This window comes from Clarias gariepinus, chromosome 13 (assembly GCF_024256425.1).
Source record: "Clarias gariepinus isolate MV-2021 ecotype Netherlands chromosome 13, CGAR_prim_01v2, whole genome shotgun sequence".
Lineage (NCBI taxonomy): Eukaryota > Metazoa > Chordata > Actinopteri > Siluriformes > Clariidae > Clarias > Clarias gariepinus.
In genome coordinates, this window is record NC_071112.1 from 22,048,960 (window position 1) to 22,109,789 (window position 60,830).

Genomic DNA, 60,830 nt, shown 5'->3' on the forward strand with positions numbered 1-60,830 from the left:
GCATTTACATGTAATAATTAAACCATAATGACCCCGCAAGTGATTAATTAGTATGCACTGGAAAGGTATTGTGTAAACTTTGCGGGGCACAGTATGCTACAGGTCTCATTGACAGGCTGAAGGTAGGGAAGAACTTCCAATGCAGATTGACTGCTTTAAAAAGAGTATAATGGATGTAATGTAATACCGTCCTATTAATTACACTGAGAAAAGAAGCTACAAAACAAAACACTTTTATTAATTCCTTTCAGCACAAAAACACACTACACAACATATCAAAAATGTCAAAGAACAGTGACTCTTTCTCTGAAAGAACAACAAGGTCGATCGCATCCATTGGATGAAAATGTAGACTGGAATAAAAAAATAAAAAAAAAGACAGCAATGATCAGTAAAGTGATCCTAAACTAGTTATTTACTTATAGAACTACAGCTCGGCTCGTACACAGCTGTAATTTCAGTACTTTTTCTGTTGTTGTCTTGCCTGTCGCAACACCGCGTTTAAGGCATACCAGCATGCAGCGCAACGCCGCAGAACCGCTGGCCCCATTAACTTCAAAGTAAATCTGTGTAAGAGCTTGTATAGAAAAGGCTCAATATCCTTTCATTGGACTGTGCCATACAAACAAAACTGCAAAGGGGAAAAAACAGAGGGCTGGGTGTTTCTTTTTGTGTAAGGAGAGGTAATTATACCTGAAGGGAAATCCTTTTAGACGCCTCTTGGCAGCGTGCAGCACTGGCAGGCAGATCAAACAGGCTTTTCAGTGTGATGCCTATAAATACATCTCGTTCATTCACTTCATAGTTACCCCCCCAAAGCATCTTCCTCTTTTCCCTCCTTCCTTAAAGAGTAGCTGCTGCTGAGACTTTGGCTGTCCTAACATAGACTGTTGAGCTCACATCTGGAACCAGATGACTGAAGCCACTTCTGAACGAGGCAAGAAGTCGACCTGCGGACAAGTAAAGGCAAAGAAATGCGTTTATGCTTACGAACACACTTTTAATGAAAAAAAGTTTCTAACATTTTTTTTTTACTGTAATGAATTGTGGAATCTGTGCTTAAGGCCAAACATCCCAGAACATCTGAGCACTGGGAGGTCTGAACTGTTCAGGATAAATCGTTTAACATTACTCACTATTATATTCAGCATAACTTGTGCCATGCTAGTCCAGGTATAAGTGTCTTGCTTATGTTAAAGCAGACAATACACTTGTTTTGGGTTTTGCAATAATGAGGCATGTGGAACTCTTATTCATACTAACCTGTCCATGTCTTTTGGTCGCTGAAGGAGAAGCTGGTGCATTGTGGGTAAGAGTTGCAGATGTGGGCAGCCTCTGCAGCACTGTGCACAGAAAGCATGCATCCTTGATGGCTGTAGGAGGGCCAGCATTTGTACTCCTTGTTTCCGGATGTACCCATGGCTTTCAGCACAGCATAGTCTATGCGGACGAAAGGAAAACTCAGTTTTTCAAAAAACATTAACATGACCAGTGTTAAAATAAAAGAGTTGTCACTTAAAGACATTCCTTTGCCTTCGTATGAGAAACAGGTAAATACGAGACAAAGTGAAATGTATGTATGTGACTGTGATGGAGACGAGCGGCATGCATGGAGGTCTGAAGCACTGACAATGTGACCAAAAAAAATATCAGCTTAACAAATTACACAAGTGTTCAGAATGTGTCAAAATATTTTATGAGAGCTGTTGCGAACTTGTTCGGACATAACATTATAAAGGCCTGGCTCTTTTTTTTTTTTTACGCCTCAGTGCTGCTGAACTCGACTGCGCGGATGATTTATGGATGTCAAAGCTCAGGTTCAGCAGAGACAGAAAGAGAGAGAGAGAGAGAGAAAGAGAGAGAGAGAGAGAGAGAGAGAGTGTCCTACAGGGGACATTACTATTTCACCAGTGCTTGAAGACAGATTAAGTTACATGGTTTCTTTTTATGACACTTTGCACATCTGCTTGAAGGTGCTCTTTGAGTTATGTTTCTGACATTAAAATAGACAAGCGTCATATTCCGTGTTGCTTTAAAGGTCTACTGAAACGCATTCACATTAAGCCTTAGTCGAACAGGTAAAACAGAAAATATTGACTTTTATCTTAATTTGTCTGAGCTGGATGAGATTTTTTTTTTATTCTAGCTGCAGGAAACTTCGCATGAACCAGCATGTTTGAGACCGCAAAACAATAAATACAAACAGGTTTAATGAATTATATAAGAGGATTAGTATTTAATACTCTCTTACCTTTAATTACAGATGAAGGCATTTGCTGGAGATGCAGCCCAGATTTGTATACACGCAAGACTTCTTCAAAGGCCTCTAGTGTTTTGTTAACACTGTGTTTCAGTTCCCCTGTGGCACACATCGGCATTGGTGGTACAATAGAAACAGATGAGTTATGCACCAATAAAGACATGGTGGTATGATGACTGAAACCACACACTAAAAGAGACCGCTCACCTGTTGTGTTCATTATCTGATCCACAAGAGGTTTCAGTATTGTTGGAGCCTGATGAGGCAGCAGATAGATGAAGAAATATCTGATGACACACAGTGAAAACAATCTTGATCTTGGATAATGACGTCCTTCTTGAACAGCATGTCTTTTTACAGTCAGCCATAAAGCATGCATATATCCACAGTAATAAGCAATCCAAACAATATGGTTAACCAAATGCCCAATTAAGTCTTAACTTAATTGGGCATTTGGTAAACAGATTATCAGAAAAAGCACACCGAGTCATAAAACTCCCAGACGCACCGACACTGACAGGTCGCTTGTAAACTCTATATATCATGCACCGATGGCTATAAAGCTGAACTCACCTGTAAGCATTGTAGAGGTTCCTCATCTCGTTCAGGCCTTGACACACACCGCCAACTGAGCACGGAAAGGTGAAGTTGCGCAACGGAAACTGCAACACGCAATCTGAACTCGTCCGGCATCCTGTCTCGGTGACGATGGCATCATCCAGATCAGTCAGCTTGAGCTCACCAGACACCATGATGAACTGACGTGGCTGGAAGTCCAGCAAGGCCACGGAACCCAGAGGAGAAAGCGAAAGATAGTGAAGAAGCCTGACCAAGCCGAGACACACCTGCAGTGTGAAGAGATCAGACACGTTTTATAAGAAACCTATAAAAATATTAACAAACCATAAAACAGACAATAGCATGCAGACATCTGTTTCCACTTGATAGATAATTATATGGCCGTGATCAGAGAAATCCCGTAAGCCAAGGCAATAAAATACACACGGAAAGATGATCACAGTACTGGAATCGACGACTTGGGTATTAATGCGAATCTGCAGTTCTGTAATCGTACCCGTGTCCGGGAGCTAATGGGCGGCCATATGAGCTACATGATTATTGGATAAGCCTGTAAGGAACAACAAATCTATTATGCCAGTCTTTTATATTTTATCACAATAGAGGAGCTGAACTTTGTAATAACAGAGATGGAGTTTGTATTCCTATCAATTCAGCATACAAGCTCTCAATTCTAAAGCCCTCCAGGTGGAACCATTTCTCCTGAAAACCTATTAAAAAATATCAAAGCGCACCGGCACTCTGCACCTGCCTCTGGTGAGCCAAGTACTTCAATCAAACACTTCTCCTTTCCTGGAGCCGGGTATCAGATCCTCCGTCTGTACCGCAAACGGCCAGATCCTGCTCAGTTTCACAGCTAGTGTAGATATTTGAGACGGACATCTGTCCCTCAGAGTATTTGATCAGGTTTAGATGGTTTGCAGATAGGGCTTCAGTTAAACCAGAGAATTTTCATCCACCCTGCCCCCCCCTGCCCCAGGTATGCCCTGTGGGGGTCTGTGGGTGGGAAACTCCTGATTAACACTCCACAGGAGGTAAGGGGGGAGGTGGTCAAGTCGAGGTTCTTACCCGAAAGCGCTCTTCCCAGGGGCTCTGCAGGAGCTGAATCATCTGCACCGGGGTTCCCTGCTCCAGCACTGCTGTGATGCCACCCACCAGGGCACTGTCCTGGCACTGACCTTTCAGCTGGAACCACAAAACAAATCAATCTATTATAACCACAGGGTGGTATTTTAATTGAGATCGCTTTCTAAAATCACAGGGTGTGTGCTTTACATTTCTAATGAGCTTAAAATTTACATTTTCATTTGCTTTATCTTTTAACCAAGATAAGCAATACAATGAAAATATATGCAGCACTTATTAATGAAATGCATGTTTAGACTTTGGTTCAAAAACAAATAATGGATTATGGATAGGAGATAGTGTAACAGTTACGACAGTAAATGTGTTCGCTGTATGTTAACTAACAACAAAGGAGACATGCTGTTTTAGGAAAACAATCCATGACAGACACCCATGACAAGTTACAACAAAATTTTTCCCCTCTTATTCCACAGCAAAATATTTAAAAGTTTTATTTATTACCGAATAATAACAAGTTTTATTATATTATTATTATTATTTTTAAACAATTTACGGTGAAAAGCCAAGTTGGTTCCTGTTATCACTTACATTATAACAGCTTCTCATTGCTTCTCCAGTCCCTATTTTTTTTTTCTCTTGGCTTTTATGAAAAAAATTTTGTCATGTAAATTTTTTTTAAATAGCTCTGGATAAATACATGGATATGTGGATAAATGCAAAACTAAACATCTCCTTATAGAAAGCATTGTATAAGATTATTATGCATTTATTTGTCAAATAAAAGCAGATGTTGTAGATAGTTTGAGATGGTTATAGTGAATAATTATACACTACCCACAGCAGTAGAAGGTCAACGTAAAACAAACATCCATCATCCCTGTTATACAGGAAGGTTTGGAGAGGAAAAAAAAGTGACCCAGGAGTCTGTTCCTGTTCAGAAATCCTTACCTCGACAATGTTAGGGTGCTGAAGTCTCTGCAGCAGGATGATCTCCTTCCTCAGTTTGAAGGACACGAGGTCCTGGCAGCCTGCAGGATCCCTAAAATCCTCCAAGCATGATCTCATGTCCGTCCCCTGATGGTTCACGGTTTTCAACGCCACCTCTAAACCCTGCGCCAAAACGACTTTTAACACCGTTTTCGTGTAACCAGCGCCGAGAAAATCCACAACTGTCACTCCGCTCAGATCACTGCATCCAACCTCCGATCCCAAAGTGGTGTTCCTTACTGCGCCTGAGCCGGGAGAAGTCGACTGTACTTCCAATGATCCATGCACGTGATTTAAGGTGTAAAACGGAGCGATCTCCCGCTGTCTCTCTCTTATAAGCTGAAGCAGAGTTAAATCCGAGTTCAGAGCAGGATCCCCCAAATTCCCTCTGAGACCAAAGTGCCATTTCTTCACAACAACTGTTAAGCAAACGATCATCAAAGCAAGACATAAAAGAGCAAGATATTGTTTTTTCACGGAAGACATGACCAGTGGGTAATTATTCGCAGTATAGTAGTGGGACCATGCTTCTCAGCCTGGTAGCTGTGTGTTTACTCTGGGCTGATCAAGCGGCCCCTCATTGTAGCAGGAGATTAGGGTAACGCCCACTGGGCGTGGCTGTCTTTATTCGCCCCTCCCACGATACCCCAAGATATCTGCCTACACAAATACTGCGCACGTGCCCAAAATGATTCCGTTGGTAATTAACTTTTTTAATTAACGCATTATTATTCTATCATTTTTAAACGTGCATAAAGCATGATTTAGTAGATTCTTTTAATATTGGTTTTGTTTGTTTGTTTGTTTGTGTGTTTGTTTTGACTTAAGCTTGCATATGTAAAGTTTTATTCTATCGGGATCAAATATTGCAAAGTTACTGAATTGTCCATGACTTTAAAAAAGGCTAACACAAAATTCCTTAAAATATTATTATTATTATTAGTAGTAGTAGTAGTAGTAATAAAAGTGGTTAGAAAATTATATATATATATATATATATATATATATATATATATATATATATATATATATATATATATATATATATTATAATTATCATTATTATTAGTAGTAATAATGACAATAATAATAATAATAATAATAATAATAATAATGAAGACAACTTGGTTAGAAAAAAAAAATCCTTCAAGTGATCCCAATAATATATATTATTTACAGTTTGTGCATGTTACAAAAAAGGAGGAAACAATAGTTTCTGTTTAAAAGCATTCACTGTCATGTGTTTTTTTTTTCTTAATGTAGAAATACCTGTTTATCAAGTAGTGGCACGTCAAGGTGGCACCTGCCATACAGAAACAATGCCTGTTACACAGTAGAGGAAGCTACAAAACTACTGTGGGAGTAAAAAAAAATACTATTAATTCATTAATTCATTTATTCATTCATCTTTAATAACTTTAGGGATCTGGGAACTTTTCCCATGAGGCAGCAAAACACTGTGAACGGGCCACTATTATATCATATGACACCATGTCCACACACATTCACATGTTTTTTCACATCTAGGGACAATTTATAGCAGTTAATCCACTTACTGGCATGGCTTCAGGGTGTAGAGGGAAAGCAGAGAACCTGGAGGAAACAAAAGCAGACACAAGGACAACAGGTGAAACGCTACATAAAAAAAGTAACCTGAACACAGGATTAAGGTCTCTGGAGTTGGAAAAGAAACAACTGTTCTGGTATGTCTCCTGGTATACTTTTTTATGTAAAAGAGTAAAACCACATTTTACATAAATGGCTGTACTAACACGGTTTAGTCAAATAGATATGATGTCTATCTATATATGGAAGTGTGTGAATAAGGTTACAGAGGATGGATTCAGCAGAATGAGCTCAGATAAAAGTGTTTATTTTTTTATTCTTAAAGTACTGTATATGAAAATATCTTCCATTTTTGGTTTTACAAATCTTGTTTTTTATAGACTGTGTAAAAACGTTTATATTATATTAAAAGATCCCAATGCTACCATGTTGCATCTTTTGTTTATTACCGAAAACTTACATCACTCTGTAAGATGCATTCTAAACTTGTGTTTGTATGATTAGTGATTACAAGGTGATGTGTTAACACACTAACTAATAATGTGGCCTCGCTATCTAATGAGCTGTAAGAGCAGTCCTGTTAATCAATCTGGTCAATAACCCTGATACATTTCTACTGCTGTTATTTTCATTGAACCTTTGGTAGCATACTCTTAGTGAATCAAAAAGTTTTATAAAAAACCCAAAACATAAATACACCCAAAAGGTACACCCCATGATTGGACTAATTTAAAAAAAAATTCCGTTTCCAACTGTGTTTGACTGATGGCACTTGGTTAGTAACCTAGTAACCCAGCATCTGCCAAATGCCTAAATGTAAATATAATTGGATCGTGGACACTGTATTCTCAGAATCTTTATCAGATTGTCTAAATTAGGATAGGCAAAGATTTTACACTCCATTATACTATTATTACATGTCTAATTGTCTCAAATGAGAGTTCTAGGCAACAGTACATTATGATAACAACATCAGGGAATTAAGCACAGAGATCATTAGCATGAGACCATTAGATAAATTTTAATTAGGACAGTAATATCACTTGTTAATGATGAGAGTGACTTACCTTTAGAGCATCTTCTTCCTCGACTTATGAGATATTTGATGACTGATTAATATCCATAGCTTTAACAATCTGTTTTACAGCTAACATCAACTGATGGGAATCTGAATCAGCTAAAATTACAGAGACGCTGTTATTTGTGCTGCCATTGTCTTCATCTGATGTTGTGAACTGAATAAATTAGTTAGTTTTGGAATGTAAGCTAGAAGAGTATCCTTTATTTTCTGCTCTTCCATTGCCCATGCATGTGAGTAAGGAAAGGCTTTAACAAAACTTTTTTTTAGTTACACCTATAGTCAGCATTTCAAAGAGACAGGTTACAGAAACCCAAATTTTTTTTGTCATCTGCCTTTTAATCAAATAGGTGTAGAAATTTTTTCTAGGTTTTGTGCTGCAGCATCAGCCAATAGATTGTCTCACCTGGATAGTCTCACCCTAAGTATTTGCCTTTCCCCCCAAAAAATGCATGCCTAAGATTCAATTTCCTGCTTCAGTAAATAATCTCACAAGAACACTGTAGCCATGGATCTTCAAAAACAGGTGCTAAAATCATAAATCATGTTCAGCCCAGAACATTCTTTCCACACACTGAATAGCATTTGCTCTTTTTCTGTACAACTTTCGGTGTCACCCAGAAGAAAGTCTGATCTTACTTTTTGAGTCTGGTTCTTTTCAAAGTGATATCACTTCCCTACAGTATTTCATTTCAGGCGGTTTTTAATTGCCCTGGTCACTTCTGCTTGAATGTACATCCAAAGCTGCACCGTAACAGCATCTTTTGTTAAAGGGTCAATATAAATACAATAAAACATAATCAAATTGCAGCAACTGGCTCTTTAATACCACTGGAGTCTGATGCTGCATCTGCTTACCTTACCATCCCTTACAAGCATTAAAGTAATTGGAAATATTGAAGCACACTTTATTCTAAATGAACGTGGGCTGATGCATATTGATCTATCTGGAAAATGTACAAAAGCAACACAACACACAACAAAAACAACAAAAACAACAACAACAACAACAACAAAACCCATAGCACATCCAACCAAGGTAATGTACACTTGTATGTCGGGCTTACATTTAGGTAAGAAAGTCTGACATTTATATGTGCACAGTGAATATTAGTTGAACATTTTATCTCGTGGTATCTCATCTTATCTGTGCACCAGTGCACAAAGCAAGGTCCATAAAGACATAGATAAGTTTGGTGTGAAAGAACTTGACTGGCCTGCACAGTGTCCTGGCCTCAACCCAAAAAAACACCTTTGGGATAATTTAGAGCGGAGACTGCAAGCCAGGCCTTCTCATCCAACATCGGTGTCTGACCTCACAAATGCTCTTTTGGAAGTATGGTCAAAAAATTCCATAAACACACTTCTAAACCTTGTGGAAAGCCTTCCCAGAAGAGTTGAAGCTGTTATAGCTGTAAAGGGTGGGCGAACACTTGTGGCAATATAGTGTATGTATAATAACGCACATCACATATTGTGGGTACCTTCAACAAATATTTCCTGGAACATGGCAGGCAGTTTTCATGGGATCACTAGTCTGCATAATCCCTGCATTTATAATGTAGTCCTCATTTAAAATGAGGTGCAAAGAGTTGTTTGCAACCATCCAGTGCAATTAATGCGATTCCACATGGTGAGGCATTTGGCTACAATGCACTGAGCATCTTGTAGAATTCATTCTAAAGAACCAGGATAGCGCAACACATTTTCAAAAAGTGCAATTATGCAATATATCTAAAACGTTTTTGAAATATGTATTTGAAGTACTACTATCAGCTGAAATGGCAACACTAATGTAATGACAATATGAGTGTTTCTATTTTGATTTGTATATTTTATGATATTTATTATTATATTCATTAACGTATTATTATTTATTATTTTGCTATAATGTCTTGATCATGACTAAGTGCACTTGCCAAATGCTGCTTTCTTGACAAACCACTCCCTTAGACAAGCTTTAGACAAATGTGTATGACATGAACAATAGAAGAGTGTTAGTGTCAGGTTTAAGAGTGCCACTGTATATGAAATTACCATTAAAATTTCTCCAACGATTTTACACACGAAAAGACAACACATTACATTCTTTCCTCTGGGAGTATTTAACTGAGCCAGAATTTCAGACATTAAACTCTGGGCTTATTTCTAATTGAGATGCACCAGGGCTTAAAATAAACCCTTTTGTTACATGCTGGAAGAAAGATGTCAGTGGAAATTACCATGGGTAGCAGTTCAGAAACACCCTTGATTCTGAGCAGACAGAGCTAAACGGATCTCAACAGCATGTTGCAGCAGGGCTGAAAATGTGTTACGTAATACAATAGGACCCTGGTTAATTTGCCGTCTGGCAGCTGATGGCTTAAGTAGCATAGTGTAGAATTGGGATGAAGTAGAGTGAGGTTATTCACTGTTAAGGTAACAATGATCTTTAATCAGACTATTAATCAATTCCATGAAACTTTTTTATTACATTTTTGCAATATAATTTGTAAAAATCCATTTATTGCTTCATCGTCATATGCGCACTTGAGCCCATTAGAATAATTATATTACATAATGATGTACTGCACACTGACTGAGCACTTTATTAGCAGGACCTGCTCATTCAAACAATTATCCAATCAACTAATGATGTTGCTCAGTGGATAATGTCAAGGAGGTACAGGTTAATAGCATCAGTTAATGTTCATATTAACCATCAAAAAGTGAAAAATGAGATATCAGTGTTTTTCAGCATGGCATGGTCATTGGTGCCAGATGGGCTAGTTTGAGTTTAAAATATATATTATTTACAGGAAACTGTTCAAATAATTACTCTTTACTACCATGGTGAGCAGAAAGCCTGTTAAACCTTCAGTCAGATCGCTGACAACAGCAGGTTACTTTCCATCCAGCTGAGAACAGGGATCTAAGGCGGGGGTCAATACAGGCTCACTGACACCGGACAGTTAAACATTAAAAGAACATTGTCTGGTCTGATGAATATTAACTTCGGCTGGGTTTAGAATTTGGCAGTTGACTAAATCCAACCTCTGTTATGTCAACATTCCAGAGTGATTGTATTGTAATACACTGAGGACTGCTTTTTGGCACATATTGGGCATCTAGAAACCATTCAAGCATAATTTAAATGCCACAGCCACTTTAAGAATTCTACTTGACCACATGCCTCACTTTCTGGTGAGAGTTTATCCCTGTAATATTGGCTAATTTTAGCATTACAACGCGACAGGTCACAAAGCACAAGCTGTTCGTAACTGTTTTTATGAACAGCACAATAAGTTCAGTGTTCTGCAGTAGTCTGCCTGGTTGCCAAATCTGAATCTAATAGAACTCCCTTGAACATGAGATTTTGCAGCATGAATGTGCAGCTGGCAAATCGACAGTAATAATTCAATAAGGTCAACATGGACAAAAATCATAAAGGAATGTTTTCTGAAAATCTTGTGGAATCCATGCCATGAATAATTGAGATGGGTCTAAAGGCAAAAAGAGGCCCATCCAGTATTACTACTGCTTTCCTTAAGAAGTGGTCCATGAGTGTATACTGTGTGGAAAGAACTTCTAACCTAGTTATGGTTTTGAGTAGCACTCTAAAAACACTATTGACCCACCTTTGACTTTTCAGCAATTTGCAGTGTTAGCATATGGAAAAAAATGGAGTTAAATGGGTAACTAGGTCTTTGAACTGATTTTTTTTTTCAAAATAAAACATAAAAAATGTGATTGTGTAATTATTCACTTCCTATTTTGAATTACTTAAATTATGTCTGGTAAAACCAGTGCCACCAGAAATCAAATAAGTTGATTAATGCAATCAAATGTCACAAAAGTGTCACAAACTGAATATGGCACATTCGTGACTCTGCCTAGAGAAGGCCATCCAGAAAAAAATCTGTGGGAAGGCATTAGTCAGTGAAACAATAGGTCAAGGGTAACTCTGTAGGAGAGGCAGAGATAGACAGCGCACATGGAAGAAGTTCACAGAAGAAGTTGGATAATAGCCTGGGCACTCAGAAAAGATGGATTTTATGTGTTTTATGTGAGTGGTGAGCCCTATGAATATCAGTTTGCAAGAAAGGCATTTTGGAGCCTCAGCAAAAATGTATAGGAAGATCTCATATAAAGAGATCTGCAAAAATGTGAAAAATAAATAAAGAAATTGCCTATATTTGATGAACCCATACATTTCTCATTAAAATAAAAAACACCATCCCAACAGTGAAGCATCGTAGGGGTATCATCATGTTGTGTAGATGCTTTTGTCTATAGGGATTGGAAAATTTGTCAAGGTTTATTGAACGATGGATGGACCCAAATACAAGGCAATTATAAAAAGAAAACCTGTTCCAGTCTGCAATTTACTCAAGTCTTTTTGAGGTTTAACATTCAACAGGACAGTGAACCATATGAATGATAAATGATGTCTAAGATACACTAGAGGGGTTCAAAATCATGCACTTAAAAGTGTTAAAAAGGGTCCAGTCAACTCCAAAAACTCAGCCAATTATCAAAATAACAAAAAAAACAACAATTGATAAACAAACGAATGTTAATTAACATTTCCCATCAAATCTGAGCTTGAAGAATCCAAATCTGATAGGATTGCAAACAAAAAAGTGTTGTAGAGAGAAATGAAATTTAGGCGTGGATGAGAAAAAGTATTAAAGTGTAGAAAAAAAGAATTATGTAAGACGCTATGTAATAATTAGTGGCTCAGTATTAGACTTCTCATGTGCCCTGGGGTCCAGTTTGATACCCAGACACTGGGGCTGCAGGGCACCTCTGGTCTCAAGCACCTTTCGTTCCACCTGACATATCCGAAAACCTTTCATGTCTAAAGCACACACATGGCTTCACTTCCCTTGGAAATACAGTTCCCTACAGTTCATGATGCAGTACTTAGTTACATTTGATCAGGCTGCATATTTTTCAGAAATATCCAGAAACAAATTAGTAACCTCAGCTTAGGATCTCATTTTAGCAAGATGCCAGAAGACACACTGTGATGTGTTTAATAATTACATTAAAATAAAGTCAGCATTTCTAATGTGTTTAAATACCCAGTTGATGCAGTATATGGAAAATCCTACACTACTATTTATTACTGTTAGCACCATCCTGGGCTGAACAGCGACCGCTCAGATCCACCAATAGGAAACCGGCGCGAGATCAGGCTCCATCTGCAAACGCTGTTCGTTCCCTACATGAGTGCACTACACGAGTGCGGAAATAACGGCGTCGGCGCCATACTTAGTGCACTTCACACTTTATAGCAAGTCATTTGGAATTCAGCCACGGACCAGCCTGCAGCTACACAGTTTATCCTCAACACAGAGACCACGAACATCATTTACAAGCAGCAATAGATCGCGCAGTGTAAAATAAATCTCACATCCGGGCAGGATCTTGTCTAGGAAACGACTGAGATGGTTAGACATCGGGTTTAAAAGTGATCTGTTAATATGGATGCCGTGTCTCTCTGTGATGAGCGCTGTGTGATGAATGAATTAAATCAGACCAAGGCAGAGGGACCTGCTCCAAGGTAGGCGACGGGTTTCTGCCTTTATATTAGATTGTTTATTGAGCTCCTAGAGGTTTATTGAGCTCCTAGAGGTAAATACTTCAAGCTGCGGTAAACACGTAAACAATACCGTTTATTATTAGTTTACTACCACACATGCAGCTGCAGTAGCCCATGTACTGAGAAATAAATAAGCTCCTAAGACCTGACTGGTGTTAGATAATATAATGGTTGCTTATCAGTCTAAACAATTCTGAACATGGACAGCAGTAACAAATCATAATAAAATCTAGCCGCCTAGTATGAAGTGCAGATCTGAGAATATAAGTATCTTTAAGTTAGCTTACCAAAAAAAAAAAAAAAAAAAAAAAAACAGTTGACAACTCTTGAAATATTAATTTATATGGAGCTGGACTCATATCAATAATGTAAATCCTTATTTCAGGACAGTTTTATTATACATGCTGCAACAGTGCACTGTCCATGGAATGTATCCATAACATTTTAAATGCAATTTTAAAGTCATTAATTAGCCCAGTCAAAAATAATTTTGGCCTTAAGTAGGCTTTATATGTTGATATCTGTCTATTTTTACTCAAATGAAGTCTTTTTTTAATGAATTAAGTTTATATTTTAACAATTGTTTGTTTTTTGTTAAATGTACATATTTTACTTGACTGGAAATTCTTCCCTTAATTTAAATATGGTGATATGAATAAAAAAAAAAGTAAGAAAAATTATGATTTTTTTTTAAAGTAGCTAATCTTTATTCCCACAAAAAAAATAATGTTTAAATTAGAGCTGCACAATTTGATCCTGTGATCCTTTTAAGACATATTGCAATTGTGATTTCAAATGCAACATTTAACTATTAAATTTACTGTTTTGTCTTCAAACCTATTCATCCGGCCTAATGATATTCCTTTATCACCTCAAAATTATTATTGTTTTATTTATCTATTCATTTTTTTTTTAAATTATTTATATTTTAAGCAAGTACTTAAATTACTGACAAACTCTATATAAATTGCCATTTGTTTGTATATTACCTGTAATAAACTGCAGTCCTTAGTAATCAAACCACTAGTCCATACTGCTGTTTTTTGTGCGACAATTAGCATTTAGAGGAAAACGTTGTAGGCTATTGTACAGTTTAGACCATGAAAAAGGCACTACATTTATAGTATTCCCAGACACACTTATCCAGAGCAACCTGCATATTTATTGCATTATACACCTGAGCAGTTGAGGGCCCAACAGTGGCAACTTGATGGTGATGGGGTTTGAACCTGGAATCTTCCAACCCATAGTCCAATGTCTTAACCACTGAGCTACCCCTCTAGTGCTACACAATTTTTTATTACACTCACTGCAATATAATTTTTTATGGATAGAGGATTTACATAACCGTGACTGTTCTTGCACTATCAAAAATATTTGTTTTTGGTTTGACAAGCTGTCATAACATGAATGCTAAATCTGCAATTTTATTACAATTTAGACAATACAATAGCAATGAAGTATGACTACTGTATATGATAGTAATACAATAACAATCAATAAGATTTATTAGTAGGGAGCAGCTGAAAGACCAACAACAGTAGGTTTTGACATAAAACTAATTTGAAATTTTTCATGGTAATGTGTTGGTAATGTGGTGAATGGGGTGTTCAGCATTGCATATCAAATATTCTACCACGCTGTGAAACCTCAAGTGAATACATTGTGTGAATTAAAGTGTTCCACTTCATCGTCACAGTAAATTATATATTCAGATTGTTTTCTTTTCCAATTCCCTTTCCATTCCTCTCCCCGCCTGAATAAAAGGCAGTTTGAAATCGAAAGTGTGCTTGACCATTAAAGTGAGTGTTTTGCTTAGTGCATTAACATATGTATAACAACTAGCTTTTTTCCCTCCGTTTTACTAGTGTGAGCAGTTTAGCTTCAGCCGAGTAAACTGCAGCATTACTGTTCCCTTTCATGTGATAGTGATAAATGACATAAAGTGGTTAGAGAAAGGAGAGGTGCTAAGCAGATGGCGAGAGGACGACTCTTCAGCACTGGTGGACAGGCTCCAGCAGTCACTGCAATGATTCATGTCTGAGCATGACTCTCGTAGGAGAAGCCTTGTCTCCGTTTGCAAGCGTGAGGTACCCACCTGGGCGCTTCTGTCTAAACCTTTGATTTCTTCATCTAAGGGCTTCATGCTACATTTATATTTGGTACTGTTTAGGTTTCAAAAGGGGCTGCTTACATCCTGGTCGAATAGAAAAAAAATGGCTCAAACTGTTTCAATAAAACAAGCAGGGAGATTAGGTTTTGCTACTATGAGTTACTTAGTAGCTACTGTACAGTGAACCTAATAAAAAGGTATGTGCGTCTTTACACAAGGAATGTAAGATTTAATGTAAAATTGTCATCTAGTGCAGGTTTAAAGACTGTGGGATGTTCAGGCCTCTCTTACTCTTTGTCTGTAGCAGCACTGCAGTAGCATATATTCCACCGAGCTGCTGCTTTAACTGCCACGCAACATCAAGCCTCCTCGCTATTGTCGTCTCCAGCAAAAGCAGAAATCATGCTCATGCTGAGTTAGGCGCATGTGTGGTGGGGTGCAGCGCTGTGGGATGCTGCTTTCAGACGTGCAGCCTAATTGTGGCAATACCAGATTAGTAATGTTTTTAGAAAAATGTTAGTAGCAATTTAATACACCACTAGACTTGCAAAGATCAAACCCATCACCTAGTTTCTCATAGCTAAGTATTCTAATGGCATTGATTCTCTCAGAAATGCTATAAGTGGTGCTCAAAAGTGTTGTCCATGATGCATTGCCAGATTGTCCATGATATTTCTATTTTCTTATAGTGATGAAACTAAATATAATTATAATAATAATATTAAAAAATGATAATAATATCAAATGATTATATTTCTTTTAATAATTATCCAGTGAATGGTCAATGGAATTAAGCTGAGTTTAGTCAAATTCTCAATAATAATAATAAATAAATAAATAAGTATGTTTATACACAGTATATTATCTTGAAATATACTGTATACTTGAATGTAAGTGGAACGTTCAGAATGTCTCCTATTAATAATGAAAATATTATTCTACATGCTTTAATAATTTGCCTATTATTTTAATTTGTTACATAATTGTGGTGCATTATGTAGGGACTGTGGACATATGTAGAACTGAACCCCTGTTCTGTAAAAGTAGTAGTCCTATACTAGCCCTAAACTCCTATTTTAGGTTTTAGAATAATGAAAATTAAGGTATATTTAGAATAGTGAAATTTCATCCATGAGATCCTCTTGTATTATAGGGCACAGGGTATATCATAGACCAATAGTGTCTCATAACAGAGAAACCTGATTCCAGGCTTTTTACCAATAACGTGTATTACTAGAGATACTCACAAGCACAGTGATTTTTCATAGGAGAAAATTAGTGTGTAAAAAATGTTTTAGTGCCATGTGTAATGTGGAGGAAATAATCCATGACTTTGGGTTACTCATAGACACAGTGGTTTGCCAACAATTAATACAAAATAAAATAATTTTATAATTTAATATGAATAATTATGTTTTAAAATGTATTGATGAAAACACACACAGCTTTTTAACCTTTTAGAATTGTAGAACAAGATCTGATGTCCTGGGTTTTAATTATCACTTATGCTATTGCAGCTGTGAACAGTTGTTCTCTTACCAGCCTTATCATTATTACAGAGAAACCAGAAAATGTACTGTAAGGCTCCCTGACCTGAAAACATTTAAAATTACCCTCTCTTTACAGAAATGTTGACTTGATCAATGTTAATATTTTTTTCTTTGTTAAATAACAGTAAATTTTTGCATCCACTTATTAATAGCCCTAAATTGTGTAAAGTCTCTGTGATGTAATACGCTGTGAATTACTTGTTACTATAGACACGATGAATTTATAAAATGAGTGTGATAATTATAAACCTGTGAAGAACAGCAGTGCCTTAAAAAGGTGTTTAATCAGCACCTTATGACCAAGAAGATCTGAGAAAAAAAAGCATGCTAGTATTACATACACTGCCTAGCCCAAAAAATAAAATAATAAATAAACACACATTTTAGATTTAAATTAGCCTGCATCAAGTAGACATTGAATTGAATTTAATGATAATTCCATTAAAAACTGATTTATGAATTACCTATTAGCTGCTTATTAACAAATGTATTTGTAAGGCCTTGTTCACACGGGTGTAAAATTTTTGGATAAACAAACGCGCTCTTAACGTCCTAGACGTTTATGTTGCGTTTTGTAGTGGCGCTTGGCACTTGCGTTGGTTTGTCTCTGTCTAACGTCAGCCTGCAGCCCAAATTGTAGTTTGTGTGTTAACCTGGGGAGGCAGTGTCGGGAACTGGATATGAAAGCCCTTGTTGTTTTATTTGAGGTGCCTTCATAAAAGATGTTATTATGGAACATTTTGATATATTAGACATTAATCGTCTTGTTTTAAAAATTCTCATAACACTGCGATATCATATTGCACGCCGATCAACCAATATGTAATTTGGTGTTAGCCCCGAAGAGAGACTATTCGCCAATTTATTTTGCTTTTTTCCGCATTTCCCTATGTATAGTATGTATAATCATGGGATATATCCAGTCCTCCGAAGCGTAAAATGAACACGGAGAAAAACGCACTAGAAGCGTTTCCTTGCGTACTTTGGGATTTGAACGTCAAGAAAAAACTACGCGCAACTGGACAAACTCACGTCACCAAAGCCTCACTCATTGACTCCTATGTGTAGAAAACCCTCTGCGCTTGATCCGCGCTCACCGGACGCTACGAACGCCAGAAAAACGCTCGATTTTAACGCCAGTGTAAACAAGGCCCAAAACCTGGTATGATAGTGTTGAATTGTACTGTTATGGTTGTGGTAGAAGTGTAATCAGAAAAAATAAATAATATCACTTAAATTTTTGTTCAAGTTGCATTGTTAAAATCAACAGCGACAGCAGAAACCGGGGTTATGTTACTACAAACAGGATTTCCACATAGTTTAGGATTAATTAGCTGTGTTGCTGTAAGAAAATCACTTGTTAGTGAGGGTGGATGAGTCTAGATTTAAGAGTGAGGAGTAGTAATGCGTCGTTCATGAACAACTCGTTCTTTTTGAAAGAGTCTTTAACGTGACTCAACTGAACAAGTAGTAGCAAAACATCGTAAAACCTCCATGGGTTATGTACAGGAAACAGAAATAGGTAGTTACCTTTGAGTCTTTTTGGTCCGAATCGTTTGTTTTTTTGTCGCGTGACTCCCATAGACGCTATGCAGTGCAGTATACAGGAAACAGAATTCAACGGTTCATAATGACTCTTCTACTCCTAGTCATTCATTCTTTTGTCACGTGACTCCCATAGACGCTATGCAGTGTGATAGATTCAAAAGAACGAATGATTATGAAGATATGAGAGGTGAGCTGCTCATTCTGTTATGTCCTCAGCTGCATTGTAATATTTTTATTACTGGAACTATAGCCAAAATGTGTGTGTGTATGTAGACGTGTTAGGTGTCTGTTTATTGAAAATGTAACATTTTATTTTATTTCTGATCAAAGGAACAAAATGACTCAAAAAAAAGAGATTCGTTCATTTTGATGAACGACTTTCAAAGGACCGAGTCACTAAAATGAGTCAAACTTCCCATCACTAGAGAGGAGTGTATTAAGGTAAAAAGGGAGGCTTATGAAGCAACACACACTGCAAACTATACAAGCCTCTGGAGGCAGTGTTATGATCTGAGGTTGCTTTGGTTGCTCAAGTCTAGGACCTGGTCATTCAGTACATTCAGATCATCAGCCGACTTTACTTTATATATGAAGTCATCTGATGACCTGAATGTACTGAATAACCAGTTTATCACCTCTTCTTTTTTTTCTTTATAAATCTGGTCATGGAAATATTCCCACTAATTGTGAAAAAATGGTTCTGGTGGATGAGGAATCAGTTTCACACATGAAATGGCCACCACATTGCAAGGCATAATCAAAACTCAATGCGATTGAGCCAGATATTAGTGCAACCTTTTTTTTCTGGCCAGGCAGTATACCTAAGTATATGCGTAGGTGAGCTTGTTCTGATTTCTTAAATTCATTAAGACATTTTGTGTAATAATGCTATATTTTATCATGTCAGGTTTAGCAAAGCAGGAGCTTTCTTACGATTCTGACAAAAATACCTTGCAATCATTGTCTCAGCTGTATAAAATGGCCAATAAAAAATTGCTGCAAAGCTGTCAGATCACCTTATACCAGTGTGCTGTTCCATGGCACACAAAAGCGTACACAAGCACACACACACACATGCACACACACACACACGCACGCACACGCACACACACACAGTTGGTATTGGCAACAAGAAAGGCAGCACAATAAGGTGCCTCGCTGAGGGAAAAAAAAAGAAAAGATGTGCAGCCAGATGGATCGGAGGAGAATTTGTAGAATTTGTAGAGTATGATTAAGACAAACAAGTAGACACAGGGAATACAGCAGATTACAGTTAGATGTAGTCATATTGAAGCGACTAGTTCAGCAAAGTGCACACATGCAAGGCTTGATACTGAAACAACTGTCAGAAAAATATATCATATATCAGCTGAAATTAGAATAATTAGTTTCTTGGTAAGTACGCTTGAAAATACCTAAATTACACATCGATCAAACATACCCTTAAAACCACTAACAAGTGAAAAAAATAGCAATGAGTATGAGACACAGCAAGTTCAAGTTTCGAAATTCATGTGTTGAAAGCAGAAAAAATATGTACACTTAAGCATTTAAAGGGACTTTGATAAGGATCTTATTGTAATGGCTAGATAACTGGTTATTACCTACTAAGGTGGTTTTAGGAAGGACAACCAATGGACCAGTGACAGGGTCCTGGGAGCCAAATGCTTACTGGTCTGGAAAAAAATGTTTTCGTGTCTGATCCAATCTCAGAAAGGAGCAAAAAATGCTGAAAACACCAGCTATAATAGAAAGGTATCAGGATACTCTGTGCATTGCAGCGTGTTGTATGGAGCTGTGGCTGCTGACTGGTCTACATGCCCTTGATGACCCCTGTCTATTGCAGAAAGCACCTACAATGGGCATGTGAGCATCAAACCTGGACCAGGACGCAGTGGAAGAAATTGGCCTGGTCTGATGAATAACGTTTCTTTTACTTATGTGGAGGGCCAGGTACATGTGTGTAGCTTAGCTGGGGATGAGATGGCACCAGAATGCACTATGGGAAGAAAGCAAGGCTAGGGAGGCAGTGTGATACTTTGGGCTATGTTCTACTGAGAAACATTGGGGCCTGGCATTTATTGTATGTGGTTGTTACTTTGACACCATAACACCAACCTAAATTTTGCTGCCTACAGCTTACAGCCCATAGCAACAGTATTCCCAAATGGTGGTAGTCTCTTTAAGCAGGACAATGCCTGGCTACATTGCATGAATTGTCCAGGAGCGGTTTGAGGAACATAAAGAGTTCAAGATGTTGCAGTTGACTTGGCCTTCAAATTTTCACAGATTTCAGTTTGAAACACCTGTGAAATATGCTGGACAAACAAGTCAGATCCATGGAAGCCCCACTCTTGCAATTTTGCTGTTGACGTCTTTGTCCACAGCACACTTTACAATATTATACAAGTGGTTCGAGTATTATGGCTAATTGGTGTGTGCATATGTATATGCATAAGCATATATACACTATATTTATAAATATACACATGGTGTGTGGGGTCTCCATGAGTCAGACTTGTTTGTCCAGTGCATCACATGAGTGCTCAATCGGATTGAGATTTAGGGAGTTTGGAGGCTAGGTCGGTGACCTTTGGCTCTTTGCCTGTTGGTCCCCATGTGTTGTGTCTTTGGTGCACTGGTTGTTCTGGTGTCTTTCCAGCATTGATGTTTTTTTCTGCAGTTTGTACTACATTGTACATTGGGTTTTCTGAGGGGTCGTACCAGACAGGCTAGCCTTTAGTTGCCTTGGGCAATTAAATATATTATGATTATAGTCACATTTGTACTGTACTATATGATCATTAGCTTATTTGTGCTAATTTTATGTTTAAAATAGTCTCCACTGGCAGAAAATATAAATAATTTGAATATAATTGTAAGCATTTTTGTAAAAATAAACAATTTTGTAACAAATGTAACATTTCTTTAAGGTTTCTCTGATAGACCCCCTCAACCTGAACACAATTAAGATTTCAAAATGACTGCATTATTCAAGAATCTTGAGAAACATGTAATTAACATTAGTGTCTATGATGTATTTAAAAGACTAATGTCAAGCCGCAAAAAGTCAGCAGGCCTAAAAGTGTTTTGCTGCCGATTTTTGTTTGTACTCAGTGTCTGGCACATCTTGCTCCAAAAATAGTCAGCAAGAATTGATGGATTCCAGTTGTCCTACTACCAATTTTTTTTTCTATTTTAGCAATGTCATGGTGACTGCACTTTGATTGTTGGGTGTAAATGCAGAATATAAATCTTGAGTGACATAATGTACGTTCTGTTTTTGTATGCTGTAAGAAGTTTGTCAAGCGGCTGAACATAGTTTGGTGCTCAGTAGTTGCCCAAAAAAATTAACAACATCCTTCAATGATCTTCCATTAACTGATCTTTGAACCGCTTGTCATTGTTTATGTATCCAATTTGGGGACGAAAGGAAATGGTTTCCCTAATCTAGACATCAGTTATTCAATTGTTTATTACGTTCACAAAATTTTTAATCAGTCAGTCTTTTATGAGAATCGGGGACAAACGTATCTTTGAAGGATAAGTCAACAAGTGGTTCATGTGCCATGTTTTTCTGTCCTGGCCACTGTTCTGATTGACCATTTTGTTCTAATGTAATGCATCTGGAAATGCAACTTCGCAAATGGAACAACAAGTCTTGGTATATCTAAGCTGCATCCCAAGCAGCAGAGCCACTACTTTTAGATCTCCACAGTTATTCCAGTTGGTGTACTGGATGTTTAATGATAATTTTAGCCAACAAGAGTGTCCAGTACATGGACATTGCATAACAAGCAACTTATTGTGAGTAGTGTAAACTGAAACTTATAGAATAGCCTATGCTTAACTAAAGAGCAAACATTTTCTGTTTCTTTACTAGCATCATGGAGCTTTCTCACATGCCAAACATGTGACTGTCCTACCATACTCATTAGTAATAACGCGCAGCACATGGAACAAGGGCGCATCAGTGAATAACAAACCAAAATTCTGCAGCAAGCGGTTTAAATAAATAGATCAGTTACTTTGTATTTGGTAAGTCAATTACGGCTACTTGTTAGTAAGCAACGAGGGCAAGCATTTCTTAATAAATATTAGAATTACTGCATTTTTAAGGGCAGTCTATTCCTCTTATCATCCACTATGCGTGCAGCCGTGCGAATAGTCGCTCACTGTCAGTCTGGATGCATGGAGCAGTAAACCAGAGCTGCCTGAGCCAAAGCTAGGAAACGGTCTTTGTGTCTATCTTCATTATTATTTTTGTGATAATGGTTTAAGCCTTTTTTACTCTTTGCAGAATAAGAATTTATTTTGAGTTTTTGAGGGTTTCTGCTATGGTGATTGAGTGAGGGTCAACTTAGAAGATTTAGTTGCTTCTGCCTTTGCAAATTACTTTTTATATTCAAATTGCTTACAATGCATCGTTCTTAACCGGTGAATACGGTTTGTTGCATTAAGGCTTTTGGCAAACATTCTACCATTCTGTTAATTCTAGAATAAACTTTGCACATAGCAAATTTGCCATCTTTTAAAGAGACTTGATAATATTGTCCGACTAGTGACGGCATTTTGATGAGGTTGTCAACTCAAGTATTTTCTGTCACCACTATAATATCAATTTATGTTGCCAAGTTTCCTGTTCTCTTGCAGTGAGATCCCGAAGGTGTCATTGTGTCCCCCAGACAGTGAAGATGCAGAGTCTCCAACGAATGAAGTCCCCATAGAGGGGGACCACATAAACCATCTGTTCACCCCACCTTCCTCCTCTCAACTGTACGACCAAGTGTTGCAGAGTCATGCGTACCAGTCACCTCGCATCAAGAGATGCCAGTGCTGTGACCACCAGCAGCCAATCACAGACAACATCTGTATGAATCAAACAAATGTCTCTTCTCATTCAGACTACACGTGCAATGCTGTCAAGACAGTCCACAGATGCAGTCCCTTCCACCAGCCTATATGTCACAACACAATGCAGTGTCCCTGGCTGCAAGGATCACATGATGGCAATAACTACAAGCCTGTTCAGCGTCATGTGGTGACAGTCAGGTAGAACCCTTTGTCAGACGTTTTTCTGACTGCTATAAATGCACACATTCGAAATGAAGTGTAAATAATAATTGCTGTCTCTCTTATAGGACTGAGAGACTCCACCGGATTCCAAAAAAGTAGGTTAACATAGTGTGTTAATGTGGCTTGTAATATATTGTTCCATTAACAAAAATTGTTCAAGAAATTATTGAACTATAGATTACCCTAACTTTTAATGCAGTCATTTGGTAACTGTAATTGTTTTTGGCAGCTACTCCCAAGTCGTAGTGGAATACCCAATGACAGTTCTCATCTCATGTGCAGTCGTTCTACTTGCTCTCTCCGTAGCAGGGATTTTGATTGGTCCCCTGCCAGACTTTTCTGATCCTTTAGAAGTAAGTACCTTTGCATCTGTTGTGCAAGATTTCTACAGAATGAAGCCCTTAGTTATAGCACTTCATGTCCCTGTACTAAAAACAAATAACTTATGTGCATGTGCTGTATTTAAAATTACATTCAGAATTTTAAATTAACCCAACAGCATGACCTGCAAGTGTGCCTCGTAGAATTATAGGTAGGTTTTCTTCCCTAGAGGGAAACAATTTATCTCATAATTTTCTTACAGGGATTTGAGCCTCGTGGAACAGACATCGGGATTAGACTGGCAGCGTGGGCAAAGTTGCAGGAGAGTACTGGGCCTGGGAAAGCACTGTCTATGATATCGCAGAAGTTTGTTGATCAAAGTATAGGAAGGTACCACAATTAAGTAGACGAGCTGCTTTTCATGTGTACTTAAGTCTACTTTATTATAGAAAATAGTAGGTCTGCTCATTCATGCAGTTATCTGATCAATTAATCAGGTTGCAGAAGTGCGATGAATAAAGTCATGCAAATAAAATGGTTTTCTGCATTTTCATCATGATTGTAGAGTAGAGGTATTGGAGTTACTGTTTTATTCAAACCAGTCTGGCCCTTCTTAACTAACCAGTCATTTCTGCCTGCAGAATGTTTGCATACTGGATTTTGGATCATTATGTACTAATTGAACACTATTGTGCTGGAAAATCTAGTTTTCGAAACACTGAAAATATCCTGTCTGGTACCAAAAACCATGCCCTGGTGCTGACATAATTTTTCCCCTTTCTAATATTTGATATGAATGTTAACTGAAGATCTTGGCTTGTATCTGCAAGAGCTTTGCTACAGCAAAAATGAATAGCTGATTGGATAATTGCATGAATTAACAGATTTACATGTGTTTTTAATAAAATGGAAGTAAAAGAAAAGCTCATATTATACATGTTCAATAAAATGTATTATATAAAACTCTTTAAACATGGTGATTCCAGAGAGGTCAGCAGTAAAACCCAGCAGCACTTACATCATCGTTCAAGGAGAATGCTACATACAGACACTACTGAGAATGCCTATTTTTGCAATGACCCAGGTGAGGGTAAAAGAAAAATATTTGTTTTGGTAATCTGCCATTGTCAGTTAAATATGTAAAACATATATAATAAAATACGCTGGTGTCCTTCTTTGACCTGTGCTCCTGCAGGAGATCGTTATGCCCAGCTGGTATTCCGCTCAGAAAATTCTGAAAGTCTGTGGAGTCTGAAGGCAATCTATTCCATGTGCGAGATGGAGCAGACTCAGGTAACTCAGATATATTTGCAAAAAATGAAATGTTTGGTACAAATTTATTTAAAAGTGCACATTTTACTTTTCAAACTTACTGAAGGAACATTACATTAAAAATGTAATGTCATCTTTAAAAATTTCAGATACGCTCAGACTCTCACTTCAAAGAACTTTGCCAGGTCAAATCAGGGGCATTTGGCACCAAGGGTAAGGGAGAGTGCTGTCCAAGCTGGTCCCTGGGGAACTTCCTGTCTCTCCTCAATAATGTCTCCTCATGCTTCAGTCTTACAGCTCAGCAGGTATCAGACAGTTTAGGCTTGCTCAGATACTGCGCCCCTTACTACCATGATGGAAGCCTTGTTTCATCATGTGCGGAAAGAGGCAAATATGGCTCTTGTGCATCTGTCCCACATCCCTGCAAGCACTCCAGCATCATCTATCAAATTCTACATTACCTGGTGGATAAGGATTTCCTAGGGCCGCAGACTGTTGAGTACCAGGTTCCATCTCTAAAATATAGTGTCCTGTTTCTACCAATGACGAAAGGAAATGCATTAATGGAGATTTATCTGCAACATCTGGAAGGTCGTGAGCTAACGTATAACAATACTACAATAACAGGAATGGACTTGGGGATTAAGCAAACGCTTTTTAAATATTACCTCTCAAGAGACTCGGTCTACCCTATTCTCACAGTTCTTGCACTGCTACTTACAATGGCCTTGTATCTTAAATCATTCCTTTTATCAGCCATGTCACTGGTTGCAGTCACATTATCACTTTTGACATCTTATTTTTTTTACAAAGTTGTATTTGGCCTATTGTTTTTTCCGCTTCTGAACCTCATGGCAGTTCTCGTCCTTTTTGGAAGTTGTTCAAATCAAGCCTTTACCTTTAACGACTTTTGGAAGTCACAACTGAGCCATAATCCTCCAGTTGCACTAGAAAAGAGAATCCACCGCGTCTTACAGGAAATAGGGTACTTGATCTTAGTGTCTGGCTTGACATCCAGCATTACATTCTACTCGGGCTACATAAGTAGCATTACAGTGGTGAGGTGTTTTGCAGTCTATCTTGGTAGTGCGTCTTTAATCAACACACTTTTTGCTCTCGTTTGGCTCCCCTGTTCTATTGTTTTGCAAGAGCGACATGCTGCAGGGGCTTCCATCTCTGCTGCTAAGCCATCGTGGAAGCCATGTTGCTCAAAAAATCCTGGGGGGTTTTGGGACACAAGTTCAAGGAAGCGGTGCCTTTTCACAATGGGACAGAAATTTCGGGGTCTAAAACGAGGAATCTCAGACACATCAAATCTTATTTTCCTTAAAGTTCTGCCCTGTGGTGTGGTTAAATTTCGATACATATGGATCTGCTGGTTTGCAGCGCTGGCTGCTGGAGGAATTTACATCGCATGTGTAGACCCTGGCATGAAACTTCCATCGTCAGATAGTCGGGCAACTCAGCTGTTTCGCTCCAGTCATCCATTTGAAAGATATGATGCAGAATACCGCCACCAATTCATGTTTGAGAGAATGAAACAAGGAGAGGATGAGCCTATGACTATGACTTTAATCTGGGGTGTCACCCCGGTCGGGGATGCGGCTCAGTTCAATCCAAGAAGCAATGGCTCCTTTACCATGGATCCAGAATTCAATATAAGTAGTTCTGAAGCTCAAGTGTGGTTGCGAAAGCTATGTGGAAAAATTAGAAACCAGAGTTTTTATTCTTCACCACCAGCAGATAAAGAAGCAATAGAAGACAATACATGTTTTGTGGAAGACCTGATTCACTGGGTTTCTATTCGCCGTTGTTCTGAAAGTGAAGATGCATTTACTTACTGCTGCAACAATATTACGTTCCCCTACCCTGCCAGTGTTTTCGAGAGGTGTCTCAAAATGATGGTGGAAGAACAGACAAAAACACGCTCACCAAGAAACGCAGGTCTGCGTTTTGATTTACAAAATCGAATTGCTGCACTTGTTGTGGTATTCAAGACATCGCAGCTTTACAGCTTTAATTTCAACAAAACTTCAAATTTCTATAAACAAATCACGTCTTGGTTCAATAACGAGATTTCTAGTGCTCCCCTTGGACTGCAGAAAGGGTGGTTCGTGAGCCAGTTATTGCTGTTTGACCTCCAGCAATGTCTGAGCTCAGAGACATTAGTAGTGGCAGGCTTTTCTGTAGCCCTTACATTTGCATCGCTTCTGCTCACCACTTGGAATATACCATTAAGCATTTATGTGACATTTGCTGTTGGGGGGAGTGTTTTTGTTACTGTTGGCCTGCTTGTGCTTTTAGAATGGCAGTTAAATAGCGTGGAAGCACTGTTCATTTCGGCTGCTGCAGGCCTCTCTGTTGACTTTGTGGTCAATTACTGCATTTCCTACTGCCTGGCCCCAAGCACCGACAGATTGGGTAGGGTTGCATATTCTCTGAAAAAAATGGGTTGTCCAGTAGCCACAGGTGCAGGATCATACTTCTGTGTTGGGATTATAATGCTACCAGCAACAGCACTGCTTTTCAGGAAACTTGGGATATTTCTCCTTCTTGTGAAGTGTGTAGCATGTGGTTTTGCCACTTTTTTCTTTCAGTCACTTTGTTGCTTCTTTGGTCCTGAGAAGAACTGCGGGAAACTAATCATACCATGTGCAAAAGAGACAGCCACAGAAAATGTACCACCTTCCTGTGCAGGTGTGGAAGCCGGAAACAACAATCCATCAGCTAACGGGACGTTCGGCTGCGGTACTGGCACGGGATCACAAGGGAGAAGAAATTGTAATAAAGAAGCAGGTGGAGCACTTTTGTGCCCCGACCAGCACCGCCACAGGCAACAGCATACAAGGTTAGGGAGGGAGCCAGAGCAGTATGAGCTACAACCCCTTGCCTGTCATTTAAGTGACAGCTTTGAAAACAGCACATGCACTAGCAAGCTGTCTAACAGACCTTCTGTTCTTTCAGATGACATTGAGTTCTGTGGTCTCAGTCCAAAGCGATATTACGACAGGATTAGCACTGAATCTGTGGGTGAGGAAATATGCAGCAGGCACCTCAAGGGTTGTAACACTCCCCAAGCTGTCCAGACCTCATCTCCTTACAAAGAAAGTAAAACACGACCTGTAGTAGTTCCTCCACGTGATCCAGCAAAAAAAAAGCATTTGTGCCAGAAATGCCATAGCGGACCTGGTAATAAACTATGGAACATCTCCTTGTCGTCCTCTAGCTTGGAAGATATCACAGTCACAGAGACCACAAATGAAATGACTAATAAAAGGTCACTCTCTATGGATGGGGCCTATCGATGTCATGCACATAAAAGACTGCTGTCTTGTCAGTCTCAGAGTTCCTTTGAGGGGCTTGAAGATTCCAACGAAACTTGTTTGAGTGACATTGAACCAGCAGTCTCTATCGCTCCACCAACTGTGACTGAAAGAGAGCTGCGACCAGGTCACCTCAACGGCAAGAGAGATACTTTGCGCCTGTCTCTAAGAGAAACAGTTTATGACCCTGGCTCTCCAGGGTCTGGAAGGGGACGGGCCAGTCAAAGTGATCTGCCTGTAATATTACCAAACAGTCAACCGGATTTACCTGATGTTTGGATCAAGAGGGATGGAAAGGGTGAGGATAACAGTTGATTAAATGAAAAAAACAGATTAATAAATAGACCTTATTGTATGCTCTTACTTTTACCACCGTGTTGAACCATAAAATTGTGGTGGTCTTTTTGTACAATGCCTATGACAATTTTATTATTCATCATCATTCTATCTGTAAATGCTTACTAAAACAACAGATGTAAATCCACAGTTATATCGGTCCCATTGTATATTGAGTCTTTTTTAATGATTTTTTTTTTCACTTGAAAAATGATGGACTGATGCAACTGCATGTCACAAACACTACAAAGAAGTGTGTAAAGAAGTCTGACCCCCATGGCCTTGGGTTGCTATTTCGGTTATTATTATTATTTATTTACTGAAACCATACTTGCTCTTTTAAGCCTTCTAGGTATGAGGTAGACACGTGTATAAATAAATCTTGAAATGTACATGACCTTATTTAATTTGGCAATATTTAAGGGGAAAATGCAGAGATTTTAATCACACTAATCACGTGTAGGACATCACTATTGTATTGTATACCGTATGTATTGTCTTGATACTAGAATAGTCTGGGAGTCATTTATACCAGGCATAACTTGATTTGCCTCCAAGTGCACCTGCCTTTAATGAATCAGTAATGTGGTTTCACATGCGGTGGAGGAAGTGTGGGAACTGGCTGCAATTAAATCTGGAGAAAATTAGATTTATACATAATACAAAACAAAATAAGGCAGCAATTTTGCGTCCCCAGTACGATCTGAGAGTAAAGGAGTTAAGCCAGTCATTCAATACAGATTTATGTCTTTGATTAAATACGTGTTTAATATTTTCTTAATTTAATATCCTGTTTTGTCTGGGGTGCTTGTGAGTGGCCATGTATAGATCTGTTTTTGTTGTTCAGACCTCCACTAAGCTAAAAGCCAACCAAGTAAACTTACATTCAAACAAGCCATTAAAAGTAATAGTTATTTTAGGTTTTACATCCTAAAGAAAGACTCTGTATGAAATGTTTTTACTAATGCGTTGTGCTTAGAATTTAGATATCAGACTTTCAATGTAATATTTTAAATAGAGTAATAATGACTAAACATATCAATTGACAAATTAATAAAGCCATACATTTTTAATTGACTAATAAAAATCTGCATATTTTTATTGGTTTAATGATAAATAAATGAAATCTTACTTGTTTATTAGCCAAGAAATTAGTTCATTACACATTTCGTACAAATATGCTACTATGAAATATTCCAAAGCTAATGAGCCTGATCGCCAGTCCTGTGTCCACCTTTCATAAAATTAAAAAAATATGTACAAAGTTCTATTTGGCTTTTTTCAGGATAGGTTACGTGCTTTATATAAAGCCTTGTTAGTACACGGTGACTATCTCTGCCCTTCTCTCAGAAGCCTGGAGTCTGATGATGTGAGGATGTAAAACCTGTGTAAAAATGAAATACAGCTTCGGGAAAAAATAAGAGACCACTGTAATTTACTCCAGAAAACGTCTGGAATGTCATGAAGAGGAAGATGGATGGTAACGAACCATCAAGCAAAGCTGAACTGTTTGCTTTTTTGCAAAAAAAAAAAAAAAAAAAACGGGTATAAAGTTACCCAACAGCACTGTGAAAGAGCTGGTGGAGAGCATGGCAAAACGCATGAAAGCTGGAATTGCAAATCGGGGTTATTCAACCAAATACTAATTTCTAAATGTTATTTAGCCAAAGCATTAACACAATTTGTTTACAAATTATTTGCATTTTGTTTAATTTGAGTTATTAAAGCTCTGCAAATACGGCATGACCTTGGGTTATTTTGATGTGTTATGTCATTTCATTTAAATATAGACTCTAAATAACAAGTTACGTTTTTGAAGAAAAAAAAAGAATTAATTTGCAGTGGTCCCTTATTTTACTTTATTTTTTTAAACAGAGATGTATGTAGATTGGATAATCCACTGTGGTGACCTAGAACGGAAGCAGCCGAGTTAAAAAGTTGGAATAGCAGATGCAAACTAGTGGAATAGTAGATGCAAACTAGTGCATAGAACTGTGCAAAGGTTTTGAGGCATCCCTCATTTCTTCATATTAAACTAAATCATGCAGGGTAAGTTAAAGAAATAGAAACCAATGTAACTCTGGCATACAATTTAAAAATGGTTATGTGTACAGTGAAACCTTGGATTGCGAATAACGCAGTTTGCGAGTGTTCCGCAAGACGAGCAAAGATTTTTAATAAATTTTAACTTTAAAAAAACCAATAGGTCTTGGTTTACAAACACAGAGCATCATGTATCACGCATGCGCTTCTTGTTTTGATGCCAAGCGTCACGTGAGGCAGCGTTTCTTTCTGTCTCTTGCGCTTCGGAATTGTGGGTAATCGTTTCCCCTGCTGGGTCTTAGTGCGCATCTCGCACTGGCATAATCAACAGCCGTGCACACGTGTAATGTTTATTTACACTGTGACCATGTGTGTGCATGTAAAACATCTTTTGTATTTGTATGCATGTGTGTACTGTTTATTATAACACGTGCGCGCGTGTAAAGCAAGTTCCATTCTCTCTCTCTCTCTGTATCAGCCTGCATTTTGTGCGCACACGCGTGTCATTGGACACTATGCCACACACCAACCCTTCCTCCTCGCCTTCCCACACAAAGACCCCTCCTCCTCTCGCCTTCACACACAGACCCCTCCTCCTCTCGCCTTCCCACACACAGACCCCTCCTCCTCCTCGCCTTCACACACACAGACCCCTCCTCCTCCTCGCCTTCACACACAGACCCCTCCTTCTCTCGCCCTTCACACACATAGACCCCTCCTTCTCTCGCCTTCACACACACACAGCAGTGATTCCGTTAGTGTGCGCTCAGGTGAATGTCATTAGCGATGTTCCTTGGTAATTTTTCCGTTAATGCACGCGTGTGTGCGCAAAACTCAAATAAGAGAAGAGGAAGTTTACTGTCTAAGACAAAAAGAGGGAGAGGGGAGGGTCCAATTCCTCCTCTCTACTTGCTTTAGCTTAACACACAAACACACACACAGCTCCTGCGCGCATAAACGGAAACAATTATTTGTCGGGATTTATTTTATTTTTTACTTTTTTCAAAGGTAAAGTGCGGGTTAATTTGTTTTTACTTTAAATTTTGTATTAATTATTTTTATGTATGTATTTCTTATGGGGAAACTTACTTTGAGTGTTTGGAAATACGAGCCCGTTTCTGGAATGAATTATGTTCGTAAAGGTTCCACTGTACATACATAACATTCTAAGCAGCAACCTTATTTCCCCTCTCATCTGTTCTGACTAAATTATAGCTCTGTTTGGCTCAACAGACAAAAAACATTCCTGGTCAGGAAGCCTGGAGAACTTTTGCTTAAGCATACGTTAAATAAAATTACAAGAAAGTCTGAAACTTTGGATGCCATTATGAAGAAATGATGTGTTTTTGCACAGTACTGAACTTTTTAGTTTTAAATTTATTAGACATTTTGAGGGTAGGAAACCAGTATTCCAACTATAAATGAACTAAAAACTGAAAGTAGCTTGAACATAGAGCTTGCACGATTTGATAAAAAAAATCACATTGTGATTATTTAGACTCGTACTGTGATACGTAATTGTTAAATGTACCTTTTACTATTTTATTGTATTTATCTAGGCTAATGGTACAAATGGTACTGTGTCTAAAGTCACAGCATCTTAGCATCTCAAAAGTTAAATTATTATTAAAATTATGGATAAGCCCTACATAAATTCCTAAATATGGGTATATTGCATCTAATAAATTGCAGCCTTTTGTGATTAAATAATTTTACTGGTCATTGCTATGATTTAAATCTTATTTGGTTAACTGCACAGTTTCATTTAAACATTTGCATTTAAACCATTAATGGTATCAGCTCCTTTAACCGACATGATCTAATGTGTTTCTTATAACAATGACAGAATCTAAACTTTTAAATTTTACTTTTTCCCTCAGAATTTAATAGCTGTTATTTTCAGTTCCACACATTGAAGGCTTGTCTTTATATGCCAGTATTTGCTGGGATGGTGTACATTCATTAATATTGAGACAGGTTTTCTTGCTTTGAATTGTGGTGCTACATTATGTGAGACTTAGTATAGTAACTACTGAATTACTATAAAATGTATAAAAAGCCATTTAATGATAATAAAATAGCCCTTTTAATTAATTTAAATTCTTTGCCATAGTTGTGCCATTAGCCGGGCTGGTCAATTGATTAAGCATTGACACACTGAAGTGGATTACTAATGGCAGCATTGTTGAACAGCCTTTTAAATAAACTGAGGTCAGTGTTTTATTAGTATGCCAGCAACCCGAAATGTCTGGAATGCTGTCATACCGTTTAAGTGTACAAAGTGCCAAATGTAAAAAGTAATAATTACTGTACGTTATTTACAAAGTGATGTCAAGTTTAAGAAACATGTTGTTCTAATAGTTTTTATGTTGATATGTAATGTCAGTTTTAAAGAATTAAAAAAGAATATTATGTAAATGTTACTGAGAAAGTTGATTTAGTCAAATGGAAACGTTTATATTTTACTGAGACATGACCCGAATCACAGAATAAACAGAGAATACAAGTCTAAAGAACTTCATATGATTGTGTCTCTTTTTCCATAGATTGCTCACTCAGCTTTACATTTTAATTGAAAGCCGTTTTATTTAAAATGAAAATTTTACAAATGCTTGATCAAATTTTTCCTTTAAAATAAAAATCCAATTATTCACTTTTTTTTTTTAAACAAATTAAATATTTTAAAGACAAGGAAATAAAGTAAAAAATTATTTCACTCCTGTACCCAGTCTTCTTTAGCCCAGTCAGGTAATTGTGTGCAGTACTCAAAGTCAGGCCCCTTGTAGCGTAATGCATGCAGGTACATGATCAACTCTTTGTCTGTAGGGTCAGGTCGAACAATTTTACACTCCGTACATAAATGATCTCTGACTACGTTGGTCATGTTCGCAGTTCCGGATAATTCCTTAGAGTGAGAACAGCTCTCAGTTGCCTGTGTACTATTTGTTTCTGCTTCCTTGTCATTTAAAGTCGTAGTTAATTCATCACATGAGGTTTTTACATGTTCAGTCCTGACCGTCAGGGCATTGTTAACCACATCGCCTCCTCCAGTGCCTGTGTTAGACTCGCCCTTTCCAGACAACCCTTCATCAGAGATATCCAACAGGTGCAAACTTTCCTTGGAACGGTGCTCCTCGATAAGGGCTTCCAGCAGCTCCTCATCATTTTTACCCACCAGGCCTCCCTTGCCTCTGTCTGGTCCCCAGGCAGAAGAGCCGTAAATAGGGTCATTGAGAATAGGGAAGCCCAGATACTGGAGATGGACGCGGATCTGGTGTGTACGTCCCGTGAGTGGAAGACAGCGCACAACGCTAGAGCGACCATTATAGCTGAGTTTCTGGAAAACTGTGCGGGAGTCTTTGCCTTTGGGATCCACTCTGCAGACGCCCACTTTGAATGAGACTACAAGAATTGGTTCTTCACACACAATCTCACCATCAGGAAATTCCCCATCCACACGACAAACATACTCCTTCTCCAACTGTACAAAGCAAAGAGAAATGTATAAAAACACACATGCCTACTCAGAGACAATGTACAGTATATACAACTGAATTAGTAGAATGTTGCAGTTTCTCTATAATCCTACTGGTGGCGGACTCTAAACTATTCAAACGCTGACAGACAGCATCCTGTGTCATAGAAGTAAATTATTTGTAAAGCTTGTTTAGAATTGTAACAGTCTGGGAAAAAATTAAACAACATATGCGGATATTTTAAAAAAAATTGTGATACTTATAGAATCACAAGTCTTTACTTATAGAAGCACAATATAAATTGAATCGGCACCTTGGGCATCGTGATAATATAGTATTGGTTAGTTACTGGTGATTCCCATCCCTACTAAAGTAGGTGCTAATATTTTTCAAAAAACAAACAAAAAATGTGCCCCTGACCAAGTTAAAATAATTACTGAAAAATAAAGATAAATAAATGCTTTCAAAGCATAACACAAGCACCACCCACTCTCAGGGTAAAGCAGTTTCCTTTTTTCTACAAAAATCACATCTGACTGGCATGCTTATGCTCCAAGAAAGCAAGAACAGGCCGTTCATGCATTTTCTTTTTGTCCTGTGAGAACATTCAATACTTAGCTATAGAGCTATAATACTGACATGCCAAAAAGAAAGTGACAGCATCATATACCTGGCCCTTACCAAGCTAACATTGGAATTGGGTTATGATTATGAACTCCAAGTGCAATATGAGAATGCTGATGACTCAACATTACAAAAAAAATCTTCGAAGAGCGTTGGATACTAGTGGTATTGTTTAAATTCTTTTTTAAAAAGGAATAAATTAATTATTAATAATCATAAAAAAAATCAAAAGTAAAAATCACAGCTATGTTTTATTAGTGAAAGTAAGATCATCATCATCTTGACACATGAACCGGCCACGATTCCACAGTGTAATCAAACCAAATGGTGGGCAAATAAAAAATGTGCGTGCAATGTTTTGTGCAATTTTTTGGCCATGCAAAATTAGATTGTTCATTATACCTAATTTGCTAACATAACACAAAGTTCATTGGTAAGAAAAGTGCAAGCTCAACTTGTTTAGCTAAGAATTACTTTCAATCCTAATACCACAGACAAACTATGAATTTAGGATAGACAATATACTGATTTCTAACTTGTAAGGTGTATGTAGCAGTGTTTTTGTTTCGATATCTTTTTGTTGCTGTTTATTTCGCTCTACTTTTTAAGGGATAGTGTCCTTCTGTCCAAACTAATTTTCATTTAAATGAACTTTAATGCAAATCACATTTTTGCTTCAGGAACGCCTCCTCTCTGGATTTTTTTTCCCACCTTTAACAACACAATAATATTGCGGCATACATTTTTAAAAGTACATATTTACTGTCAGTTGCAATTTTCCTATTCTTTGATGATGAGCATCTTGCACAAGATTCGCATGACGATGTACTACACTAAACATAGTGGCTCACAACATGGTTTCACTTAGACATCTTCAAATAACCATACACAAGTACACTTTCGTATTAAATCATCTGAATGCGCAAGAACAGAATTGTGGCTTATTTAATATAACTTCGTCATTTGTTTGGAAAAATAACAAAAAATTAAGTTCAAATGGTCAGAAAGGTGGTGTATGCTTCACCTGTCGATCCCGAACCATCTGGTCTAGTTTCTGGGACGTCTCCAAAGTGCGAGCAAACAGAAGGATGCCTGAGGTGAGGCGGTCAAGGCGATGCACAGTGTGAAGACCGCACAGACCTCTCTCTTTCCCCAGAATGAAGATGACTGTGTTGTGGCGATAGCGGCCACACGGGTGTACAGGCAACGAGGCAGGTTTATCGACCACCACCACTTCACCATCATCCACTAAGACCTGCAGGGGCTGGCCATTCACGGGGGGTTCATGCCGATGCACAGTGTTCCTCATGAAGTCATTATTCTGGGGACAAAAACAAAACAACGCTAGTTTTAAGGTTTCTTTTAGTGATTATGATCATTACATCACTACAGCTGTTGCACAAAGTCTGCTGCTCCAGTATGTTTAACATACACAGTATATTTAGATCTTTTTGTCAGATGTTTCTCTGGTATACTGAAGTATATGTACAAGCATTTCTCAAGAGTCTAAGGCTTTTATTTAAAAGTTGCTCTCTGAGAATGTATTGTACTATTCCTTATTCATGGCTGTGTTCTTAGGCAAAATTGTGAGTGAGCCCAATCACTTGGCTTAGAAGCCAAGAAGAGAAGACTGATGGTAGTTAGAGCTACTTCTCCCAACAATCCAAGAACAGTGTGGTGACAGCCTTTCCTAGCATTATGAAGCATCTTGCCATAAGGCGAAGTGATTAAAGTGGCTTTGAGGTTTTGTTTTTTTAAATAGCACCAATTTTGGGACCATGGCCAGGTAACTGTGTTGTGGTCAATTCTCAAGCGGTGGCTGGACAAACAAAAATTATGTCAAACTCTAAGCGCTGATCATGCAGTCAGGATGTGGCCCAGAAGTTGACCGACAGTATGCCAGGGTGAATTGCAGAGGTCTTGAAAAAGAAGAGTTAACACTGCAAATATTGACCCTTGGACACTTATGATATGCTTGTAATTATACTTTAGTACAAAAGGTTTTAAAGCACTGAAGCAGCAGACTTTCTATGTCATTCTCAAAACATTTGGCCACAGCTGTACATCATATTTCTTACCTTCAGAGTTATATTCAGGTCGTCGACAGGTATTTCATTCAGATGAATCCGTCCTTCTTTAATTGCTTTCCTGTAGTAGTCCAGGGGTTCTGCACGAAATTCACTGCTGAAGACTTCTAACAGGGTTTTCCCGACCCAGCGTCCCTTGCAGTAGGTCTTGAAATCGAAATAATAAGGATGCACCTTTCTGAGTCCTCCTTCAAAATAATACGAGGTTTCTGCGAAGTGTTCTTCGTTAAAACTAACCCCGGGGTTGCGCTTTTGCGGCGGAGGAACATATCTATCCCCAGGTTTCATCTGCTTACTTCTTTTTCGTTTCTTACCCCGTTTGTGTGTCTCATGTTCTTCGGAATCTTCGCTTTTCCTTTTCTTGCTGCTCTCCTGTACTTCATTGCTCTCGCTCGCGCTTAGTTCTGCCACCTTCGCTGTTTCTGCAGTGTTTATTAACTCTTTGGTCTCCATGACGCAGAACTTTGCTGGGAAAACACTCGGTGCGGTGTGAAAATCTCTCAGGTTCCGTCTACATTTCGTTATATTGCTATATATTTCATCACACGTCGAAGAAACGACACCGGCCACACTTCTGTTTCTACAACTTTGTACGCGTATTAACACAGACACACCGTTTGCGCAGACACGCCGTGCTGACATGCCCTCACGCGCGTGTTCTGTCGCACACTGATGACATCACAAACAACGTTGCAGCAATGCACGGTTATCTAGTTTTAGCAATACATCTACTTAGACAAAAACTAACAGCATAAGCTTGTTTATTAACAAATAAATTACATAAATGTATGCTTTGAATACAGTTGTGCAAAATTACACATTACTGCACATTGGAATAATTACCATAATGCTTTAATTAATTTTTGTCATTGCTTTGACTTGAGTTAGAAAATATATTAACAATGTTTTACAAACCAGGGGTTATATGAAATAAAAACCTATACATTATTTTCCTTTTTCCTTAAAGAAAATACCAATATTTAGAAATGAGGTGGGACAGACAACAATTAAATATCACATCGATCAGCCATAACATTATGACCACCCACCTAATATTGAGTAGGTCCCACTTTTGCCACCATAACAGTGATGCACTGTTTCTAACATTTTCTATCGCAACTAGCATTAACCTTTTTCTCAAATTAATCTACAGCAGCTCTTTTACAGGATCGGACCTCACAGACCAGCCTTCATTCCACCATGCACATGAACCTGTCCATGACCCTGTTGCAAGTTCACCGGTTTTCCCTCACTTGGATTACTTTTGGTAGGTCCTGACTGTGCAACAGTGACAGGGCAAGACTCACTGATGCACAATGGGAGTAAAGGTTAAAGTGTGTAGTGCAATCCAACAGAAGAGTTACTGTAGCTCAAATTGAGGAAAAGGTTAATGCTGGGTCCGGAAAAAAGGGGTGTCGGAACACAGATCATTACTAATTTGGTGGCAAGGCCGCTCAATGTTACGTGGATGGTCATAATATTATGGCTGATCAGTGTACTGTACATCTCTGACATCCAGTGATTGCTGAACTTAGGGTTGAACTTAGGGTTGAACTGATGGCTTGTTATAGCATAAGAGGACTGGAGAGGATGAATAGAGCTGGCAGGTACAGTAGGAATGTACTCCACGGCTGAAGCAAGTGCCTTGCGCTTGGGCCTAAGTGTTCTCTGCATTGCAACACCAAAACCACCTCCTGCAGGAGTAACCAGACTGCAGTCAGAGCTCACTGCTGGGGACAGAAACAGAGCAACATTCAAAGCAACACGAGTACAGAAGGCTACTTTGTAAAATACTTGGAATGATTCATATGTGAATTAGTTTTAACATTATTTAGATCATCATTAGTTAATACTTAATAACTAATTCTATGGCCTGACCATACACTTTGTTTGTCACCAAAAGGATGTGGACACCTGGGCATCACACACATATGTGGGTCTTTTCCAAACTCTTGCCATAAAGTTGAAAGTTCACAATTACCTAAAATTTATTTTTATCCTGTAGTATTGCAATTTCCCTTTACTGGAATTAAGATGGCCAGACATGTTCCCGCATGACAATGCCCAAAAACTGGTGTGCAAAATGCTCAGACCTTAATCTCAACCGTACTGAACACTCTTGGAATAACTGAAACATCTAACTAGGGCCTTGTAAATGCTAATGGGTAGGAAATATGCAATAGGACATTCAAAAAGCACATGTGATTGTTATAGTCAGGTGTCTGCAAACTTTTTTAGAACATACAGTGTACTGGTTACAGAAAAAAAAAATACATAGACTGATTAGCCATAACATTAAAACAATTTATATTAATACCAAATAGGCTTTAGGTTCCTCTTAGGCCACCAGGGCAGCACTGGACCCTCGGGGAGTGGCTCCATGGGACCGCTGGGGGTACTGGGCCAGCTTTGACTTCTTTTACCAGCTTGTACATTGGTTTTGGTGTGGGACCAAAACAGACAGGCTGCCCAGGATGTAGATGAGAGTTAGGTGTCGAACTCTCACGAGTTTACTGGTATAAAATTAACTAGCGTTAGTACCCGTCATCAAGGGGTTAAAGATAACTTGTTTTAAAACGACTCCAATTATTCCACTACAGCATTGTTATTTCAGAGCTAAAAATATTAAGTAATCCCAGTAAAAAAAAAAAATCAGCTTATCATTTTTAAATGAATATCTACTGGTGGAGGTTTTTTTTATTTACTAATATAAGCAAGTAGCTTATTAGTAGCTTTTTTTAAAGTAAATTATTAAATCCGGCACATGACTGATTATAACATCACTTTTAATCATCATTTTGATATTTTTCGCGCATAACACTGCGTTCTCAGTTTGGCTATTTTACATGCTCTAACTTTGGACTGCTGACGATATGTTTACTTTATCAACCTGTTTTTTATCCCACAGTGGTGCTTCGCATTATTGTTTTTTATTAGCACCACGGTTTCAGTATAAAAAACATACATTGATCTGACTATTTATATTTAAACGTTTAGTTTTAATAGTGTACGTGCCTTTTTTTTTGGAAGTAAGCCATGCAGTGTCACACATCATTTATGTTTCATGAAGATTTAGATGCTTTGTAGGTGCATTCCTGTTGTTTCTGTGTCTTCCTCTGTGTATACAGAGTTAACTATCGCTTAGATTGGCTCTGCTGAGTGAGGCATATAGCTACACCCATCTCAAGGAAAAAAACGCCATATTTATCAAAAAAGCGCTGGATGCACTGACATAATTTGGCACATAACTGCTCATAACGGCCCCTTCTACGCAATGTTTTGATTTTATTTATGGAGCAGGTTTAACTTAAGGCAAATACAGAAGGCCTTTTTTATAAAAGTTATTAAATTCTGTCCAGCCAATTTTATGTAATGCTGTGACAAGTCAGTTGGAGAATATGAACAAAACCTTTCTTTTATTCACAGTATATAGATAATCAATATCATTCAATTCACCTGGTGATAATGCTATGGCTGATCAATACAAGAGATATCAGTTAGGTTTGATAGTGCAGTACATACCCTGGCCACTGGTGGTGTCTGTCTGTAAGTGGTACATACACCACCCCCATGAGTGCCTTTTTGACAAAGGAGCCATCACTTTGGCGATCATACTGCTCCAGAACTTGGCTCCCACCATCAGGACCTACAGGCAGCACCAGTCTTCCCCCTGGTTTTAGCTGCTCCAGAAGCTACAGAAGAGTTTATTGACAGGTTGTTTATTATGGAACTGATTTGGCAGGTGATATGTACAATAAATGATTCGCATTGATGTCCTTTACGAACAAAAGTTAGCATATCACTGATCCGTAAATTTAAAATAAAAGTAACGTCGTAATGTAATATCTGATGTATCTTCAGTGGTCATGTGTATAAATGTAATTTAAAAATACAATATAAACTTTTTTTGTTTTGTTTTTTCTCCACAATTGTGACATGTAAGCACAGATTAGGAGTTATAGGGTTTTTATTGAGCTGTATTTAGCTTTATTGAAGTTAAATTGTATACCTACCGCTTTGGGGATTGTTGGTGCTGCCGCTCCAACATGAATGGCATCGTATGGTGCTCCATCTGGAAAACCTAACCGTCCATCACCAACTGAAAAGGGGAACAGCCATGCTTAGACCAAATTTTTTTTTTTGGCATTTAAAAGCTAAACCACTTTATGGCTACATTATAACTACCAGCCAGAAGTGACTAAGATCAGATTTTTTTTGAGCATGTCGGAACGCACAAATCTGATTTGTTTTTCAGATCTGATCTGAGTCACTTTCCTACATGGTCTTAGATCGAGTACACATATATATATATATATATATATATAATATATATATGTAATATATATACAAAAATATAAACGCAACACTTTTGTTTTTGCTCCCATTTTTAATGAAAGGAACTCAAAGATCTGAAACATTTTCTACATAAACAAAATAACCATATCTCTCAAATATTGTTCACAAATCTGTCAAAATCCGTTACGATGAAGAGTCAAGTCGAGACCCCAATGAGGACGACGAGCATGCAGATGAGCTTCCCTGAGACGGTTTCTGACAGTTTGTGCAGAAATTCTTTGGTTATGCACGCCGATTGTTTAAGCAGCTGTCTGAGTGGCTGGTCTCAGACGATCATGGAGGTGAACCTGCTGGATGTGGAGGTCCTGGGCTGGTGTGGTTACACGTCGTTTGCGGTTGTGAGGCTGGTTGGATGTACTGCCAAATCCTCTGAAACACCTTTGGAGACGGCTTATGGTGGAAAAATGAACATTCAATTCACGAGCAACAGCTCTGGTGGACATTCCTGCTGTCAGCATGCCATTTGCACTCTCCATCAAAACTTGCGACATCTGTGGCATTGTGCTGTGTGATTCAACTGAACCTTTGAAAGTGGCCTTTTACAGGTGGCCAGTCTAAGGCACACCTGTGCAATAATCATGCTGTCTAATCAGCATCTTGATATGGCACACCTGTAAGGTGGGATGGATTATCTCGGCAAAGGAGAAGTGCTCACTATCACAGATTTTGACAGATTTGAACAATAATTGAAAGATATGGTTATTTTGTGTATGTAGAAAATGTTTCAGATCTTTGAGTTCATCTCATAAAAAATGGGAGCAAAAACAAAAGTGTTGCGTTTATATTTTTGTTCAGTATATATCTGCAATACATGGGCAAAGCACTTGAATGAGAACAGTCAGATCAGAATTAATTTGTCTTTTTAATGTCATTAGTCAGCACCGGCGATGCGGGAGATTTCATAGTGGTGCTAGGAATAGCTGCTGAAACAGCTAAAGCAGGGCACCTCGCTTTCATCTTTTTTTCTGGATCTCAACAGATCCATAAGACAGCTGAATGACTGCTTGCAGAGACACAAGCAAAGACATATTGATGTGTGCATGCTTGCCATTTTAAATAACACACGTGTCTATTTTAGAGTCAGACTTGTAATTACGAATGTGAACCGTCATGACATGCAAATCAGATCTGACTGAATTAATCTGATTAAAAATAACTTTTATGTGAAAGTAGCCTATGCAAGTGTCTATATGATGTAGTAAGGTTGTAGTGCAGGTATGCTGCCATAGTTAGCAAATGTTAACAAACGTACATGTACAGTATGTAGCAATGTATGGCCAATAATACTAACAAAGAAAAATCAGTTTACATCAATGCAAGGATTTTGGTATAGGAGGAATTTGGAGTTTTAATGTACGTCCTTATTGCTGGTGTTTTTAAGTACAGTAAACCACCGAAAACTACCACAAGAACTACAGTATAGTGGCTATCCAGTGATGAAGTAAAAAAAAAGTGTAATGCTACAGAATGTAAGATTTTGGATTTTCAATCTGCAAAAATGCAATTCCAAGCTATTTGAGGAAGAACATTTCGTACTGTAGCTTGTACTGCATTCTTTTCCCACTGTGTGCATTAATCTCTCTGCTCTGAGTGCACATACAATTCAAGGGTGTGTACCAACCCACACAATGGACAATAATTACTGTATCTAATCTCTGACACCAATGACAGCAACAGTGAGGTAGATACAGAGGCAAAGTATGCATGAATCAGCATTACAGATGTGTTATGAGAATAAAATTAACTTCTGCATATAAATGACTGTTAAGGCTAAATGACATTTAGTAGATGAAAAATTATATATCAAAGATAAAGGGTTGTTTCAATGTAATCTCCATTTCCTGCGATTCTTCTCTAATAACTAATATGATGTAGAGAGGACAAAATGCCTCTGGTTGTTTATAATGTATTCTTCTTCTCCTTCTTTTTTTCTTCTTCTTATTGAAACATGATCTAAGATCTGTGTTTATTTTATCGTAAAAGTTATGTATTCTGTTCTTCACAAATGTTTGGCATAAACCAGACAGTATCCAAACACTAGGCTATAAAAAGCACAAATCAGAATAAAATATTCTTTAAATAACCCTGATACACCAGATTTAACCAAGTCTGTAATACAAAATACAGAGTAACTCGCAAACACCATCCAAGCATCACACCTACTAGGTTGGGATGTGATGATGTTTAAAGTAAAATGTACGTCTGACCAGACATCAGTCACAGAGCCCTGACTGCGAACTAGGATTGCAGTTAAAGTTTTACATGCCAGCCCCAAAAAAATCTAATTATATATATATATTTTTTTTTTACAGATTCTTAAATTTTCATGATTTTTCCCAATTTATAAAAAAACCTACACACTATACCTTTAACTGAATCAAAAGAATAAACATCAATAATAAATTTTTTTAATAAAGCTTAAATACTTATTAAGCAATTATATTTTATTGAGTAGAAAAAGTAGATTTGTTGTTACATTTCATAAATACTTTTCTTTTTAAGTGCCTCACCCACTAGCTTTATCCGTCCGGAGGTTAACAGCTCCGGGTCATCAGCTTGGACATTTCTCACCGAGACTCGCACTAGTTCTTCTATGTGATCAATTCCCACCACTTTTCCAGTGGGACCTACCTGCATATGTAAGATAAAGATACGGTTAAAAATCAAAGCATTTTTTCTCTACATAAAAAAAGTAACAAGTTTCAATCATGGCACAAAGAATCAGATCATATCTTCCAGTACCCCCCAGTATATGTAACTGCATTCCTTAACTATTTCCAAAACATTACACTTCAATCACTTCTGTGATTGACACTGACCATCATTTAAGTTTAAGGTCTTTTACTACTAATCTATTTCCTTAACAAGACCCAGGTCTCAGAGGTCTCCCAAAATGTTTCTGTTAATGAAATACCCCTTAGATAAGTTGTTTGTATACGTCAAATTCCCTGTTTCACTCCTCCTCCGAAGGCGCCTTTTCAGTGTCTACGGAAAAAAGCTACAGCTGAGCCACCCTACCGAGATTAACAGAACAACATGCTGGATGAGTGTTTTCCCTCATATGGGGTCACATTAGGCAGTGGTTCTCTGCCCTGGTCCTAGAGCTTCACCTGTTCTGCACATTTTAGTGTTTTCTCTGCTTTATCACACAGGGCAGGTGGTCCTGTTGAAAACCACTGCCTTAGGGGGAAAAATCTAATTAGCTTATTGAATCATGGGCCAATACAAAATTAGAAAAAGTATACACACACACTACAGACCCATCCAGATTACCAAAAATGTTTGAAAGTTAACTTCACATAATGTGTTCTAATAAATGAAAGTTAATTAAATTGTCATGCATGTGCAGGTACATATTGTCTCCTACCTTACAAAAAAATGTCAGGGTCAGCTATAGTACGTCAGCCTATAGATAGCTAAGGGCAAGGGGTTTTATTAAAACCCAGCCAGACAGTCTGATAGTTCTCAGAACCCTCATGGACTAATGCTTTTTTAAAATTACAGCAATCAACAAACAACCAATGATGCATCATCCATCTATCCATCATTTATACTTGTACTTATTTTGGTTACGGGCCCTGGGAAGTTAGGGCACAAGGTGGTGTACACCATGGACGTGGTGCCAACCAATCATACACTATGGGCAATTTTGAAATGCCAATCAGCCAACATTGCATGTCTTTTTATTGTAGAAGGAAACTGAAGTAGAAATCAAGCAGGGGGAGAACATGCAAACTCAGGGGGAGAACATGCAAACTCCACATACACAGACCAGAGGCAAGATTCAAACCCTTGACCCTGAAGATGTGAAGCGCAAAGCTAACCAATAAGCCACCATACCACCAACATCAAGAATATAATACAAATAAAATATTACGTACAGTGTATAGTGTAAATATGCTGTGAGACTTACCATTCTGGCAAAGCAGGCAGTGAGATAACCACTCCCTGAGCCAACATCCAGTGCTGAAGCTCCTTCAGTTAACTTGTCACTGAGAATTTCCAAAGCATGTGCATGCTACAGAGAAAAGACATAATTTCAAATCAAATTCATCCTTGACATGCAGTTACACCATCATTACAACAAAAAAAACTTTACCATATTATTTCCAGCAGTGAACTAAAATAACATCACACAAAAATCTACAAAATCTTTAACACACATGCCTGAATATTCCCACTGACTATCTTACCATATGAGGAGCACTGATGGTCGCCTTGTACCCTTTAAACAGAGGAAGACACAATGTGCATTTGTGTTGAGAAAAATGTATTTTCTAAACAATTTTTAGTTATAAACACACCTATTGACTGAGGAGAATCCTCATATGGGTAGTCTTTGGAATAGATGCCCCGATCAGTGGCAAGCATGGCTTCGAACACTCGATCACTACGGATAACGCCATGCTCTGTTATACAAATGAAAAACACATTATTAATTTTCTATGACAGGAATATGAATGGTGTAAAAAACAATTATCAATTTTTTGTTTTAGGCACAAGCCATGTCTTGCATATTTGCCAGGTTGTTACCTCGCAAACGGCTTATAAGTTGTGGATGTGTTTTGCCACTCGATATCCATGCCATGGTCCTGGTCAGAAGCAAACCCATAGGGAAAGCCAGTGCTGCCAGCCTGGCAACACTCCACATTTCCTGGAGAAAGATCACCTGCAGCACATTTCCAGATGATGCTTCATTACATTACAGAATACTGTAATATTTACAGAAAGTTCCAACACCAACCAATGAGGACTTTATTTAACTTTAAAGACAAAATGAGGCAAAAAGAGAGACTAAATTAGTAGAAATGCTGTGCAACTTGTGTTGCTGATTGTTTAAATGTCACTTCAAAGCAATAATCTTTTTATTAGGCAAATCTGCTTCTTTTGCTCCACAGTCCATTCCAGTGAGTGAGGGTAATGGACGAACTGCCCATAAACTCAAAAGAAAAAGTAAAATACATGAGTATTGCAGATTATGTACGCACTTTGCATTTTATACAAAAGCTGTGGTATATTAAATAGGACACACTCTTTTTAGACCATTTAATATTTAAAAGTTTAGCTAAAGAATTTAAACAGTGTCAATTGATGCTACTGTAAGTCAAAAAGTAAACCCCTCAATTCAATTCATTAAATCTACCAACAAAAGATTAATAAAATTGCATATTCGATTAAATTAAATACAATTCGAATTCATATAGAATACAAACTGTTTAGCACTTTTATGCTGTTAGTTTATTTTGTGAATTGAAAGGTATTTAAAATATTTTACAGTACTTACAAAAAATATTACTATACCTATTAATAACTGTAATGTGTTATCTATGCTCTAGTTTGACAGCTACTGTAGTATTCCCATAAACAGTTGCACATATGTAATGCTAGTGGTCCCTCAAAGGTTAAATGGTTACTGGTGAAAGATGCAGTGGATCGCTCATTCACTCACTCAAAGTCTATACCGCTTTATCCTGTATTCAGAGTCGCGTGGACCTGGAGCCTTTACCAGGAGGCTTAGAGCACGAGATGGGCTACACACTGGACAGGGTGTCAATTCATCGCAGAGCACACACACTCATTCACACACTATGGGCAATTTAAGAACACCAATTAGCATGTCTTTGGACTGTGGGAGGAAACCAGAGTACCCGGAGGAAAGCAACCAAGCACGGGTAGAACACGCAAACTCCACACACGCACAGACGGGAATCAAAACCCGGACCCTGGAGGTGCAAGGCAACAGTGCGAACCACTATACCACCGTGCTGCCGGATGCAGTGGATGTTGAAATGTTAAAGGCTCTGGGTTATTAAACAGAATGTTTAAATGTGCACTGTAGCATAGCTGACGCTAACCTTCAAACACATTAGCATATGCAAAGAAAAGAATTTCATTATACTATAACTTATAGGTGACAAGGCTTCTTACTTTACTACTCTAATAAGATTAATCTCTATATACTTAATTTAAAATGCACAGAGATGAAGGCAACCTACTTACACTTTTTTATTATGTGACTTTGCAGATCAATAAATAGCAACAATAGTCTTGCAAGGTGTAAATCTAAGAAAATGATTCAGTTGTTCTGTTTAAAAGTTTCTTTGGTGCTAACCTGTTAGCATGATTCCCAGAACGTACCCAGTGGAATGTTTACATCTCTTTAAATTGTTCTTAATAGACATATATAGGTATGAGCTAGTTTCTGATTTTAAGGCATACTGCAGTTTAAAAAATGTCAGGTTTCAAAACCATAAAAATTTTCCATTGTACCTTTTCTGAGATATAACCTTTTTTATGACTTGTCAAATAGAGAATACGCTGGATGTTACTCTTTGTTGCACTAAAGGCACATAATCATTCAAGTCATATGACCGCGTATCAGTTATGTATCCGCATGTGAAAGTGACTTAGATCCAATCTAAAAAAACATCAGATTCATGTGTTTAGACAGCCCCAAGACAGATCTGTGTCACATTAAGCAAAAAAGAGTGAATTAAGTCACTTTAGGCTGGTTATGAGAATGTAGCTTTTCAGATCGGATTTAAGTCAATTTTATATGTGGTTCTAGATAGGATTTATATCCGATATGTGATCATGCGACTTTGATGAGAATGTGCAACAGCTGCTAAAACTAAAGTGGGGCACCTGTTTTTTTTCCTTCTTCTAGACCTCAACAAATGCAGCCAACTAACTGCCTGCCATCTTCCAGAGCAAATCCTGTGCATATTTTTGCTGAAATCACATCAGATGTTTGAAATGATCGATGGACATAACCTCATGACAAGTTTTACCCCGTTGCTCCGGATAAGAGCGTCTGCCAAATGCCCAAATGTAAAGATAAACCAAAAGACACCTTCATTACAGATTCCCTTAACTAACTGCAGTCAATTAAATTTTTTTTAGAAAAATTTATTATTAGAAGTAGTTTATTTAATTATCATTTTATTATAAGCCTATATATTTACCAATGTTCCATATAGTCTATATGTTAAAAATGACAGATTATGTTCAGTGGAAAAGCCATTGATGATTTTTATAAGACATTAGTAAATACCACATTTTAGATTTGTATATCACAAAACCATGAAACCATGACCCAACATGTGGTTGGTGGGGACTAACCACAAGATTTAAAAGCATTGCTGTTTCTGAAAAGTTTTCAAAGAGCATTTTGCAACCATGTCAGTTTTGTGCTGTTTTTTTTAACTCAAACATCTGACCAAAAAAAAAGGGGGGGGGGGATTTTTTTTTTTTATAGTAAGTTTTTTAAAATTATTTTATACCTTACAACTGAATTTGTTTGTTGAACTTGTAACTTGTAATAGGCTAGTTAGCCTGGCTGCTGAGCATTATACTTTTGCTGTCTGTGAAAGTTCTTTATGCAGCGTTTGACAGCAGCATGCAGATAATGATGTCCTAGCTCACAGTCATGACATTTTTCTTGTAATCAGACCGCTACAAGAGAAAAAGTTTAAGACTATATTTGTGTCCTTAAAACTTCACTTTTAAATTTGCAAATATCATCATAATTAGTTTCATGGTTTAAATTATAATAAATACAGTTGCCATTTTTGAAGTATTTTTTTTTTTAATGTGACTAATTTGATCAGGAAAATAATATATAAATTATTTCTACATTTTTTGTGCGACTTAATTCCTGCAGGACATTCAGGCCTTCAACCAAGCGTTTTTCAGGATTGTGGGTAATCATCTCCCATGCTCAGTGTCAGTGCATGTGCGTCACTCGTATAGTAAACATCTGTGCGTATGTGTGCTATTTATTATAAAATTGTAACCACAGGTGTGCGCACATTTAAAGCAAAAGCAAGTGTCATTAAAGAGGTTCCTTGTTAAAGATCCAAAGTCTCTCCCTGTCAGAAAACAGTGATTCCGTTAGTGTGGACGCGGAAGCGTCATTAGAGAAGTTCCTTGTTAAAGAAGATTCCCAACAGAGCAGTGGTACCGTTGTGTGTGTGTGTTTGTGCGTGCATGCATGTGTTTGTGACAGTCGTCCCACACAGTAGCCCCCTCCCTCCTCCTCTCCTCTTATCTAACTTCAGCTTTACACATACACGCACACAAACGGAAACACTGTCCTGTCGGGATTCTTTTAAAAGGTAAAGTGCAGCTGTTTTCATTTGTTTTATTTTTACTTTACATTGTGTATTAGTTATTTTTAGATTAATATTTTGGGCTGTGAAATGAATCATCTGAGTTTCCATTATTTGTTATAGGGAAATTTTCTTTTTTATGCAAGTGCTTTGATATACATGCATGCTTCCAGAACAAGTTATGCTTATAATCCAAGGTTTAACTGTACTTTTATACTTTTTGTACTTCTAATTTTACACTTTCATTCTGTAAATTTTGTTCCTGTAATTTAATTTTTAAACTAGTTTTGTAACACACTAACAGAAGGCAGCACAAGGCTCAGGGAGTCAAAGGAATTTATGAATATCCTTCATAAGTCGGTGTGCCAAAAGACATCATCCTGTGTATATCAAGAGCTGTGCAACTTTGTGCTATTTTGATCAAGTGTGTTACCATGTCTGCTATTTCATCATGGACAGCAGGTTTGAACAAAGGCTGAAGGTGAAATTCTGTGTGAAACTGTTTTGAGGGCCACACGCACTTCAAGAGCGGAAAAAAATTACTGGAAAACAACAAGAATTCAGGAAGACCTTCAACAAGCTCAACCTCCGAAAATGTCGAAAACATTCGGCAGTTTGTGCATGATGATTGTCAGAGAACAATCCACAACATTGCTGTCATTGTCGGTGTGTCATACGGAACAGTCCAGGCAATTCTCACATGTGATTTGAACATGCGCGGTGTTGCTGCAAAGTTTCATCCTCAGGCTGCTGACCCATGAGCAGAAGAAACATTGCGTCAAAGTCTGCCAAGAACTCTGTCAGCATGCTGTGGACGACCTGTCCTTCATGTCGAGAATCATTACCAGTAATGGGTGTATGGGTACGACCCTGAGATGGAGCAACAGTCTTCACATTGGATGAGCCCATCATCTCCACGACCGAAAACGGCTAGTCAGGTCCAGAGCTCGATAGAGTGTCTTTTTTGACATTTGTGTGATTGTGCATTAAGAATTCATCCACAGGGGCTAGACCATTAACGACGAATTCTACTGGCAGGTTTTAAAGCTTCTGAGAGAGGACCTACTACGAAAGCATAGTAGCATCTGTGGCATGCAAATCTCGAAACTTTTTGATACCACCTCGTATCATTTTTGCATAAGATAAATAACACAAAATAACTTGTGCACATAAAAAAATAATGAAAAATCGTAGCTTTTGGGACCTAAGGAACTAAAATACCTATATGAAGCAAATAGCAAAATTAATAATATTAACTTTTGGTATTTGATTGTATCCATACCAGCAATGTTATTTTGCATTAAAAACAATAATAAAAATAATGTACACATTACTGTGCCTACCTAGACTAGTGTTGAGGCCAACATTCAGCGTCGCACTCGATGCCTTACATTTAAAGACGTTACATAAAGGAAAACCACCTAGAAGTCGCACCACACTACACCACACACACTACACTACAGCGTCATCTGAATGTGCGCAGAAGCGCTGTCCTGCCCAACACGTCCTATCCTCTCTTTCAGCAAGTTAAACACCAAATTAATGTACACTGTAGTCCTCGTTTTGTTCCTCGCTATATTATGTCCGTATGTGATACTTCCTATTAAAATTTCACGAAGAAAAATGCAAAATATTGAAAAACCTTACGACTCACACTAAAGGCACTTACGTTGGTGAACGTACAGACGGAAGACCAACCCTCGCGCACAGCGCACAGCCAATCACAATAACGAGCATTTTGACCGACGCGTCTGATGTCCAATGAACTTTCAGAAGTCCTTCCGGTTGTGCTACTGTTTATCTTGTATAGCCTGCCTGCAAGCTGTAATGTTGTTGTTGTTGTTGTTGAAATGTTAAAACGTTAACTTTGAAAACCGTGTAATATCTCTGAATATTTCTACGTTTAAGGTAAGAATTAATGATAAATTTGTCGGTTGTGTTACATACACTGCTCTTGTTGCCCCAGGATGTTGCTAGTTAGCTCCTAGCTTTCCGTTCTGTTGTTAAGGAAAATTTCACGCTTTGCAGTTTGTTGTTCAGAGCAGGTGACTTTATATTAATTATATCTAATTGCTAATTAATCTGACATTCATAGGGAGTGTGGTGATTATTACGTCATGGTCCGTCCAGACAGCATTGGCTCTGTAAGTGTTTGTACTGATAGACACAACCATCTGAAATTCCAGTACATATACCCATCTCACACTCTAATTTATTCCCTCTTTATGTAGATATATTATGTATTCATTCCCTCTTTATGTAAATATCAGTATATTTATCTATTGTCCATTCATCTACAGTAACTGCTTTATCCTGATCAGGGTTGTGGTGGATCCTATGGAGCAATTAGAGAAGCCAGTCACACCTACTAGGGGTGTAATAACGCACATTATTGTACGTATATTGTACATTATACGGTAATGTAACTATCTCGTTTTTTAAGTCACGGTTCAGGACAGTTTTAAAGAAAGTCATACACCCATGGATGACTATCCCGGCTGAGGTGGCTTGGAGCCCACCGCAGTCGTTCTTGTGCACATTAAGTGAGCGGAACTACTAATCGTTGAAAACCAAATTGTTAAAAAGAAGCGTCTGTCTTTCTGAACTGTACACACAATCATTCATGAGCACTGCATGCACACTGAAACTGTGACAGCTGTGACATCCTCTTTACAGTCCTGACATTACTCAAAGTGAACTCCACATGTTTGGGTCATTAAAGGAGTTCTTGGGAGGCCGGCATTTCAGACGTGGCTCTGGCATACTGAAAAACTTTCACTATGATGATATCCAAGCACTAGTAAAGTGAGTGCATTAATGTAGCAGGGGATTACATACAGAATCTGAGATTGTTTTTACTTTCATAACTGTCTCATTCTGCGCAATAAGAAGTCCCAGTTTGACTTGAGCGCAACTTGTATTTTGCTACAAGTCATCAGCGATGTGCTGCATACTCCATTAATTAGAATTAACTGAAATAAAGGAGAAAAATCACCTTTACTAGTTAAAGCTAGACTGTAATTTTTCACATTTCAACATGCACCGAACCAACGGTTCTGTACTGAATACTTATACCTTTACACCCCTTACACCTCGTAGGAACTAGTCATTTCCCATTTAATCTGGTATCAACAGAAATAGTTTGTTAAGCTTTCCGGTGATACCAAGACTCGTTTTATGCTTGTGCCATTTGAGCTGTTTAAACAACTGCCAAATTAAATGGGAGGCTGAGGGATATTATTGATCAAGCCAGTAGTAGCGGATTCTGACTTAGCCACACTGCGCTTTAGGGTGTTTTACCATTAGGCCCCCTGGAACGTTTCCAAAACACTTAACCACAAAATTTGGTTCATTTTGATCAGTGAGAACACAATCGTCCTGCATTGAAAACCAAGTCCAAGAGACGCTCTAGAGAACGATACAGTGTATCTGGCCATGAATTAAATCAGATATGGAAGCATATTGCACCTAAAAACTGGGGATGTAAATCACCAGTAACCTCCCAATATATTATATCACAATTCTTAGGTGGCCATTTGATTAAAATGTTTATAAATAGCCTGATACGATATTACATTTTCACTTGATTTTGTTCCGATTTTAAATCTTACAAAAAGGTTTAATGAGCGATTAAATGTTGCCCATTGCTTATAAAATTAGCTTTCTTAAAAACCACTGGTTCATCTCCATTATAACCCTTAATAAAAAACAAATTTATCAATTTTTGAGTGTGGTGATATGTGAATCGACACACAAAAGAATCGCAATTTATAACTGAGTTTATTTTTCCCCCCTCTACTGAAAATGGAAGTAGATTCCTATTTATCGTCCTTCCTGTCAGTCTCCACCAAATCCATCCTCCGACCTACACAACCATAGCTGATCATGTAAGAAGGCACATGAGAGCATTACTGTTGACATTTTTCCCGGAATATTGATAATATATGGCATAGCGTTAGCTCCTTTGGCCCACAAATCAGTAAGGTGCATACTGCTATCTGCTGTATCAGATATTGAAATGCGCAAACATACCCGAGAACATATCACAAAAAACAATGTAAACACTCGCCAGCCGGAGAGTGGGGAGGGCGGAGCAATCGTTCCTGGGCACGGTACAAATCACTTGTGCCCAATGTGAAAACGCCTTTAGAGAACCTAGTCCTCTGGGAAGAAACCAAATAAAATAAAAAAAAAAACTCCAGTAAAACATGTAAAATGCTGACAGACAGTAATACCGCATTTGGCTTAAGGTTACAACTTGTAATTTGTAATGTTCATCAGGGGAAAATGTCCCTTGTGCTCATCAACTTAGTGTAGTTTTCTCACCCGAGAGATTTTTTTTTTTAGTTCCGAGAGTGAATGCAGTAGCTGTGCACATCATCAGACATATACAGAGTAGCACTATATATCTTCGAGTTAGTTACTGCACAAATTTGCTTTTGATCAGTCTACCTGAAGATATATTGACATGTTAAATAAGTAACACTGGCCACAGAGTTCGCTCTTCGCTCATCACAGTTAGAAGGCTGGCTTGTTGCTAATAAATGGCAAACATGTTTATAACACTGTCTGTCTCTTGTTAAATGGGTGTTTAACAGGAAAATGTTGGGAAATAGGGACATGTTTTTTGAGTCCCAGTTTCCCAGATGTTGTCACCTGTATACAACCACAACCCTGCTGTTTGGGATTTAAAAAAAGTTGAAACGATGCTGTTATTTCCATATGGTGAGTTCATGGTAAAACTCGCATCACAAAAACAATGCAGTACAATTAGTCATGTATTTGTACTTAGTGTGGAGTTTGCATGTTTCCTCCAGTTTTTTTATTTATTCTAACTATCCAGAAAATGCATGTAGAGGGCCTGGCAGTGCCCCAGATATAAGTGTGTGCGTGGGTTCACCTGGGTGAATTTTCCCATCTTCTGTTCAGAGTTCCTGGGATTGGGTCCAGACTCAGGGCTGTGACTCTGATTAGGATGAAGTAGTTAGTAAAGACAAGTAAAAAAAGGAGATTTGATATGAGGTCTAAACTGAGCTGCTACCTTTCCCTTTAAGGGCATACATGTTTTACCAGAGGAGAAGGCATCAATCAGTGTACAACAGCAGAAAGAAAAACTAAAGCAGAATGTGAAAATAGCACACGGCTATTGTTTTTTTTTTTTCCATTGCAATTACAGTTTGCCTCAAGGGCAAGTGGAGTCTAAAAATTACAAATACGCTGACTTTTCCTAACAAAACACAGATGTGCTAGTTACTAGAGGCAGGTTTCTCAGAAAACCTTTGCCAAACATTTTACCATTATAATACCAACAATATAAGGTTCCCAGAAATCTTCTGGTTACTATTATGCATGAGCCACGAACTGTCTAGAGGCTGCTGAAGGTGATGATGACACAAAACATTACATTTTATGGATTACATATTATACCTACTTTTTATTTTACTTTGTTAATTTTCCAACTTTTCCAGATCATATATTCTGACATGCCTGAATTAACGTCTGTTTCACACATTATCCATACATGCCTTTTTGTTGTCTTAAAAAAAAAAAAATGACTGCCCCACTCCCCAAATGCCCCTTTGTAGACATGCATTTTCCTAACCAATCAGAATTAGCGGGGAAAAAAATCACGGTTTGTAACCCACTCAGTTTTGTGACATTTCCCACCTGTTTTGCAGTTTTTCCAACCCAACTGTCTATGGAACAAAATGAGTGAAGTAAAAAAAAAAAGAAATGCATATGTTGATGTAACTGTCAACAGTCTGATTCAAAACACACATTTGTGCAGGGCAGTGGTGGCTCAAATCGTTAAGGCTATAGGTTACTGGGTTTCTGAGGTCAGGGGTGTGAACCCTGTGGAACCCCTGAGCAAGGTTCTTAACCCTATCTGCTTCAGGGGCGCTGTATCCTGGCTGACCTCTGGCTCTGACCACATCTACCCTAAATCATTTCACTGTACCGTAAGGTACGTGTGACAAATCTTAATCTGTTGTGCCTGTTGTGGGTAAATAATATGACGACTCCCGAGCAGAGCTAAACTCTGAGATGGAGGAGGATCTCACCACCTTTTTACCGTCATTTTATTGTTAGGATTTACCAGTTATTTGTGATATTAAGTGTTGGATTATAAAGAAGAAATACTGTATGCAACTTCGAAAAATGGTAGGGGATGTGTTTTTCCCTCATGTTTTTTGCATGTATACACAGATATAGCAGTGAGATTGCCTGAAAATGATCAAAACGTGATTTTTCATCATAGATACAATTTAAAGTTTAATACACAAATATTTGTGCTGACCTTAAACCTTAACACAAGGCTTGGACAATAAAATAATTATGGTCCAAGGCAGTTGTGTTAGCAAACTGTATATTATATTCTGTATACTTCTACTTTTGCCGGATATATAGAAGGAGGTTGAGATCATTATAAATATTACAGTTAGGCATTTTGGCAGACGCTCTTATCCAGAGCGACTTACATTTTTATCTCGTTACACATCTGAGCAGTTGAGGGTTAAGGGGCTTGCTCAAGGGCCGAACAGTGGCAACTTGGTGGTTGTGGGGTTTGAACCTGGGATCTTCCGAACCGTAGTCCAATGCCTTAACCACTGAGCTACCCCTGCTACCTGCTACTGTATATTACACAGAAATAGCACAATACAGCCTAAAGAAGTAACTTTCATTTTCAGTATTTAATTTCACAATATTCAATATTCTACCTCATGCCATAATCAACTCTCTTAATTACTAAGTATTATTTATACTTAAGTATTATTTCAAATACACTCACATGGATGTGTTGCATTCTTTGACAGACGTCGAGTATTTAATGTTTTGAGATTACTTCGCTGACCAGGAGCAAATATTAAGGGCTAAATTTTCAAGTGCTTTTGCTCCTGGGTTAATTAGCATTTTCTGAGAAACAAATTAATGAATGTTTTTGAGAAGTGAACAGAAATACACATTTAAATGCTGTGTTTCCAACACATACGCCAACCCAACTACCACCATTTTGCCGAGTTACTCCTACACCTTTAATCTGAATTAAATCTTATCATTTGTAGTGTTGTTAAATCCCTTGCAAAGTACTTTAATTACAACACAAGTAAATTGTAGTAAATTAACATGTTTAGTTTGTTAGTTCATGTAGTTTTCCTATGTAACCTGGTTTCTTATCTGTTTGGTACCAAGATCTCTATCCTCACACATCCTGTGTTGAAAACACCTCACATTTCTATCTGTGATTACTAATTTGCCAATAATTTTTTTACAACTAGGCTCAGTCTAGCAGAGACATGAGTGGTGATCCCGAAAGTCTTGAGACCCGGTCCAGCTGTGATTTGTGGTCAGAGATCTGCTCGGATCTGCCGGCGCCACCAGACCACGGGTTTTCTGAAGAACACTTCACAGATTCATTCCAGCCTCCATGCAACCAGAACAACATTACCTCTCCTAGTACCCTCAATTCTTCCAGTCATTGGGAACCAATGGCAGACTCTGCAGTCTACATAGCCAGTTTAGGTATAATAACATGTCTATTAAGTTAATTTCATTCTAATAGACTTTATTTAAAAATGACCTTTAAAGGAATGTGGTTTGTGTTGCAGAGAACCGTTTAAAGAGGATTAAAGGTCAGTCAAATGAGGTCACCTCAAGGGAAATGCTGCGCTCCTTGTCCCAGGCCAAAAAGGAGTGCTGGGACAGGTTACTCCATGATGCCCAGACCTCAGAGTTATTCCAGGAAGGTGATCTTGATCAGAGGTAAGTGAGGAATAAATCTCTTGAGTCTTGTGTGGTGTTCCTTTGGGCACAACTTTAATATATTACACACTGCCTGGCCCAAAAAAAAACACTAACATTTTCATTGAACTGCCTTTAGTTTTTTTTTTTCTGGCGGGGGGGTTGTCCTGGTTTTCTTCCTTATTTAGTCGTGTCTAATTCAACCCCGTCATTCGGAAATCGAACTTGCGATCTCTGGATGATAAGGCAAGCGCTACTGCCTTTAGTTACAACTTTAACTTGTGCATCAACATAACATTTAGTTCTGTGTAGAAGAGCATTCATGAATTTTGGCCTGAGATTTTGTATTGATGACAGAAGAGTGAAAACACTCCATAAAGTGTTCTCCAGCACATCTCGAAGACTTTAATGGGGTTAGAGTCAGGAGTTTGTAGTGTCCAATTCATGTGTAAAAAAAAAAAAAACCTGTGCTCCCAGAACCACTCTTTCACTATTTGAATCTAGAAATTTATTTGTGCCATCAAGGAAGAAAAAACTCCATAGATGTGAAACCTGGTCATTCAGTACTTTCAGATTGTCAGCTGACTTAATTTTGTTGCCACATAATGTTGCTGAGCCTAGACCTGAGCAACTAAAGCAACCCAAGATCATTACACTGCCTCCAGAGGCTTGTACAATGGCCACTATGCATGATTGGTACATCGCTTTATGCATTCCCTTTTTTACCATGACATGCCGATCACCCTGGCATAAGGACAATCTGGACACATAACTTTTTTCCATTCCTCCAAAGTCACACAGGTTTAGTCCCAGTCTTGTAAGTTCTTGTCAAATTGTGCATATGGTGTTGCTCTCACTTTAACTATTAAACAAAGCTGTGATTTTTACTGTTGGTTTTTTATAATGCTTTACAAATCATTTAAGTGATCATGGTCACTCGTTACTTTGTTCCGTTTAGATTTCTTCTTCAAAGTTAAAGCTTCAGCACTATTCTTCCATTTTTAATACAACATTGGACAGTTTTTTATTCAATTCCAGTCATTTCAGTAATCTCCTTGGTTATTTTCTTTGGCTTGATGCACCCCAATAATTTAAACCTTCCAAAACACAAAAACTCAGGGTTAAAAGAATTGTTGCCAGCAGACACTTATTAATCACTGCAGTAAGTAAATGATTAAAGGCCTTTAAGTATTTGGTTATTTAAAAAAAAAAAAGGCTTTTTTTTCAACCAGGCAGTTTATTTACAGTATGCATGGTACTTATTAAGATGTTTAGATAAACTGATTTTATATAAATTTGCTTATTTATTCATGGTATACACACAGTATATCACACATCCAATGTATATTTAACCATGACATTTAGAACTGAAGTGCACTATAATGTGTTATCCTTTATGCCTTGGCAGTGCTTTGGAGCAGCTGAAACGCTGGCTGTCTCCAGAGCGTGTAGCAATCAGTGCAGAAGAGCTGGAGTACCTCCTCTTGCCGTCTAAGAGCAAAGAGGGAGCCTCGCACGACCCATCCAGCGCAGGTTATTCGACAGAAGAGCAAGACGAGGAAGAATGCTCAAGCCCAGAGAAATAAGTCACCCCATTCCCCAAGGGACTGTGGTCACATGACCAGCAGATGATCGTGTATTTAAGACTCAGTGTACAGTATCTGGGAGTAAAAAACCTTTACAGGAAATATTGTTGTGGACTTTGAGATTTTAAACCGTATTCTGTATTTTAAAGGAAAAAATTGAGTATGTTAATAAGTCCTATGTGATCTGCCACCATAGATTTTTCTCTCTGTCTCTCTTGGCTTTGCAGCATGAATTAGCATTCAAAAAATTGAACAGTATTAAAATAGGTGTGTGTTCAGCTGCATAAATGTAAATCTTTAACAGGTTTAACATTCTGTATAGGATTTCCTTTCGTCCTCATTTTGTCCTTTATCTTCATGTCCCTGATTGCATCATACATTACACACAAGGATTCTTTTTCCTGTGATCTTTCATCTTCTGTAAAGATTTTTTTTTTACACTTATGCCACCATGTATGCACAGGCTTTTCAAACAACATTAACCGATATCATGTTTCACCTCCCTTCCATCAACAACAGCTAGTGCTGAAAACACAATTCCACTAGTTAAATTTCATTTGTTTTAAAGGAGAATGCAACACTTAAGAGCACATTAAATGTTCGTATGCTAAAATGTTGGAAGTGCTTGAATACCTTGTGTTGATTTCACATCCAGATAAATAAGACATCCACTGGTAAGATTTTCTAATTATTGATGTCACAACATGGAGAAGTAAATCCAATCAAGATTAGCAAAACTATGTAATAAAACATTACTTTCTTCACTATTACTTTTATCGTTTCATTACATTGTTAATTATTGTATGGTGTAGTATCTGTATCTAAAGCTTTTTATCTGTATCTAAAGCTTTATCAATTTCCTAGTTAGCCATCATTGTGATAAGTAGTACAATATGACACAAATGTGGTATTAGCATGGAATGTAGCATTGAAAGCTGAGGAGTTATGTTAAATTAATAACTGTGTGTAATATAGGAAACCTGTAAAAAAAACTTGCCCAAAAAATTGTTAAATTATTGCCCTGCAACAAGCTAAGAAAACAACTAAGAAGCTTTAAAATGACTAGAATTGGGGTTTGAACCTTCCAACACATTTCTAAAACCGAGAAGGATAGTGCAGAACCATCAACTTCATAAAGGACATGTGATCAGAATCGCACATGAATCAAAAGTTTTACTGTAATCAACAGGAGAATTGGCAGCTGAAATGCAAGCTATGTTTAATATTTAAATCCAGAGCATTTCCACATGCACGCTACAACAAGAACACACAATATCAGAACTAAACAGCTGAAAAAAAAATCTGAAAACCAACTTCTGATTAGTGGGACTAATCAGAAAAAAAGATTGCATGAATGAAGTGGTGCATGATGCCCACTGTACAAGCCTCTAGAGGCAGTATTGCAGTATTACAGTATTCTGGGCTTGCTTCACTTGGTCAGGGATAGGTTTATTAAGGGTATGTGGCAATAAAATGAAGTCAGCTGACTACCTGAATGTGCTCAGTGTCCAGATTATTACTATATCCATGCATTTTTTACTTTCCTAATAACACAATACTATATGTATACTCAACTCTATTACTTAAACTATAAAAGAGTGGTTATGGGCACATAACAAAAAAAATCACATATGAACTGGCAACCAGTTCATATAAATAAATAAATAAAGTGTGAATTATTTATTCATTTTTATTTTTTGGGGTGGCCAGGCAATGTACACCCACTTAAATTGAGTATATCCAATTTTCAGGTATTGTCCCTTGAGACCATATAATGAAGTGGTTGCTGAATTGTAGGGGGTGTACTCATTTTGAGATGTAGATCAACATGTTGATGAAACAAGTTTTAGAAAGGTAATTAAGAATTACATAACAAATTTTGAACGAAACGGAAGATTACATGTTCCGTCCTAATTGTACAGATAAGACACTTTTCTTTAATTACAATGAAAGCCTGAAGACACGCTGTCTTTTTCAGATATCATTTCACATAAACATTGCATTCCTGTATCCTGTAAAATACTGGCCAGTAGATGTCAGTAGTTTGTTGTGAGTTCTTCCTGTATTTCTCTGATGCTTTTCCTTCCTGACATTTGTAGTGATGCATACACAGGCCATGCTCACA

General features: G+C 37.9%; 5 protein-coding genes across 10 annotated transcripts; 2 read left to right on the forward strand and 3 right to left on the reverse strand.

The window, feature by feature from the left end:
- Window positions 1-254: 254 nt before the first annotated feature.
- Window positions 255-5,443, reverse strand: pkdccb (protein kinase domain containing, cytoplasmic b). The gene is made up of 7 exons (XM_053510235.1): window positions 4,874-5,443; window positions 3,908-4,024; window positions 2,834-3,105; window positions 2,468-2,547; window positions 2,252-2,359; window positions 1,264-1,440; window positions 255-950 (listed from the first exon to the last, which is right to left on the reverse strand). Exons 1-7 carry the CDS (start codon window positions 5,396-5,398, stop codon window positions 844-846), a joined length of 1,386 nt encoding a protein of 461 aa, XP_053366210.1. The 5' UTR covers window positions 5,399-5,443; the 3' UTR covers window positions 255-843.
- Window positions 5,444-12,963: 7,520 nt separating this feature from the next.
- disp2 (dispatched homolog 2 (Drosophila)) lies at window positions 12,964-28,661 on the forward strand. The gene is made up of 8 exons (XM_053510323.1): window positions 12,964-13,104; window positions 23,008-23,406; window positions 23,496-23,525; window positions 23,660-23,783; window positions 24,014-24,141; window positions 24,738-24,835; window positions 24,947-25,044; window positions 25,173-28,661. Exons 1-8 carry the CDS (start codon window positions 13,025-13,027, stop codon window positions 28,659-28,661), a joined length of 4,446 nt encoding a protein of 1,481 aa, XP_053366298.1. The 5' UTR covers window positions 12,964-13,024.
- A 2,847-nt stretch (window positions 28,662-31,508) lies between these two features.
- Window positions 31,509-37,598, reverse strand: rpusd2 (RNA pseudouridine synthase domain containing 2). Its single transcript, XM_053510216.1, has 3 exons — window positions 36,904-37,598; window positions 35,850-36,146; window positions 31,509-34,206 (listed from the first exon to the last, which is right to left on the reverse strand). Exons 1-3 carry the CDS (start codon window positions 37,552-37,554, stop codon window positions 33,439-33,441), a joined length of 1,716 nt encoding a protein of 571 aa, XP_053366191.1. The 5' UTR covers window positions 37,555-37,598; the 3' UTR covers window positions 31,509-33,438.
- Window positions 37,599-37,656: 58 nt separating this feature from the next.
- pcmtl (l-isoaspartyl protein carboxyl methyltransferase, like) lies at window positions 37,657-51,076 on the reverse strand. 5 transcript variants are annotated; one of them, XM_053510218.1, is made up of 9 exons: window positions 51,049-51,076; window positions 45,802-45,937; window positions 45,573-45,677; window positions 45,462-45,493; window positions 45,182-45,286; window positions 43,779-43,899; window positions 40,926-41,011; window positions 40,435-40,604; window positions 37,657-38,606 (listed from the first exon to the last, which is right to left on the reverse strand). In XM_053510218.1, the coding sequence occupies exons 2-9, from the start codon at window positions 45,917-45,919 to the stop codon at window positions 38,570-38,572; spliced, it is 774 nt and encodes a 257-aa protein (XP_053366193.1). In that variant the 5' UTR covers window positions 45,920-45,937; window positions 51,049-51,076; the 3' UTR covers window positions 37,657-38,569. The 5 variants fall into 5 exon arrangements, with proteins under 5 accessions (XP_053366193.1, XP_053366194.1, XP_053366192.1 ...); XM_053510219.1 differs by having other exon boundaries at window positions 51,034-51,052; XM_053510217.1 differs by lacking the exon at window positions 51,049-51,076 and adding an exon at window positions 50,723-51,020.
- A 96-nt stretch (window positions 51,077-51,172) lies between these two features.
- On the forward strand, window positions 51,173-59,475 carry ccdc32 (coiled-coil domain containing 32). Of its 2 annotated transcripts, XM_053510518.1 has the most exons (5): window positions 51,173-51,287; window positions 51,475-51,523; window positions 56,657-56,900; window positions 56,987-57,140; window positions 58,528-59,475. In XM_053510518.1, exons 2-5 carry the CDS (start codon window positions 51,497-51,499, stop codon window positions 58,703-58,705), a joined length of 603 nt encoding a protein of 200 aa, XP_053366493.1. In that variant the 5' UTR covers window positions 51,173-51,287; window positions 51,475-51,496; the 3' UTR covers window positions 58,706-59,475. The 2 variants fall into 2 exon arrangements, with proteins under 2 accessions (XP_053366493.1, XP_053366494.1); XM_053510519.1 differs by lacking the exon at window positions 51,475-51,523.
- The last annotated feature ends 1,355 nt before the right edge of the window (window positions 59,476-60,830 follow it).

Bases quoted from the DNA above. Each gene is read 5' to 3' on its own strand.
- pkdccb (XM_053510235.1), bottom strand. From the start codon at position 5,398: ATGTCTTCCGTGAAAAAACAATATCTTGCTCTTTTATGTCTTGCTTTG. The intron at 2,548-2,833 runs GTGAGTTCAGCT...GTGTGTCATCAG, and splicing joins AACCTCTACAATGCTTACAG to ATATTTCTTCATCTATCTGC. The intron at 1,441-2,251 runs GTAAGAGAGTAT...TCGTCCGCATAG, and splicing joins GCCTTCATCTGTAATTAAAG to ACTATGCTGTGCTGAAAGCC.
- disp2 (XM_053510323.1), top strand. From the start codon at position 13,025: ATGGATGCCGTGTCTCTCTGTGATGAGCGCTGTGTGATGAATGAATTA. The intron at 23,526-23,659 runs GTAGGTTAACAT...TGTTTTTGGCAG, and splicing joins CTCCACCGGATTCCAAAAAA to CTACTCCCAAGTCGTAGTGG. The intron at 24,836-24,946 runs GTGAGGGTAAAA...GTGCTCCTGCAG, and splicing joins CTATTTTTGCAATGACCCAG to GAGATCGTTATGCCCAGCTG.
- rpusd2 (XM_053510216.1), bottom strand. From the start codon at position 37,554: ATGTCAGCACGGCGTGTCTGCGCAAACGGTGTGTCTGTGTTAATACGC. The intron at 36,147-36,903 runs GTAAGAAATATG...TTTTGTCCCCAG, and splicing joins ACCTGAATATAACTCTGAAG to AATAATGACTTCATGAGGAA. The intron at 34,207-35,849 runs GTGAAGCATACA...TGCTTTGTACAG, and splicing joins AGATGGTTCGGGATCGACAG to TTGGAGAAGGAGTATGTTTG.
- pcmtl (XM_053510218.1), bottom strand. From the start codon at position 45,919: ATGTGGAGTGTTGCCAGGCTGGCAGCACTGGCTTTCCCTATGGGTTTG. The intron at 40,605-40,925 runs GTAGGTATACAA...ACTCTTCTGTAG, and splicing joins CACCAACAATCCCCAAAGCG to CTTCTGGAGCAGCTAAAACC. The intron at 38,607-40,434 runs GTATGTACTGCA...TTACTCCTGCAG, and splicing joins AGACACCACCAGTGGCCAGG to GAGGTGGTTTTGGTGTTGCA.
- ccdc32 (XM_053510518.1), top strand. From the start codon at position 51,497: ATGGTCCGTCCAGACAGCATTGGCTCT. The intron at 51,524-56,656 runs GTAAGTGTTTGT...TTTTACAACTAG, and splicing joins GTCCAGACAGCATTGGCTCT to GCTCAGTCTAGCAGAGACAT. The intron at 57,141-58,527 runs GTAAGTGAGGAA...ATGCCTTGGCAG, and splicing joins GAAGGTGATCTTGATCAGAG to TGCTTTGGAGCAGCTGAAAC.